This window comes from Sycon ciliatum, chromosome 3, assembly GCF_964019385.1.
Source record: "Sycon ciliatum chromosome 3, ocSycCili1.1, whole genome shotgun sequence".
NCBI lineage: Eukaryota > Metazoa > Porifera > Calcarea > Leucosolenida > Sycettidae > Sycon > Sycon ciliatum.
Window position 1 is genome coordinate 23,639,266 of NC_088645.1, and position 72,089 is coordinate 23,711,354.

At 47.2% G+C, this 72,089-nt stretch overlaps 1 protein-coding gene and 1 long non-coding RNA gene across 2 annotated transcripts; both read left to right on the plus strand.

The window, feature by feature from the left end:
* The first annotated feature begins 24,433 nt into the window (after positions 1–24,433).
* Positions 24,434–26,117, plus strand: LOC135811837 (uncharacterized). The gene is made up of 3 exons (XR_010552704.1): positions 24,434–24,815; positions 24,908–25,084; positions 25,611–26,117. It is a non-coding gene; the product is annotated as an uncharacterized LOC135811837 (long non-coding RNA).
* A 4,542-nt stretch (positions 26,118–30,659) lies between these two features.
* On the plus strand, positions 30,660–31,757 carry LOC135812941 (uncharacterized). Its single transcript, XM_065326159.1, has one exon. It carries the CDS (start codon positions 30,660–30,662, stop codon positions 31,755–31,757), a length of 1,098 nt encoding a protein of 365 aa, XP_065182231.1.
* Positions 31,758–72,089: the final 40,332 nt, after the last annotated feature.

Consider the following 72,089-nt stretch of genomic DNA (forward strand, 5'->3'; position numbering starts at 1 on the left):
AAGCTGATGGATTGCTGCTGGGGAGTTTGAGTTGGCTGAGGCTGCTCCAGTTCACTCAACTCCGACGCTGAAGCACCTCTTCAACGCCATTCGCTGACAACATGGACACCACCGTGGCCCTCAAGCAGTGGTTGGTATAGCTTGTTGTTAGCTTGGCTACCCGCGAGATGTCCTGCATTGTTTTGTTCAGTGTCGTTTTCCCCAAAGGTGCATTGCAAAACCACACTGGCTCGCGAGTGGCATAGTTCAGCCTTGCCCTCTGGAACAAGCGAGGGCAATCAGGGTGGAGATGCTTGAGGATCATCAAGGACACCTTCAATGCTACCGTGCCATTTATCCACGAGTTCATCAACGCCAGTGCTAGCAGTGACATGCCGTCCTGTCTCAGTGAGGGCCGAACCAATCCTGTCAGACAGATCATCAAAGTCCAGGGTGGAAAGCGGTTTCTTTCTAGTCCTAACTCGGAGGTGACCTGGTCTGTCAAGGTGGCATTCAAGGTCTAGACTAGCTTTCACGGCAAAGTGATCACTAATTGGATCAGGCATTACACTGACATCAACAGCTACAAGGTCGCCAGTGATACAAATAGGGTCCAAACATGAATCGGAGCGGAATCTAGTTGGCTCTGTTACAACGTTATGAACACAGTGGGTTGCACACATGTTTCGGAAGTGAGCGGGAGCTTGATCAGACAAGCAATGGACATTAAGGTCGCCGAGAATGCATAATGAGTTGTGCTTCAGGCTTCGTGTTACGTTGTCTATGTAGGCGGTGAATATATCCCAGAATCCTACCCCTGATGAAGGGGGTCGGTAAACACATATCAGTGGTAAACGCCAAGTGACGTGTCCAGAGCTGCGAAATTCAAGCAGCGCACTCACTGCTTCTAGTTCACTGTCACACGGACTCAAATTGATATGCATGTACGTCATCGGTATAGTGCTACGAACATATATTAGCACACCACCTCCGCCTTTCCCTCCGCCTCTGTCTCGTCGAATGTGGTCGTAGCCTTGCAATGCAATAAACGAATCTGCAATTGAAGTGTCTAGCCAAGTTTCGGTAATGCATAGTATGTCCAATGTATGAGTAATAATTAAATCCTGTATATACAATAACTTGTTCCTGATACTACATAATATTTATGTGACAAATATTTAATTTAGAATGCCAGTGCGTTGTTGGGGTATCGGATTGACTGGAGTCCATGCCAGCAGCTGCCGTTCCACTTTCGCACCCCTAGGTGGTCTTTGAGAGATGCATGGCGATTTCTTCGTCTGTCATGGCTTTGCCCTTCAACATGATCACGCATCTAGGCAGAGTACATCGGATGCCATTCTGTCGCAGTTTCCGAAATGTAGGCCAGACGTCATTTCGCTTAGATTGTTCAGTACGAGTGAGATCATGGGACACGTAAACAGGGTTGCCACCTGTAACTGCTTCTTGCTTCTTTTTCATGAGGAGTTCCTTTCCACTTTTGGAGAGGCATACACGTACAGGGCGGGGCTTGCTGGGAGCTGTGCCGGATCCGTTTGCTGTGTTACGCCTCCCCAGTCGTTCTGCACTAAATATGTCAGACGATCTGACCCCGCCCGGGATCAGTTCACGAACTGTCTGCACCAATGCACCCTCCTCTACAGCTTCAGGAACTCCCCGCAGGACTACGTTATTGGAACGTGCTATCTGCTCAGCCTGCTCCTCAAAGTAAGTTTGTGCCATATTTGGGGTGGATTGTGCAACCTCCCCCAGTCTAGTCGCCAGCCTGTCTACCTCCTGCCGGAGCCCAGCAATGGCGGATTTCCCGCCATTCCCTGGAGAATCACTGATGCATGTAGCAGACGCAAGCCGTGCCACTTCAGTCGTCAATTTCTCGTTCGCGGAACGGAGCTCCTGCAGGTCGCTCTCCGCTCCTGCCACTTTCTTTTCCACGTTAGCCAATCTCTCGTCAAAAGGCGACATCAGTTCCCTCATATTTCTCGCCAAGCCAACTCCGAGGCAAATGTCTTTAGTAGGTACATTACTTTGTCCAGAGGGACTGATTCATTAGGACTTACGCCAGTTACGGGCCTGTCTGTGCCAGGTAGGCGAGCCGATTTTGGAATGGCGATCGGCCTGACAGTGGTGGTGCGACTCAGCTCCTCAGCTTCCGACCCAGAAAGCATCAAGCTCTCCGCTGGGCTTGCCGGTTTGGCCTTGCAGCCAGCTCTTCGGCCCATCTCCTGGACGGGTGTTGGGGATACCATGTTAGGGCTCCCAGTAGGGGTTCCCACCCTCTCACGACCAGCATGAGGGGGGGATACCCGACGCAAAAAATTCTTCACTGCACTCGACATTGCAAAAAAAAAAAAAAAAAAAAAAAAAAGGTTATTATAAACAGGCATAGTGGTGGCCTGCGGATGCGAAGGCTAGTTTGTGTGTTTCTGAACATTCAAGCGATGCCGACGCGGATCCCGCGAATATTATTATATAATAGAGAGGTTCTGCTATACGTGAAACGTAGAGAAATCACGTAGAGAGCAGGTGTCTGGGTTAGAGTCTACGGCTTCGCGTGTTTTGGCTCCAGATTTCTACGCGGAGATGGGGTTCTCTACGTTGTGTGGCACACGCAGAGAAAATGCGTACGGATTTGCTGGGTATCGATCAACTGCTTGCAGAAAACTGCCAAATATGGAAGGGGAAATTCCCAGTACACATTCCACGTGACTTCTCTAGGTGAAACGTAGAGCAGAACAGCATTTCTTTACGTTACGGGAACGCGAAGAAAGTTCGCGTGATTCTTTGCGTCGCGTTCCCAACACGTAGAGCAGAACCTCCCTAATAATAACACATGGTACGGAGGGCATCATGGCTGATTTATGCCCTAGTGCGTAGCCCGAGGTCGTGCACCGTAGCCCAAGGGCCGCAGGCCCGCGGGCTACGGTGCACGACCGAGGGCTACGCACTAGGGCATACAATCAGCCATAATGCACGACGCACCATATATATATGGCCATGTGTTTATTATAGTTCATACACAGTCCTGGTGATGTCCTAGATAGGACATCACGGAACCCAGCATGTCCCAGCATACATACTATGCTGTTCCCATAGTAATCGTGACACGTGACTCAAAACTTTGTGTCGCGGCCGAGGAAGATGAACATGTCGCACTCAAAACAAACGCAACGAAGGCCTTTCGTCTCAAAAGTAATTACAAGTTGTCGTTCTCCTGGCGGCTTGCCTCAAGCGAGTCGAGATTCGTATCTTGCCTCTTGCCTTCACGAATTTTATTTTCCTCGTTGTGGAGTACGCCTGGACAAAGGAACTGGCAAGCGAATCGTTTTGGTCGCATTGAAAATTGCAAGTGCACAAGGGATTGGCGAAGCAATTTATTTGTGTTCGCACTTTCAGCAGAGCAGTAGCTGCTGCTGCGATAAAGTTTTTACTTTCGCCATTGGTTTCAGGCAGCAGAAGGATCTGGCTGAAAGCGATGGCGATACGTCCATGACCACCACGTCCTGGGTTGATATCCAAGAAAGACCGTCCCAGGTCCAGTTTTAGCCAAGAGCTGTCGTATCCAAGAAATCAAAACGCCAACAGCAAGCTTTGGCCAAATAATATCTTCCAGGCAGTAATTTACGGGCCTAGCGCCTGCTGCCTCGTCTTCCTCCTCTGCATGGCCAGGTTTGGGGCGAAATGAACGCACGGGGCGTGAACATGGTGAAGAAACATTCCAAAGGCAAAACATTCAAAATTAGAACCAGTCGTTTCCAAAGAAGCGCCGCGTGGCTACGAGAAACCCCACATGAAATCCCCAAACGAAAACGGCCATTCGGTCGGGTATTCGATGGAGAATCGAATATACACTACCTCAATCCCCGCCGATGTCTGATATTCTCCGCCTATTCCCTCAAACTTGACCAATTCGGAAAGAAATCCATCGCCATTACGATCGTGCATCCTCCACATACATTCAGAAATGCTCACGCAGCACTTCTTTTCATCGCGTGTGCGCGACCGACGCTTCCATGACAACTCTGGGACAGGTAACCAATCAGACTCATTCAGAGTGCGATGTCCTAGATAGGACATCTCCCCGACTGATACATGCCACGTGCCTAGTTGTAGACAAATAAGGCAAACATGGTCAAGGGAGGAGGAAGGTTCCAATCAGCTGTCATATGAATGAAGGGTCGAACAAGATCGGAAGAAGCTTTCTCCGTGGAATGATAGAACGTTTTGTGTCAGATTTACTTGCAGTTCCAGGAATATGTCCTTGCATTTTGGTGTTAGTGTTGCCTATTGGGCGGTACGGAAGTTAGCTGATTCGCTGCTGCTTTGGCGTTAACGTTGGCCGCAAACATCCTTGACCAAGGGGCACTAGTAATTAGACTAGTTTTGAGAGTACATTGTAAGTGTTCTTATTCGGAACAATGATACTTTTTCACATACATGTACATCTGAGATTTTGTTCGCATTGCTTTCAGTTTACTTGAGGTCCATGTGTACACTGGACAATCATGTAGCTAGGTACATTTGAAGTACAATGTAGATGTAACTGTATATTTTGTAGGAGTTCGAGATACAATCTGATCTCTTCCAGATAGGTAACTTTGTGATGCATGTTCACCTGTTGACTTGTTCGTCTCAATTGACTTGAATTTAGTAATGCATGGTAATGACATGCTGTGTGCTATTGTCACGTTGTTATAAATTACTTCTCCTATGTCGACATTGCTAGTAAAATATAAATGTTTTGGACGGTGCACGTTAGTAGTTTCGTTTTGTGTGGTGTGTGCGAGTGCATGTGGTGTCCTTAGGCTTAGGAATGGTCCCATGTGTTCTATGTGCGCTGGAGTACTGCCAATTATGTACCAGGTCACTGCCCAAAAGGCATGGCTTGATGCATATTTGGCAGTGCAGCAGCGTACGTAGTACGCCTGAGGTCATTCCTAATGGGCATGGGTACGCCGTACCCGGGCATTATCGTCTGATAATGCCCTGGTACGGTGCTGCTCTGATTGGCCAAATGCTAGCAACGACCTGACAACAGGCACGTGACATGTATGAAAACGAGTTCTCCGCAGGGACTCTGACGAATCCTCGAACCCAGGTGACGAATCTGCATTCGTTTCGTATCCGTCCGCGGGATGCGAAAGGTCCCTAGTGTTACTTCTCGGCGCGTACACGCAGTCAGGTTTTTGGAGAAATTTGAACCCACGGCCACGTACATCGAAGTACTAGGGTCGCTCGGAAAAATGCTGGGGGAGATACGCACGTTCATACAAAAAGTCGTATACCCCCCCCCCCCCCCCCCGGGGGCCCCCCTCTCCATACCACGTCAAGTCTCCCGTTTCCTCTGCTCCCGTTTTCACCCCGTATATATACTGGTATACCAGGTATACTGGTACTGTATACGGATCATCATGACAACCGACCAAAAACTCCTTACGTGGACGTAGACGCAGCGCTTTGTACCATGCTGTGATGACAGCCTTATGCGCGGGCATATGGGCTTATACGCGGGTGGGCTTATCCGCGGGATTCTACGGTAACTAACTTTTCTTCCTTTGCCGTAAAGTCCTTCCTGTTCACCTGGCTCACAGAGTTGTATGGTTCGGAGAGGCTAAAGGACAGTTTGCTTGTCACAACCTTGTCAAGGAAAAACGCCATTGGACATTCCCTGAGGTGTCCGCTTTTGCCATTCCGGCGCTGGATAGTGAATCAGTGTGGGTTCAGAATGAGGGCTCTTCAGTTGCTCTTTTTCGTAGCGGTGGGACCTTGTTTGGTTTTCGCCCAGACCAAATGCAAGGCACCATTGGAATCTGAAGACACGTTTTATGATTATTGCGATGAGGCCTATCCCTTGAAGCCCGCCTGGGAGGTGGCGAATTTGAATGACACTTGCTGCCCCATCCGCATCGGGCCCATTCGGCTGCTGGAAACGGGCGACTCCATTGTCGATCCTCAACACCCTGACGTCCTGGCGAGTTTCGATGATGCAAGCTGCGCGTCGGGAATATCTGCCAAGGGCTGCTTCAAGCCGCCAGCTTTCTACCGCCAGTACTCGAACGTTCAGAGTCAGAGCGGCACATCTGGTAACGCTAGCGGGATTGCGATCCTGTCAGACTCTGCAAGGAATGAGACTTTCGCTCAGGTCAGAGAGCAAATTTCTTTTCTACTGAAATGGTCTTCCCGTGTCATGCCGAACCTGGCCGACTATTTGAGCAAAGCGTATGTCCGCGTGCTCATCAACTCCTGCCAGCACTTCAACAAAATAACGAAAAGGAACGATTGGTCAGGACACCCTGAAGGCTCCCCATTTACGCCAGTGGGATTTGCATATAGAGAAGATCCCTCCGTCGGCGTTGATGAATCTGCTATTTACACGGTCCCCGACTGTCTCGAGCACCCTCAACTTTCCCCCGCTATCACTCAGTTCTTCCGTACAATTCATTATATTGGAATCCTGGAGCTAGATCCCGACGCGTACGTCGCCATTGTGTGTTTGTCTGTGCGTGACACGGCGAGCGGCCTCTACCTGTGGTACAACCTGGGAGCGAAGGGAGAGCATGGTGTGAAGTCAAACTACACGGCAGGAAACAGACCGGCCGGACAGGACCAAGAGCGCATTGAGAGTGCGCTGTCCGAGAACGAAGGTGATTGGGCAGGTGCATTAGCGTACGACTACTTTAACAATGCTATCGCCGTCTGGCTGGGGGTGCCTAAAGGCGACTTCCTCTACCACAACGCAGCCGGCCAGAGAACCACCAGCCGTGCCCTGTTGAAGAAGAACTCGCCAGACGTCGCATGCCTGTTGGCACGCTACTTTCCCGACGTAGGAGAAGAGAACGGAACCTACTGTCCAAAGGTGCTCAACGATACGGAACATTGCCGCCTGGTTCCCGGCTCGTGTTACTGCAATGGCAGCATGACTGCTGAGTACCTGGGTCCTCCGGTGAATCGTACCGAGTGCCCCACACTGCAGCAGATCAAGGAGCAGTCTGGCTACAAGGACAAGACCTTGCCCGGCGATGCCAAGGCCCTCAGGTGCCGTGACTGCTACACCCCGGGCTGCGAAACGGACCGGGGACAGAAGCGCAGCATGGCGGCCAACCCGAGCGGCAACACATCCCTCTTATTGTCGGAACCCCTGGGCTATTCGGGGAACTCGGCGGCCATCCACCAGTCGGCCCCATCCTCCCTGGTACCTTATACAGTAATTGCCGCTCTCCTCAGCATCCTGTTCTAAGAAGAAGTTAACTCATTATTATAGTCGCAGAACTGCTAATGATTTAATTTTCTACCGAGTAGAATTTATGTATATTTTTTCTTTTAGTCTCCTTCCCTTCTTCTTCTCATAGTGTGTAGGTCAGTGTGCATTCTTTTTCTAATGTGGAGCGTCCGGGACGGAGTGCGAGGTGCTGCCTTGGCTGAACTTGCGTTATTTTCTGCCGGACCCCGGTTGTTCACTGGGAGCCTTGCATCCTCCAACACACATAGCAATTATATTGTATCGTTCTGACTAGACCAGCTCGGTCCGCACAGTATGTGGAGGCAGCCGTGAAAATACTCTTGTTTGCGCCACAATGCTCTGGTTCTTTTTGGCAGTTTTGCTATCTGTGTACAACGTGGCTTTTCGGCATTCAGCAATACTGTGAATTCAAGGCTAACGTGTTCCATAACGAATAATATTCATTATTCGTTTTGATAAAACTTAATTCCGTGGCACCAGTGATTCTCGCAGAAATCGCAGTAACGCTACAATATAGGAGTGCTGACGTCTGTCCGCCTGCGTGCGTGCCTGTCTGCCTGTCTCTCTCTCTCTCTCTCTCTCTCTCTCTCTCTCTCTCTATCTATCTATCCATCAATCCATCAATCAGTTATCTATCTATCTCCCAATGCTGTAGACAGCAAGCTGGTTCGGCCATAAAGGCCTCATCAGCACAGCTAAGAGCTAAATAGGCTGAGCTACCAGCCATGGTGCAAAGGAGGCACCACAGCCATTAAGATAGCTCGTCGCTCTAGCGCCAGAGTGCTCAAACTACAAAAAGTAGAGGGCACTATAATAATTATTATTATACCATTGGGTCAGTGTCGTGCAATGTTATCGCGTAAGCTGATTGTTCAGTAACTGGTGGTGTTAGTCTAGTAGTCATTATAATTATCGTAACTTCTATTTAAATTCTCTAGCTTCTAGGAGAAGAAGAAAACAGAAGTCGAAGAAACTGGGATTCTTCAAGAACGAGTCTCGAAGAATTCGGAGATATTTTGCAGATGTCAAGCAAAATGAGGCGCCAAAGGGGCCGCGATCTTGAGTGCCACGAATATTATTGTAACACATTATTGAATGTATATTAATCATTGATTCAGCATGGTTACTCTTCAGTCACGGCTTTCCACTGATGATTATGACAAGAAAATCGATTTTGGTAAACCTTCATGACTTTATTGTAGTGTGGCGATGACAGCAGAATTTGTTCTCTTTATAGCTATTATAAAATTGTTGTCTCCACGTCGATTATTTACATTATTATTATTATTATTATTATTATTATTATTTGGAAAGGATTGGGAGAACTTCAAATTCAAAGGATCAGTCGGGGAAGTGAACTGCCTTTGGAGTGAAAAACTTGTCAGCGCCTTCTAGGTTCAGCCTGGTCCCATAGCTCAGTGGTTAGACCATTGCTCATGACAAGCAGGGTCCCAGGTTTGAGTCCTGGTGGGTCTGGCGTTTTTTTTTCTCTTTTCAGGCAGTTCACTTTCCCGACTGATCCTTTGAATTATTATTATTATTATTATTAATTAGTGCAATTAGGAGTATAATCGATGCAGACATGGCCAGACAACAACGAGTTCATGGAATTTTTTAAGGATTTTATGTTATTCAAAATCGATTTTCGTGTTCCGCTCATCAGTGAATAGTATCGGAACTGAGGGTACTGTGTACAACAATAGAACATTTTATAACAGCATAATTAATTAAAAGTGTGAACAACAAAGGAAGTGCTACAGCATTACATAATAGGTGTCAAACATAGTGCTAACGTATATAACTGAGTGCAGCCACAAAGCAAGAGGTGATACAGTGCAACATGACACAACATTTACATCTGATAACCAGCTACGAGAACAACTTTAGCGCGACTACATGCTTCTTTTGTTTACAAAGAACAGGATTATGCACACGAATACATACAGCTTCCAGAACCTTCAACTGCTTAACATAACTTGCACGGCACAAAACAGAAAAGTGAGAATCATCGTACACACCAAGACAATCTGGACGTGATAACAAGTGACAAAATACAGCTGACTTTTTGCTCACGTCGCTCTCTTCCGTCTCATCCCGCTCTTTTCCTTCGACCTCCTCCGCCTTATCCTCGTCCTCCGTCTCATCTTCATCGACAAACCAAAATGAAACCAATATCCTCACCCATAGACCCAGAAGAAGCACAGCAAACTATTCACTTGAAATTTATGCACGGAATGGACTTGGCCCACGCAAAATGGACAATGGAAATGGGTGTGCAGTAGCAGAGAACCCAGCAACAGTGACGCGGAGCAGCGGTCAAACGACTTGTGATGCTGGTGGAGATGATGGAGCCATGTTGGAGGCTGATAAGGAGTGCAGTGAGACTGAGCATCAAACGGATGATGAGGAAGTGACTGATGATGGTGATGGTGGTGATGAGGACGATGATGATGAAGATGAGACGGAGGACGAGGATAAGGCGGAGGAGGTCGAAGGAAAGGAGCGGGATGAGACGGAAGAGAGCGACGTGAGCAAAAAGTCAGCTGTATTTTGTCACTTGTGTAGTATCCCTGCCTGGCTGATACGGAAGTAATACGGAAGTAATACGGAAGCAATACGGAAGCAATACGGAGCAACATTATGTATATTAATTTTAGTGTATCTTCGCATATATGCATACGGCGTTTGCTGCATAAAAGCAGCTGCGCTTTTCCTGTTTTAATTATATTAGATTAGATTAGATTGGATAGCAATGAAAGCTAACTCGAAGAATAAGGATTCAGCCTCTAGGTGAGCACCGGAGAGAAAGTCAGTTATTTTGCCGCTTCATCTTTCACGAACGATTATATCTCACGTGTGTACCTGAAAGTAGAATAAAAGTAATTATTGTTGATTTCACCGCGCCTACCACTCGGCTACCTATTACATTGGTGGCAGCGGTGGTTCAATCAAATTTGTCAGATTCGAACTCACCTGTTTACGGACTCGTCTTGTAACCCGCCTGGCCCTTAGTCAATCGTTGACGTGATGGCTCAACCAGCTGCTGTACCAGCCGCCGCTGCTGTACCAGCCGCCGCTGCTCCGGCACCCGCCCGCCACGTGCACAACTGGGCCACCCCGGCCAAATACGCAGGTCGGCTAGATGACAACTGGTCGGCATGGTATGCCCAGTTTGAACAGGTTGCTGCGGTGAACCAGTGGACGCCGGCCGAGCAAACTCAATTCCTGGGGTTGTCCCTCACCGGGGACGCCCAGCTATTCTACCTGAGTCTCCCACAGGCGACCCGTCAAGGCGCTATCGCTAACCTCGCTCAGGCCCTAGAAGACCGTTTCGCTCCCGCTCAGCGTGCGGAACTACACCGGGCCGCCTTCAAAGCGTTGCGACAGGAGAAGGGACAGTCGGCCAGCGCTTACTGTGAGAAAGTAAGGGCGGCTGTCGCCCAATCCTATCCCAACATGGCCGCTGCGGACAGGGATGTCCTTGCAAAGGACCAGTTTCTTGCTGGTCTCGACTCCAGGTCGATTCGTGTCAGGGTCCGGGAACTAGCTCCGAATACCCTGGATGCTGCCCTACTCGCCGCCCTTCACCAACATTCCATCCTGCAGGCTGAAGAGCAGGAAACACCACCTCTTCCCGTGTGCGGAGTCACACAGGAAACGCAGCTAGAGGCAGTCGCTAAATCGCTGGAAGCCATCAGCGTTCGACTGGCTCGCCTCGAACAACGTGACGCCGGTCCAACCGCACAACCTCTCCACCAGCCACAACGCAGCCAGCTGCAACGCAGCCAGCCGAGGAGACCCATTACATGCTTCAATTGCGGTCGCTCTGGCCACTATGCCTCTGAGTGCCGCCAGCCCCGTCAGCCATCGGGAAACAGCCGTCCACAGCAGTCCTGAGTCCAACTGCTGTGCGTGATGCGCTTCGGACTCACCAGCCGGTTAGTTTACCAATAGGAGCCTATTTGCTCATTTGTATTCTCGCCATAGTGGGTTTACCCCCTGTCATTCATGCTGTTAGACATATTGCTATGTTCGCTTGTATTGGGGTGGCAGTCCTAGCAGTTGCTTACCTACTCTTCTTAACACCATCGTTTGATGGTCTGAAGTCCCACATTGCTACATTCTTTCACCGCTCCTCCGTACACCGTCCATTCACAGTACCAGTTACTATTCAATCCATGCAGTTCAACGCTTTGCTTGACACGGGCTCGGCAGTGACATTAGTGAGCAACAAAGTTTGGTCAAGCTTGCCTGGGCGTACACCTCTAGTTAAACAGTCACTACCGGATTTGGCTACAATTGATGGGTCATCTATTCCTTTGCATGGATCTGCATGTTTAACTTTTTCCATTGATGATCGGCAAGTTTCTCACAATGTTCTGGTTGGTGATGTTCAGCCTGATGTTTTGTTGGGAGTTGATTTTTTCAGAACCCATGGTTGCGTTCTCAACCCTGCGGACAATTCACTCAAGTTCCCTACCAACTCTCCACCTCGTGCTGATGCCTGTAATAATGATACCAAGAGTGTTCACCACCAAGTTTGTCATGTCCAATTGACAACACCTGTCGCAATACCGCCGTTCAGCCAAGTACTTCTGCCTGGCAAGCTCCAATTCTCTCCAGCTCCGGGTGATTATCTTCTGGAAGCATCTGGTAAGCTGCCCGAGCGTTATGACCTCCTCTGTCAAGATGCTGCCATTCACGTGCAAGCGGATAATGATGATGCCCCTTCTGCTACGGTTGGCTATCCAGTTTTCAATTTCTCCGACCAGCCGATCACACTACCACAGGGTGTGCGGATTGGCTCCATCATGCCATGTATTCCGGTCGACGACGACGATACCTCTGCGATATGTGCTGCTACTACACTTGCAGACGATGGCTCTCGAGAACCGCAGTTCGATCTCAGTCACCTGGATAGTGCCGATCGCCGTTCCGTTCAAGACCTGATGAGTGAGTATGCTGACTGTGTTTCTACCGGCCCGTTTGACACTGGCCACACGGAGTTCGTCACGCACACCATCGACACCTCTGGCGCACCTCCTGTACGCATAGCACCGCGTCGTCTACCAATCCACCAGCAACAAGAGGTCAGGGAGCACATTGATAAGCTGCGTGATCATCACATTATCCGTCCGTCGAACAGTCCCTGGTCTGCACCTATTGTCGTTGTCCGGAAGCCTGACAACTCCATTCGCCTATGTGTGGACTACCGTCAGCTTAACAACATCACGGTAAAAGACGCCTTTCCAATGCCGCGTATTGATGATGCCATTGACGCCATGAGTGGTGCCCGCTACTTCACAACTATTGACCTCGCTTCTGGCTACTGGCAAGTCGGCATGGATAAAGATGCCCGGCGTAAGTCTGCCTTCGTCACTCCATTTGGCTTCTATGAGTGGACCTGCATGCCTTTCGGCTTATGCAATGCACCTGCTACGTTTCAGCGCCTGATGAATGCTGTTCTGGGAGATCTTATTCCATCCACGTGTCTTGTATATCTGGATGATATCATTGTCTTCTCAAGGACGTTCAAGGAACACCTCCAACGGTTACGTTCTGTCCTCGACCGTCTCCGTGAGGCCCGCCTCAAAGTGAAGCCGTCTAAATGCTCTCTAGTCAACTCATCTGTTGGATATCTTGGTCATGTGTTCTCTGCTGATGGTGTTCGCCCTGATCTCGCCAAAATTAAGGCTGTTTCCACCTGGAAGCAACCTACGTCCATCACGGGTGTGCGCCAGTTCCTCGGCTTTGCATCATACTACAGGAGATTCATCCATGACTTTGCTAAGATTGCGACACCTCTGCATGCGCTAACAAGGAAGCACTCAACATTCGCCTGGCCACCCGAGGCACAGAATGCCTTCGATCAGCTCCGCCAACACCTCAGCTCAGCACCCGTCCTTGCCTATCCTGATGCCAATAAGTCCTTCATTCTGGATACCGATGCTAGTGATCATGCCATTGGTGCGGTCCTTTCACAAATCGGCTCCGATGGTGCAGAACATCCCATCGCCTATGCAAGTAAGACACTGTCCTCTGGTCAACGTAATTACACAACGACAAAGCGTGAGTTACTGGCTGTTATTGAATTCACTCACTATTTCCGTCACTACTTGCTCGGCGCCACATTCCTACTCCGCACTGATCACAAAGCCCATTATCACGTCCAGATTGTCTTGGTGTGTACGATGATTCTCACTTTTCTGTTTTGTGCCGTGCAAGTTATGTTAAGCAGTTGAAGGTTCTGGAAGCTGTATGTATTCGTGTGCATAATCCTGTTCTTTGTAAACAAAAGAAGCATGTAGTCGCGCTAAAGTTGTTCTCGTAGCTGGTTATCAGATGTAAATGTTGTGTCATGTTGCACTGTATCACCTCTTGCTTTGTGGCTGCACTCAGTTATATACGTTAGCACTATGTTTGACACCTATTATGTAATGCTGTAGCACTTCCTTTGTTGTTCACACTTTTAATTAATTATGCTGTTATAAAATGTTCTATTGTTGTACACAGTACCCTCAGTTCCGATACTATTCACTGATGAGCGGAACACGAAAATCGATTTTGAATAACATAAAAATCCTTAAAAAATTCCATGAACTCGTTGTTGTCTGGCCATGTCTGCATCGATTATACTCCTAATTGCACTAATAAAATTATTATTAATATTATTTTAATATAGCTATGAATAGGATGAAGGAAGTGACAACAACAGTCAATATTCGAAAACGTGGTAGACCGCGAAAACGAACCTCAATATCGAACACCGGACAAGTTGGAGTAAGAAGATCAATAGAAATCCGCAATGGAGGAGACATAGCTGAAAGGACACTGGGCATCGCGCACACAACGGCTAGTGTCAGAAAACGTGGAAGGCCGCGGAAAAGCAAAGAGACGGATAGTGGTGATGCCGCGAAGAGGGGAGATGACGGGACATTGGAGGAGACTACACCCAACGGAGCTAAGAATCGCACTTCGTCCATCAAGCAACATCTGTCAGCCTGTACCAATTGTCGTGAGTTGTATAGTGATAATGTGTTCTCAATATTGTCACGTGGTAGATGTGCGTTGCATCTGGCTGTGTTAGAAGCTTTGTATATCCGTAAGTTAGATCCTGAACTTTGCGTACAGAAAGAAAATGTGTTGTCGCTACAATTGTTTGGTGTTACTCCTCGTCGAGGTGTTAACAATGTAACTTAATTTGCTCACTATGTTCTTGTCGCTATTATTATTTCGTTCGACTTTTGTGTCGTGCTGAACTTGATACTTTTTCCACCTTGTCACGAGTGTTGTTATCTCATATCTTTACGCTATATAAGTTTTAGTCTTTCCAACTTGAGCCATTCCCTGTATAATCCTCGATGAGAAGGGACCGAACAACACGTGCCACACATACTGATGGCACTTGGGTCTTTCTCCCTCCCCCAGGGGACCAACCACGGTCAGTTTCTGGATCCTACCAGAAGTGAAAGAGAGTGATAAATTTATGAAAGGATTGGGAGAACTTCAAATTCAAAGGAACAGTAGGGGAAATGAACTGCCTGAAAAGAGAAAAAACCGCCAGACCCACCGGGGTGAAAACCTTGTCAGCGCCTTCTAGGTTCAGCCCGGTCCCATAGCTCAGTGGTTAGACCATTGCTCATGACAAGCAAGGTCCCGGGTTCGAGTCCTGGTGGGTCTGGCGTTTTTTTCTCTTTTCAGGCAGTTCACTTTCCCGACTGATCCTTTGAATTATTATTATTATTATTATTATTATTAATATTATTTTAATATAGCTATGAATAGGATGAAGGCCGCAGACATCACGCAACTACGTTACTTGTTTGACATGTATTACTGTGTATTTTATAACAAAAATATAGGATGATAGGAACGAGAAAATCGATTCTGGGTTTTCAATAATATTTTTGTTATAAAATACACAGTAATACATGTCAAACAAGTAACGTAGTTGCGTGATGTCTGCGGCCTTCATCCTATTCATAGCTATATTAAAATTATTATCTCCGCGTAGGTTATTTGTATATTATTATTATTATTATTATTATTATTATTATTATTATTATTATTATTATTATTATTATTAAGTGTCAAGTAAAGTCGGCGGAATAGCGCGAGCTCCGGTGTGGGGAGCAAACCCTTTATTATTATGACGACTTTATTCACTCCCAAAGCAGAAAAAGAAAGCTTGAAAGGAGGCATGAAGCACAGCACCGGGATCCATATGACCCAAGGGTGAAGCACCAATCAATGAAGATAAAAGAAAATCCTGAACAAAATTTTGATAAACTTCATGAGAGAAAAATTCAACTATACCAACTTCGATACTCACAGAAGTTCAAGAACCCACCCCTCCCCAAGAAATCATAAACTGTGATGTTGAATCCACACGCACCCATCTTTTTTCCCACATCACCACACGCTTTTACTCTTAACCCAAATGCAGCCCCGTTCTCTCCCGGCCGACAATCGCAAGTGACCGCACTTATTATTATTATTAGACACAATCTCATAGCATGTGACAAGCATAGCTAATGCAGGGACAGAATCCCCTGAGACAAGGGCGTTGAGCCAGCCACGGCAATAGTAAGCTAGGAAAACAAAGCAAATATGAATTGAAGCAGAAAATGAATGGAAAATTACAAAGAAAAACGATTAACGGAAGTGAGCACTATCAAAATTCGTGCATCACCCAGGTATTCGAGAATGTTCTTCGATGATAATTATTGCGTCTAGTTCAGTTGTGATAGTAGATCTTTAAACTGACCAATAGAAGAACAAGTTTTCAGACCGTATGGTAATGATAACCAATGAGAGTAGCCGGAAAACAAAGGGAACTTTAGATACTGGGCTGGCAGGGTGAGCGCGTTTCGGGTTGAGCTTGTCGAAAACCAATTGTACTTCATCATGTGTGAAGGGGTTTTATGGAGAAATATCTTATGAACCAGTGTACAGAGATGGTGCTTATGACGAACGGAGAGAGGAGAAGTGTGTGCAAGTCGATAAAGGGCATCCGAAGGAAAACATCGATCCTTGTTGTAAAGAATTTTAAGTATAAATCTATGGTGGACTTCTAATTGGCTCAGAGTTGTGTCAGAAAGGCCACACCAAGCGGTATCGCAATAGTCGAATATAGGGAGAATATAGCACTGATAAAATAATAGTTTACACTGGATGGGCAAATGAGTGCAATGTGGTTGTAGTACCCCTAAGGCTGAACTGGTTCGCTTGCATACACAGTTGACATGTGCAGCCCAAGAGAGTTTGCAGTCAAACATCACACCTAGATGTTTGTGCTGAGTAACAACACGGATAGGCATAGTCGAGTCAGGGAAGAATAATGGTTGATCAGGAGGGGATGAAGAAATATACATGGCTTCTGTCTTGTCTAAATTGGGCTGGAGTTTCCACGTTTGCATCCACATGACAGTGCTGTTGATGCGATGCTGCATGGTAAGGAGTAATTGTGCAGGGGAGGAATCAGAACAGATAAGGCCAGTGTCATCCGCATACAAACTAACATCGGGGACAACTGAAGGTAGGTCATTAACGTAAAGCAAGAATAACAAAGGACCCAGAATGGAACCTTGGGGCACTCCAGACGTTACAGGTAGGGGATCAGACAAGAAATAGAACAAGCGAACAGCCTGAGAACGAGCAGACAGATACGAGAATATCCAACGCAAGGCAGCATCCTCCACCCGGAAGGTGACCTTCAACTTGCTCCCCACAGTTCCTCTTTGTCGCTATGTCTTGGACAAGTCGAGTCACCTGGTATTGAGTTGTGTCACCACGGCAGAATCCCGACTGAGCTGGTGAGAGAGCCGGAGCGATGTGCAGGTAGAGGGAATCGAATACAATACGCTCACAAAGTTTGGAAACTGTGCGCAGCAGAGAGATGGGGCGGTAGTTTGCCGGGCAAGCACGGGAGCCTTTATTCTTGTAAAGCGGTGTCACGATGGCGGATTTCCAATCCTGTGGGAATGTACCAGTTCGAAATGACATATTAAAAATAATGGCGAGAGGATAGGCTATTGATGGTGCAAGAGACTGCAGCACTTCATTCGGGATCCCATCTGAGCCGGGAGACTTTCCACATTTCAGGCGCTTCAGATATTTCCGAACTTGAAACGTAGTGACAGTGATTGTACGGAACGGAACAGATATGAAAGGCGACTGGGACAAAGGGGGAATGCGCCACGAAGGATCATCAGGTAGCCCAAATGAGGTGAACTGAGTGTTCAGAACATCAGCTATGCTCTTGGGGGACGTGGCGACCGTACCGTCGGATGCTATCATCGTTTGGGGCATGACACGGCCGGAAGTGTGCCGCTGTGCTTGCACAAACTGAAAGAGTGTAGGTCGATTCGGTGACGTTAGTGATGCTTGGATGGAGCGTATATATTGACGATGTGCTTGCCGAGACAGGTGCTTTACAGCATTCCTTTGTCGGTTATAAGCTGCATGATTTACTGCTGTCGGATATTTTTTGTACACACTATATAGATCACGCTTGCGTTTTACAGCAGACCTGAGCTCAGCAGTAACCCATGGTGGAGATTGCATGCGGGGTCGTGGAGATGTCACAGTGTGGGTGGCTCCGAATGAAGTGAGGTGCCGACGGAAGGCGGACTGGAGCTCACAATCAAAGTGATGAAGTGCGTCATTAACATCAGTGTACGAGTTCAGAGAGGACCAGTTGTAGCCAGCTAAATCAGCGTTGATTAATTGCCAAAGGTGCGAAGGTACTTGTTTGAAGCGATACAGTGAAGAGGGAGGACCAGTGGCAGAGTTGGGGAAGTAGTTCGAAATAGGGGCGTAACATAAAGTGCAAACAATCTGTATATGGTCAGACATACCCAAGGGAGGTGCTTGATCAATTGAACGCACGAGGCGTGGTCGGTTGGTGATCACCAAGTCCAGACACGAAACAGAGCCATTAGGCGAGGAATGAGTGGGGAAGTCAACCATCTGGTGGAGCCCAAGAGCAGCAAATACTGTGCTAAGGAAATCACCAGCCTTCGAGGTAGAATCGGTGGGACACCAGCTTGAGTTGTGGGCGTTGAAATCGCCAGTCACTAGCACCTCATAAGAATCTAAACAGACTGACTGTAATGCCTCAACAAACATGTCACAAAAGTACGACAATTGCATTGTGCTCTGTGAGGGTGGTCGATACATGCAGCATAGTAAGATGGGATTCTGAGATTGAGTAGAGGGGGAGCCAAGTTCAAGCCACACAGACTCGCAGCCAGGGCGTTGAAGGTCGGCACGAGGGGAGACGTACGGAAAGGAGTCCGAACGGACAAGTACGGCAACACCCCCATACCCACGGCTACAATGTGCTGACCGATTGTCTTCCGAAGGTCGATCTCTGCGGATGCAGATATAGCCTGACAGTGAGAGCGGGTTCGAGGGACAGAGCCATGTCTCTGTTAGGCAGATTATGTCAGGCTTAGCACATTCGGCAATAACGCAGAGCTCAGACAACTTGTTGACAACAGAGCGACAATTCAGAGATACTAGGGTTAAATCACGCTGGGATTTAGGGAAAAAAGGGAACGCTGATGGATTTAGCGCTGGACATGCAATGTGTGCGGGTCGGCCAGAGGAGGGCTGAGCGGGGTAGAGCGGGCGGGCTAGTTTCGATCGTGGGGTGAATACAGGGGCGTTGGGATTTAGTCGTTGTTGCTGCATCGTTGTGTATGTTGGTTTGTTAGCATGACAGTTCAGGATTGATCATCACTGCCTCGCCGCGAAGTAGAAGACGACTTGTTACCTTGGTCATCAGCAAAGCGCCACTTTCGCACTGTGTGCTGGATGGTGGCCGGCCAGAATTTGGAGTCGAGAACTTTGTCCTCGTCCGATGCTGCCACGGTTACGCGAGCATGGCTAGTACCCAGGTACGTGTTTTCTGAAATCGAACAGTTCAGTACGTCAACTTGGCGGGCCTTGCACCACGCTGTTATTGACTCTGCCCTGCAACCCGGACTGGTTGGTTGGTTGGTTGGTTTTTATTTCACTTCGCACATTCAAACGGGATGACGACCCAATAAAATGACGGCGAAGGCTTAGCCTAGAAGTGGCTATGGAAGAACATAGTAAAAGCTATGGAAGCACATAGTAAGAGAATAGGATACTAATAACTGCGGGTAAACGGGGGGAGAGAGAGAATACGATGTATCTGTGATACTACGTGCGGGTTACTGAACTGCACGGGGAGGGAGAGCAGACCGATCAGCAGCAACTCGAACTACTCCCTACAGGCGTTAGGCAGTACCGTCAACTAGGATGAACTCATCTGCTTCACTACATCTCTCTCTCTCCCTCTCTCTCTCTCTCTCTCTCTCTCTCTCTCTCTCTCTCTCTCTCTCTCTCTCTCTCTCTCTCTCTCTCTCTCTCTCTCTCTCTCTCTCTCTCTCCTCTCTCTCACTCACTCACTCCTTTCTTCCCGGTTGCCGTGCTTGTGACTTTTTTTCCCCTGCTGCCGTGCTCATATTAGTTATCTAACTACAGCTGTATCTTCTTCTTGGTTCTGTTTGTCCGCTTATTATTATATATTTTTCTTTTCTCTTATTATCAGTGGGACCATTGTCATTAGGTTTAGGCCTGTTTTGGAACTCCACTTTAAATAAAGCCAAACAACAACAACAACAAGGCGTATGGTACACATGCATGCTTAAACTCAGGTAGCCGGGTAATTGTGCGGACCTCACCAGGGAGAGCGTTCCACAGCAGAGCACCAGCAACAGAAAATCTCCGCTGACCGCGGCGGCTACGGTTTGCCTGGCTTAGTAGGCCATTTGACTGCTGATGGCGGGTTGGGGTGCCTTGTGCCGGGGTCAGAAGCTGGGCGAGCACAGGACTGGTGCGGGCGTGGATGCACCGCCAGATGGTGATCAATATTTTCTGCCTGTAGAGCTCGCTGACACGGTACAGGGAGTGAGCAGTGAGCAGCGGCTGCATGGCTGTCCGGGGCGGGTTGCCATCGATACAGCGGATGGCTCTGTTTTGCGTGGTTTGCAGTCGTTTCAGTTGACCCTCTCGCATTGCGGCTGAGAAACAGCAGGAGCCATAAAGCAGGTCGGGCATTATGACCGCCTTCACATACACCTGACGAGAGCGTCTTGATAGGCTTCGGCGTGCCCGCCACAAGGCGCCAATTTTCTTGGCAACCTTGGTGACCACATAGTTTACATGGGTGTCCCAATCTAGGCGATTGTCAAGGTGAACGCCGAGGTAGCGCGCAGAAGACGCTGAGGGGAGGAGACAGTCGCCGCTTTTGACTGTTACTTCCTGTACATGCTGCTGGGGAGAGATAGTCAGAACCTGGCTCTTGGTGGCGTTCAAGATGAGGCCTCGGGACTGCAGCCAACCGGCCAGAGCAGTTGCCGCTGTGGTGAGGGTTCTGGACGCTTCCGTCGCTGAGGCCTGGGAGTCGTACAGGGCTATGTCATCTGCAAATTGTACACTTGGCACAGGCGAGGAAACCAAAGGGACATCGCGTGTGTATATACTGAAGAGGACAGGGCCGAGAACAGAGCCTTGGGGTACTCCGCAGGTGCAAGCCAGAGCAGGGCTGGTTGAAGGCGAGATGAGGATCTGCTGCTTGCGGCCGGACAAGTAGTCGACGAACCAACTAAGGGCTTTTCCAGAAATTCCAACCGCAAGGAGGTCTTGAATTAACTTGTCGTGGTGCACTTTATCAAAAGCCTTCGACATGTCTAATAGGCACAGCCCTGTGGTCTTGCCACTGTCTCTCGCCTTCTGCAGATTATCAGTCAGCGCACAGAGGGCGTCTTCCGTGGAACATTTCTTGCGGAAGGCAAATTGTGTATCGGGTAATGCCTGGGTCAAGTCCAAATGACGAACTAACTGGTGTTGCACTACCCTCTCCAGCAACTTGGACACTATTGGGAGAAGGGATACAGGTCTATAGTTGGTGGGGACTGATGGGTCACCGGCCTTGTACAGTGGCACGACAGACGCCAATTTAAATGCGGATGGAATGGTTCCAGTCCTCAGCGAGGTGCAGAACAGCACAGCAAGAGAATATGAAAGCAAGTCAGCACACTGCTGTAGCAGAGAGCCCGGTATGCCGTCACTACCTGTGGCTTTCCGCGCATCCAACTTCTCAAGGAGACGTCGGACGTCAGCAGGAGTCACAGGATCAAGTTCGGTCAAGGAGACGGGTCCAGCGGGACCGTGCGGGGTACAGAGTTGTTCAGGACGGTTGGGATCGGTGACAATGGAGTGGAACGTGTCGGCCACCTCGCTGATGCTACAACTAGGATCTTGGCAGCGACGTGAACGCCCAGTGACTGCATTTAGAATGGCCCAAGACTTCCTAGGGTTGGCCACATTTTCTTCGCACTGACGGGAGAAGTACTCGTTTCGCTTGCGCCGATACGCGTTCCGAGCAGTGCTACGTGCTTGTTTAAACTCTGCATACAGTGTGCCGTTTGTCCTATCCTTCCGCCAACGGCTGTGCAGCCGCCGTTTACGCTGTTCGAGCTGGTGCAGCTATTTGTCAGACCAGGGAGGTATCGCCCTCCGGGAAGGCTTAGAGTTGTGCAGCGGGGCATGCTTGTCCAAAACGTACAGGAACTTAGTGTGCCACTCTTTCCACATGTGATTTACATCATTGTGATCCGAGAAATCATGTAGAGAAGCCTCAAGGATATCTTGCCGAAAAGAGTTAATGTCAACGCCACGTATATTCCTGGTCAGCCGCGACGTCGTGGATGACGCGGGTGGAACGTCAACGGCAAGCTGAATAAAGGCTTCCACAGCGCTGTGGTCACTAACTAATATCAGTGGGGCACAACCGTTGTTAGGGACACTAGCGCCGGGTTGGTCAATATGAGATCGATCATCGTGCCTTCAGGGCACTGTGGAGTTTCACGGGTCGGCTGCATGACGATGTTCTGGAGGCCAAACGCAGCACAGAGGTCGGTGAGGTGTTTGTGCTGGGGTGCCGGATGGGCTGGGTCCATATTTACATTAAAGTCTCCAACTAGGGTCACGGAAGAAGACTGCACAGCTGCTCGTACAATATCTGCTTCCAAATCTGCCCAGTAAGACACTGGCTCCCCCGGTGGCCGGTACACGCAACCAACCAGGTGCCGACCTGGTTTTCCGTTTATTTCTACCCAGACTGTTTCTGTAGATTCAGAATGCAGATCTGGGCGGGATCGAACTGGGAGATCTTGACGGTAGTAGAAGCAGACTCCGCCACCCAAGCGTTGAGTGCGGTCTTTTCGAATCAGATTGTACCCGTCAATACTGAGCTCTCCGTCTGTAATCTCGGGATGTAGCCATGTCTCTGATAGACCCAAGATGTCGTACTGACGCGTGCGGATGAGGCTGGCAATCTCTGGCAGTTTGTATCTTAAGCTACATGCATTGAGCGTGGCTATTTTTATGCCAGACTGAGTCGGCGTAGATGCATGGGGTATAAAAGGTGGTGCATGAGGATTGAGAGGGAGAGTCATAGCAGCTGCTAAAATGTTGATGCAGATAGATACAGACAAATGCGGAATAAAGTTAAGCCAATGAGACAAACAATGCAAGGCGCGCAACCTCTAACAACTTACAAGCTGTCCCTTCGCCTGCTCCCGAGCTTTCGCTGTGGCATACTCATCCGAAGCCTTGTGACGAGCTGACGAATGGCTTTGCTCTCCTCACTCTCAGTCACCTGGACTCCCTGCTTTGTAGCTGCTTTGTTCTGTGAGTTTGTCTTAACCCTGTTTTATATCCATATGGACCGACTCATCTCGTACGAAACAAATGAGTCGCTGAACCTTTCTTTAGCAATATAAACAATACCCGAGTTTCAAATATAAATAATACTAGTAATAATAATAATGTGGTTAGAGCATCGCTGGCTACAAGCGAAGGTCCCTGGTTCGAGTCCTGGTGGTGACAGTCAATTTTTTCTTCAGACTTTTCCTGTTTGTCTCTTTCCCTCAAACCAGTTAATAATACCACGGTAATAATAATATTATTAGAGAGGTTAAGTTGCACGTTTTTTGCCCTTTTTCAAAACGCGGTGCTAATCTCACGTTACGTGTAATTTTTAGAGGTTAAGTTACACGTACGACGTGACGTGAAATTTTGCCTGGCAGGATTCGGGTTTAGTTCGCACATATATTAAATTTTCTAACAAACTCGATAAAACTCCGGAAACTCACACAAATTCGATCGGGATAACCAAGCGAAACTTCCAAAAACTCACGTCATGAACTTACGTGCGTGACAGTCAACTCACGTAAACATGTCAAATTTTACGTGAGTTTTTTGACTTTTTGACGTAAAAGTTCACGGACGTAAGACTTTTACGTGAAACTTAACCTCTCTAATAACATTATTATTATTTATAGTCTTTTATAGTTCTTTAATATTATTATTTGCCATGGCGACCCCCGTAAGCCCAAATAGCTGGCAGGGCAGGGTTGGGCCTTTTTTTCTTTTACTTCACCGGTGTAGCATTTTATCAGTCTAATAACTTTATTACATGACGGCAACTGAAACAGCAACAGAGGAAATACTGTACATGTACAGCACATTCTTGCTGGTACTACAAACAGATTGCACATCGTAATCGACCTTATGCCATTTGTACAGATCCACGAAATCCCATAGACCCCGTAGGGTGTTCATTGTGTGCTATGCATGTGCATTTGACCTTTTTAGCGTCATAATTCAATGACCAGCAATCGCTTTTCCAGCTTCTTCACTTTGGTTAGAACTAATGACTACCTAGATCTTTGTCAGAAAAGGTTTTCGTATGAAATACCTTCAGGCCCCATTTTTTAGGGGAAATAGCAGAAAACACAATAGGGTCCTGCACATTCAACACCCTGCCGGGTCTACAGGATTTCGTGGATCTGTACAAATGGCATAAGGTCCATTCTTGCTTTGCCGGCACGCAATTTTAGGCCGTGTTTAATTTCAACCCGGGTCGAGTTCAGCCCGGGTTGAAAGTCTGTACGATAGACAAAATAGGTGAGCACATGAAGACAGTTGACCCGGGTGAAATACTGATATGCCGCCAAAAGTCCACTTCTACACGAATCTACAGTTCCGTATAGTCATTTGTAGTTAGAGACTACAATGTAGCAACAGGTCTTTTCGGCAGGGTTGAAATCAGGGAGTAGTACAATGGGGGTGTCAAGTGATGACGTCACAGTTCCTTCGATACGCATAGCAACGATCCCACTGGGGACAAACAAAAGTAGCGTCGTCTCCATCGAACCAGTTGTCAGTGGCAACATATAGGAATCGTGTACATTTCTTCGTTTCTTCTTTGCTGTTTTCAGTGAGTGTTTTGTTTTCTCTTTGTCCTTGATCTCGACGGTGTTGTGGTGCTCATTACCTTACTGAGACGTCTCCTGTGACTGAAGCCAGTGTCACGGAGGATTTTATTGGCGTGGCGAGGTAGATCGCCGAGATCGAGCGTGAAAAACGCTCTGCATTAGTAGCTCCTGTAGAATGTCTTCTGGGATGGCGTATCCATGGTCAACAAAGCCAAGGTGCAAGACAGCATAAGAGGTCGTGTAAACGATGTGAACTCCAAAAGGTAAGCTCCTGAACAAGTGGAAAGATATGTGTATTTACAAACTCTCTCTGCATCCATCGATTGCCGCTATGCATTGCATTTTGTCTTCACAGATAATCTGGACAAATAAATTATAATTATTGTAATTGGAGCTCCGGAGAGTGCAATCGTGCTTGGGACCCATCCCAATGTCATCACATGGCTGTGGTGACTAGTGTATACCTGGGAGAGTTTTCCTCAACTGAGATGGAGTGTAGGTGGATGGATTATGAGAAATGCGAAGATCATGAGTAAGTTGTGTCGAAGAAATGTGTAATAAAATAAAATTTACTTTACACTCAAACATACACTGTACATGTACATGTAACATCATGATAATGATTCCATCTTCATATCTCCGCAACAGGTACGCCATACGCACCGAATACATGGTGTGTGTGCACACGCGCGCTTGCGTGCGCGCGTACATGCACACACTCTCATGCGTGGCCGAGTTGGCCGGATGAACAGGCCACGCATTTGCACTAGGTGTCCGTCATGTCATTGGAATGCTGTACTTTATGACTTTATTCCAAAATAGTATGTCTTGCCCCTGTCAAATGGAGCTTGTGTCTATGCTCAGTGGGTATCGGGCCACGACGCCACACTGCAGTCAGCGCTGGAATTAAAATAGCACTTCATGGATTATTTTAACTAATTTCCTTTGCGTTTACATGTACTTTGTTGAGCCCGTGGTTTCATTTCTGTGTTCTGTTATGATTGGCGTCTGGAAATAATCGGAGTGGATGTCATATATGTGTGTGCCTTGTGCAACAGGTTCAAGGCTAGATGCACTTCACATTCGGCGTGCGATCTCGGCGTCTGGGACCTGATAACGTCTTGGTTGGATGGGTAATCAAGGATGATACTACTCGGCACACCAATGTACATGTCAATGTATTTTTTACTTTTTCAGAGCTGCACTATTTACGGACGATTGTGGCTGTTAGAGAGGAAATAAATTAATAGTATTCACAAACAAGTCCCACTTATTGTTTCTGTTCGTAAAAGGAAATTGCAATTTTTTGGTCATATTGTTCGTTCCGGCTGTTTGTCATTGACTGTTCTTCAGTGTTGTGTTGCTGGAGGCCGTGGCCGAGGCAGGCCCAGAATGTCATGGCTTGATAATATTATTTCATGGACTGCACTTGACGTGCAGTCCCTGCTCGCTGCTGCACGCGATCGATTTTTATGGCGCTCGCTTGTTCATACTTGCTCTGTGACGCCCCGACGGCCTTAGGGCTATGGGCTTGTGATGACGACTATTTACGTCTTGATGCTTAATTCGGTGCTAGCGTGTTTCCCCCGGATTATTTCTATCATCATGCGTGTTCTTGGGCTGAGCGAGCATGTGCACGAGTGTGCAGCTATAACCCCGTGTATCTTTGGTTACACTTTGTTCTGCAATGCATGTACCTTGTAACAGGATGTGCTTGCACTGCTTTGTGTGACCTGCATATTTCAGGACTATTCACTACACAAAACACAGAGCGACGCAACAAAAGATCATCCGGCAACCAAACCAACCTGGGTCTAATGCACTGAATAGTATTCAGTGCATTAGACCCAGGTTGGTTTGGTTGCCGGATGATCTTTTGTTGCGTCGCTCTGTGTTTTGTGTTCATCAATTTCTGGGCTTGAGAATTGAGCTGGTGTGTGGTTCCCAATATCAAAACATCATGCTGGTGCTCTGTGTTTCGATTATCGACTGTCCGAGCAGTCACGATTCATTCCCAGAACGGTCAATACTGTAGTCTCTTGACGTGTTTGTCTTTTTGTGTTTTCGCCGTGGGAATTACCAGTGACGTTGCACATAGAACGGCAGTGTTGCATCACTGGACGACCCTGCCTCTGCATCTGATTTCATGTCCCCAGGATCTGGTGCAGATACTGTAGTACACCTGACAGTCACTTCCTGTAAACACGCAAACAGCAAAGGAAGAGATCCCGCAAATCAGGAAAACCATTGTGGAAAATATCGAGTAGATCATACACCATTCAATAATCTGGAGTAATTACAGTGAGACAAAACACTTCAGTGCTCTCTCTCTCTCTCTCCATCCTTCCAAAATACCCTGTAACAATTCCCTAGCATTATTTTATTTTATATTCTCAGGACATCATTCTGAACATAATAACTTCTTCCATGGGTCTTCAATCACCACGGAGGGCGAGAATAATCTAAGTCATGCAGTTTACGGGAGGTGCGAGATGTCATGGATATAGAGGCCTCAGGCTGATCATGATTATTGTGCCAACGTGAGGGCAGAGACAGAAAGAAGACACTGATTTCTTGAACAACTCACCAACATTATAATCGAATCCACAGGGAGCGCTCGTACTTTGATCCATCAGGACGCGAAGAATCTTCAAAGCACTCTCAAACACGGAGTTTTACAGTGGGCAGCCAATTTCACAGCCATTATGAAGGCCCTCGACGACTACAGGAGATTTGTAGAGGAAAGAACAAGGAGTAAAGAGCGACAACAATCGCTTGAAGAAAAAGCAAAGAAAACCTGCTCTCTCTCCAGTCATTTAGATGCTGTTGCCTTTGACAACTGGTTCCATCCAGAGGACGCGACTTTTGTTTGTCCCCAGTGCTCTCCGTTGCTATGCGTATCGAAGGGGCCGTGACGTCACACTTAACAGCCCCATACTACTACCCTGTACCGTAAAATCCCGCCAGAGCGCCCCTACCTCTTCGTCGCTTCAGGTGGGGAGAGGCGGATCGGCGAGTCCTCCTTGCCGCATTCAGTGCAACATGAAAAAGTACTCGCCCTACGAAAACTGTTCGTGTATCTCGTACACCGACCAAAGGTCAAGAGCCAGGAGTCGTACAGACCCGTCAAACTCAGGGTTTGTGCCAGGGAGTAGTACAATACTACTCCCTGGTTTGTGCGATCCCTGGTCAAGAGGGTACCTAGGGTGGGCACTGTTGCGTACATTTCCAACGGGGTCGAGCACGCGTCTGCAGTACAGTACGGCATCACAGACTGCGACTGAGGCTGTGTTTACATGAGAAATTTCAACCCGGGTCGAGTTCAGCCCGGGTTGAAAGTCTGTACGATAGACAAAAGAGGTGAGCGTTTACATGAAGACAGTTGACCCGGGTCAAATACTGATATGCCGCCAAAAGTCCACTTCTACAGTCCTGTATGGTCACGTGAATCCGTTCGCGCGAAATTTGCATCTGCAGTGCCGTTCAAACCTGGCGCGAGATACGCACAGAAGTACGTTTGTACGATTTTCTTGACCCGGGTTGATTTCAACCCTCCCCTTGGGGGGGCGAAATTTCAACCCGGGTCAAGCGCAAAGCGTCATGTAAACGCGCAATTCATTTTATGCACATGGCGGGTTGAAATCTGACCCGGGTCGAACTCAACCCGGGTTGAAACGCCTCATGTAAGGCTGTACTCACACTACTTGAAAAACCGCATACAAGTGACTTATGTGTGAATGTTGCCACGGTGACGGTTGCGAAAATGAAAAAAGCCCTTGAAAGCCGCTTGAAAGGTTTCAGCGGAAACGGAACCCTCTTCTACGAGGTTTTTTGCTTTCAAGCCGTTTGGAAAGTTGTGTGAGGTCAGGAGGCCGGAGTACTATTGTACGTTGAAAGGCTCCAGAATATTTTTCATGCTTTGTTTCCTCATGGTCGTACTGCTCCTGTACATATACTTGTAGTTTCCTTTTTTGCCTGTCATTTCTGAATTCTGTGATGTTTTTTCCGAGTATTTTCCGTCTTCTTTCTTCCAGTAGCTTCCCGTTGTTTTGATTGCCGTTTCTGTCGCATTTCTTTTGTACCATTGCTTTTGTACCGACATCATGCCTCGCGTAGTGTTTTCTGACGACTTGGAGAAGAAGCTCATCGAGCTGTGGAGAGAAACCTCTTCATCCGTCGACGTCGACGATGTGCTACTTCTTCGCGAGGCATGGCGAATGAACTCCACGATCCAAGCAAGATATTACTGTTTCTATTTTTCTCATGAACTGAAAATTTCAAATAAGTTGATCGAGCGAAAAAAAATTGAAGGAACGCAGCCTCGGGATTTGCAAAACTACGTACCACATGACAATCATGTTTCTCCATGTAAATGGTAATTTGCTGACAAAAAATGTTTCAAGTCGTCACTGGAGTGCAGTGTGCTTGGAAAGGCTTTTTCAAGTACTTTTGTCTAGTTTTGAACGCGACATTCGCGTCAAACTTTCAAGTAGTGTGAGTACAGCCTAAACACCGCCAGAGTCATACGAGGATACATCCCTGACAAGAAATCAGGGAGGGGCGGACAGGAGAGACGGGGCGCTCTGGCGGGATTTTACGGTACTCCCTGGTTGAAATCACTCGCACGGTACTTCGAAAAGTTGAGTATTTTTGTCTCCCGAAGGTCCTTGTTTGCCCAGGCGGCATACAGCCATGCCGGACGGTGAACAAGATTCAGTCGTGCCTTCAGGGGGCACAGGTGGTCAGGGCAGCAGTACCCGAAGTAATGAGCTCCTCTCCGCCATGGATGACAAACTCCAGTTTCTTGTGGACGCGCTGCGTGCTGAGGTTGAGGAGAGCAAAGGCAGGGAGGCCCGCTTGCTCTCTCGGATAAGCGACCTTACTGACAGCATTTGCCATCTGAAAGACGAACTGCTTGGTGTCCGCAAACTGGCCCAGACTACTCAAGACGTCAGGCATCCGATTGGGATCAACAAGGCCAAGGAAAACTCGAAAAAATCCAAAAAATTAAAAAAACATGAAAAAAATCAAAATGACCACATGCACAGTGCTACATCTGCTGATGCCGAGCAAGTTGTCGACATGGAGCCTGACACCCCGAACCCTCCTGCTAATGCAGAGACAAGCAGCAATTTGAGTACTCCTGAATGCGACAGTGACGGTTTCCGGGAGGTCGTGTCCAAACGAGTTTTGCGGCGGCGGACCACACCCCGGAACCACAGTGACGCATGGAAGCTAGTTGCAGCAGAGCCACCACAGACAAAGCGTGCCGTGGTGTACATTGGTAACCTGAGCACATCCTGCTGGAATCCAGTCTGAAAGAATACCGTTCAAGTCACAACAGCTGCTCTTCCCGAGCCACAGTCCATCTCAGTGCTCACGTGCAGTATGTATACCTCTCCACATGGCCGGGTGTCAGCACGAGTAGGCGTGGATGCATCTCTTGTGAATCTCCTGACCGACCCGGAATTCTGGCCCTGGCTACTGTACTGCAGGCCATGGAAGTTTGATACTGGCCGTAAGCACTCCTCTGCGCAAAACGCGGTGGGTCCCAGTGTATTGGAGTCGAGCACCCAGTCAGCTGGCCAGGATGCTGACAATGCAGAGCGGACCATGTCAGTTCTGCAGGCAGCCACCCAGTCAGCTGGCCAGGATGCTGACAATGCAGAGCGGACCATGTCAGTTCTGCAGGCAGCCACCCAGTCAGCTGGCCAGGATGCTGACAATGCAGAGCGGACCATGTCAGTTCTGCAGGCAGCCACTCAGTCAGCTGGCCAGGATGCTGACAATGCAGAGCGGACCATGTCAGTTCTGCAGGCAGCCACCCAGTCAGCTGGCCAGGATGCTGACAATGCAGAGCGGACCATGTCAGTTCTGCAGGCAGCCACCCAGTCAGCTGGCCAGGATGCTGCCAATGGGGTGCGACACCAGCCACCTCCACTGACACCGGCTGTTGGAAAATCTCGCTCTTATGAACGGTCCTCGCCACCAGCCCTCCCGGACAGCAAGAGGCCAGAGGGTACAGAGAGTGAGACAACCTCGGGTGACGGCATATCCAACACTGAAGACCAGGAAACAACACAGTGTGCTGCGCAAGAGTCTACTTAATGCGAGTCTTTTTAACAAATGCTTTTGGGCTGCTCAGCAAATTTGGTGACTTTCAGCATGCCCTGAACGCACATAAACCTGATGTTGCGATAGTAACAGAGACTAAGTTCACTCCAGATAAGTGTACCGCCTCAGAGTCTACCATTCCAGGTTACGGAGAGCCCCTGCGGATGGACTGCACTGCTCAGGGTGGACGCGTTGCCATATGGTGGAAGTCTACTCTCGCAGTTGCACAGATTGACCTCCATGCCACTCCTGTGGACTCTAAGAACGCAGTTCTATGGTGCACTATCCAGTCCCAGTCCGGCAGCGATATCACCTTGGGAGCTGTGTATCGTTCTAGCTCGAGTGGCGACTCTGACGTCTCCCTACTGGAGCACCTAGACCACTGCCTGGATGCTGTTCCACCCTCCGCCCAAGTCATCCTGGCTGGCGACCTCAATGTCCACAGCACTGAGTGGCTTGGCAGCACCAAGACTACCACTGCTGGGCAACGCCTGGAAGAAATATGTGCGACGCACGGACTGATCCAACATGTTGATCAGCCAACAAGAGGAAAGAACACTCTTGACCTCATCCTGTCAAACTTGCCACACCCCGTCACAGTACAGGCATTTTCACCCCTGGGCAAGTCAGACCACTGTGTGATTCTTGCTGAGTTCAGCCCAGTCACGCTCCATACTGAGCCCGTGTCTCAACGCCGCGTCTGGCGCTACAACCAGGCTGACTGGGGCCGCATGCGTCATTTTATTCGTCAGACAGACTGGCAGCACATTCTTAGCCACCACCCAGAACACGCATGCGTACAACTTACTTCCCGCATCCAGGAGGGCATGGATCGCTTCATCCCATCGAAGCATCTGTCAGTCAGAACGTGTGACCCTGTCTTGTGGACTCCTGAATGTAGTACAGCTGTGTCTGCAAGAAACCGTGCTTGGCGACACACCCGTGCACACCCAACTGATCTGCAATTGTCTGATACCTACACTGCAACCAGCCTGAGAGTTGCCACTGTGCTCCATGCAGCGCAGCAGGCTCATGTATCTTCATTGCGGAACAAGCTGTCGAATGGAAACCTACGTGACAAAGCATGGTAGTCAAACATGAAGCGTGCAGGAGGTCTATCCCGCACATCTGATATTCCTGTCCTAAAGGGGGCCGATGGTCAGCAATGTACCACGGCCTCCTCCAAGGCTGACTGTTTCGCATCATTCTTCGCGAAGAAGTGCAGCATCCCAAACGATCTCACTGAAGACACACTCCCGCCTTTCCCACCACGCACTGACGCCATCCTGAGTCAAATCCGCTTCCGGGAATCAGCAGTGCTCAAGCAGCTCCGGTGTCTTGAAGTATCCAAAGCGTCCGGGCCAGACTCCATTTCCTGCCGCGTTCTAAAGGAGTGTGCGTCTGAGCTCTCAAAGCCGTTGTCGCAGCTGTTCTCGTCTTGTCTCTCCCATGGTTACCAGCCTACAGCCTGGAAGATAGCCAATGTGGTTCCCATCCACAAGCACAAGGCCAAGGGCGATGTCCGTAATTATCGACCAGTCTCCTTGTTCTGTGTAGTATCCAAGGTGATGGAAAGAATAGTCAACCAGCAGCTCATCAACCATCTCAACAGCAATACCCTCCTGTCTGCCAACCAGTTTGGCTTTCGGAAATCAATCGGCACAGCTGACCTACATGTACTAACGTCACTCCAGCATGAATGGGCTTTAACCACCAGTAAGGGCGGAACCATTCAGGCCCTCGCCATAGACATCGCAGGCGCGTTTGACCGGGTTTCACACCCTAGGCTCCTGTGCAAGCTCCGAGGCTATGGCATTGGTGGGCAACTGCTGGCCTGGTTAACATCGTACCTCCAGAACCGGAAGCTGCAAGCTGTTGTTGGCGGACAGACCTCTACCCCCTCTACCATCCGGTCAGGCGTCCCTCAGGGCAGCATCCTAGGGCCCACATTGTTTCTAGTATACATAAACGACGCCGAAGATCAGCTACCTGCCAGCGTCTCCATCGCCGTGTATGCTGATGATACTACGTTATACATGTCTGTCATGCCTGGACAGACCACAGAGGCCGCCGCAGCTGCACTTCAGACAGCCGTAAACCAGCTGGAAGCCTGGGGAAGTACTTGGAGGGTTACCTTTGAGCCCTCTAAGTCACAGCTGATGTCCGTGACCAGGAAGCTGGCCCCTCCAGACTTCCCCCCTGTCCAATTCCTTGGCACCCCTGTTCCTGTCAGCAGCCAGTTGAAGCTCCTTGGGGTGGTGTTCGACGAGAAGCTCAACTTCAGCGCCCACCTCCACCAGCTTTCTGTGCGCGCACATCAATGCCTCCATTTCATGCGGAAGGCAGCCCCCATCCTGGATGCTGCTGGACGCCTAACCGTCTATAAGGGCTTTGTAAGGCCCATACTTGAGTATGCCCCACTAGCCTGGCTTGGTGCTGCCCAGACCCACCTTGGGAAGTTGGACACAGCACAGCGCAAGGCCATGCAGATGATTGGACCCACCACCGTCCTCCAGAGTCTGCGGGCCAGACGGACGGTCGCAGGGCTGTCCTATCTCTACAAGGTAGTTAACTGCAAGGGCCCACCCCGCCTGACACGCATGCGCCCTCCCCCAAAACCACGGGCCGATACTGTTCAAACCCGCCAGCAGCATTATGCTCAGCGCCAGCACCGGGAACAGCTCTTAAACACCACCCCTGGCACCAGTCCCGATTACCTTCGACGTTCCTTCCCGTACTGTTTCCTTGAATTGTGGAACAGCCTCCCCGAGGACGTCTTTCCCCGTCTGGCCAATCACTCTCCACTCACAGCTTTTAAAAAAGGTGTCAACAAACACATTTCAGACCAGCCATGGTCTTGGGACGTGCTTTGAAGCCCATCATGTTGATCGTCTCACTGTTCTTTCCAGATCGCACCTCTCGGTTTGGGGATGTGCGTTGAAGCAGCCCATACTAACGGTCTATACTGTCCTCTCTTGGTCACCACTCTCCCTATTACCTATATTGGAATTACCATTCATGTATTGCGCTTCAGATTTTCTTCCGTTTTTGTCTCTTGGTGCGTTACCGGCATGGCGATACTGAGACCTAATGGTCAGTGGAGTGGCGGCCTCACCAGCACTGCTACTATCTGTTGACTGTGGCGACCACCATTCAATGTCTCGTCCTCCCCTAACCGTACCCCAACTCTCTCTCTCTCTCAGCTCTCTTTTTATCTGTCTTTTCTTACTCTTTTTTCTTTGTCAGCTTTCCTGGTGGTTATGTGCTTTTTCAAGTAAAAAAAAAAAAACTTGAATCTGTTCACGCAAAATTTGCATGTGCAGTGCTGTTCAAACCTGGCGCGAGATACGCACAGAAGTACGTTTGTACGATTTTCAACCCGGGTCAAGCGCAATGCGTCATGTAAACGCGCCATTCATTTTGTGTACATGGCGGGTTGAAATCTGACCCGGGTCGAGCTCAACCCAGGTTGAAACGTCGTTCAATTCAGTTTGTTAGCAGCATTCTGTGGAATGCTCTCCCAGTTGCAGTCCGTACGGAAGGTGATTTGCAGACATTTAACCACGGCTCTCGACTTGCCCAGCTTTTACCCATATTAACATTCTGTGTACCTAACTTCATGCCGAAATCCATTTTCACAATCCGCATATCTCTCCTCCTCCCCCCCCCCTCTCTCTCTCTGTCTCTGACACACACACACACACACACACACACACACACACACTCTCTCTTTCTCTCTTTCTCTCTCTCTCTCTCTCTCTCTCTCTCTCTCTCTCTCTCTCTCTCTCCCTCCCTCTCTCTCTCTCTCTCTCTCTCTCTCTCTCTCTCTCTCTCTCTCTCTCTCTCTCTCTCTCTCTCTCTCTCTCTCTCTTGTTGTTGTTGCTGCTGCTGTGGTGTTGCCGTTGCTGTTGTTGTTGGTCTGTTGTTGTTGTCGCTGTCGCTGTTGTTGTTGCCGTTGCTGTTGTTGTTGGTCATTTTGTAAGAGCTTGGACTGAGTTCACTTGTCCAGGCAATAACGCAGTCTCTCTCTCTCTCTCTCTCTCTCTCTCTCTTTATCTATCTATCTATCTATCTATCTCTATCTCGAATCTATCTCTCCTCTCTCATCATGCATGCGTCACACTCTCATGGAATTTATTTTTATTTTATAAGATGCATGCTTCACACTCTCATGTAATATTTCTTTCCTTTCTTCGTCTTTTTGTGAGAGCTTGGACAATCCACTTGTCCAGGCAAGAAGGCAGCAATGCCTGTTCATTCTGGCGAAGTAAAATAAATTATACCAACCAACCAACCAACAAACGTCTCATGTAAACCAGGGAGTAGTACAATACGGTATTGTACTACTCCCTGATGTAAACACAGCCTTTTTTGGAGCAGTGCAATCTCGGCGCTACTCACAAATCAAACAGCCCAGACTCGAGTAAACAAATCCAATCGTACGAGATTTTTACAAAACGAGACTGAACCCATTGGCTTGTTTCGTATGAAGCAGACAAGTCACTGAACCTCTCCATAATGGAGATTTCCCCTGATACATGTTTGCGAATATATTCTGCATACTCGGTCAATGCGTCCTTGAACCTTTCCCTCCAGATTGGGAACTGCCAACGATAATTATTATGCCACTGCAAAATTCAGATTCTACCCTATGATCGGGGCACGGAGTGCCGGAAGCAATACCAGTGCCTTACTTGTAACGTACCAATGTACAATGAATATGAGAATTTCGACAACACATCTAAGCCTCAGCAGCAACATAAGCCTTACCGTCAAGAAGGTTGCCCTATCAAAAATTTAATAATAATAATAATTATAGCAATAAAAACTGCTTTATGGCAGTTTTCTAAAAAAAGTTATTGTGTTCTAGTCCATGGACCCCGTCTAAAAAGTAAGAAATTAACGAAATGTGATAGCTGAAAATTAAAATTTCACACAAAACCTCACAATAATCACAACACTTGAAATGCTGCTTTCAACACTAAACTTGTACTGCACCAACAATTGGCAACATGCATGCATAGGAAAGAGGATCACGAGGGGAAAAGGTCTTCTGCATGTAGCTTTTCATTCTGTGTGTGATTATTGTGAGGTTTTGTGTGAAATTTTAATTTTCAGCTATCACATTTCGTTAATTTCTTACTTTTTAGACGGGGTCCATGGACTAGAACACAATAACTTTTTTTAGAAAACTGCCATAAAGCAGTTTTTATTGCTATAATTTCTTTTGTTTTTTTCTGTCACCAATCAATGGAATGCCCTATTATGGCTATATCAATATGTAAATGATGGCCTTCACATCATATCAATACCATAATAATAATTATAATGATATTATACGCATTGATGTGCAAGCATTTTCTTGCAGAAAATGGCACTAGCATAATGCATGTTCTTCTGCGGGGAAACATGTGAGCAGTGGTGGTGATACTTTTTTATACGGAGGTCATTCTGTGCATGTTGCTGTTGCAGAATTTCATGACTCTGTCATAAATTGTCTTGCCTTTCAGATTTCTCCACCCTCAATCAGATTTATTTGAGAAATGTAGCCATGCGCCAGGTGCGTGTCACAGATGTTTTTGTTGATTCTGTGTTTATAATGGTTTATAGTCATGGGTTATCGTGATAAGGTCATCCAGCATCATATTGAAACTGAAATCGTAATCCTGTTGATGTCGATACAACTTTTGGAAGTAGTTCAATGACTTCAAACTGTTAGTCCACGATTGTCTAAAACAACACAGCAAAGGAGGAACAATAAACATGTATTAAAATGTAAACGAATACATTGCTGAGTCCAAAACCTCGTTCCAACAACTACACTGATCCTGAGGAGAAAAGGGGCAAGGCTATGGTTGGAGGTACTGAGAGATAAACAAGGCACTCCACAATAATAAAATCTTACACATATTTTGGTGAGTATGAATGATATCCAGTCGAACCTCTTTAGGACAAACACCAAGGGAGCGATGGTATTTATTCTGTGAGCTTAGCCTATTTTATAACCAGAGAATACAAATATATCTCCAATAGACATACGAATAGATTTCTTCTACAGCGAAAGATTCTAAGCCACACCGACTCATTGACTCGTCTCGTATGAAACAATTGAGTCACTAGAGAGGTTCTGCTATACGTGAAACGTAGAGAAATCACTTAGAGAGCAGGTGTCTGGGTTAGAGTCTACGGCTTCGCGTGTTTTGGCTCCAGATTTCTACGCGGAGATGAGGTTCTCTACGTTGCGGCACACGCAGAGAAAATGCGTACGGATTTGCTGGGTATCGATCAACTGCATACAGAAAACTGCCAAATATGGAAGGGGAAATTCCCAGTACACATTCCACGTGACTTCTCTAAGTGAAACGTAGAGCAGAACAGCATTTCTTTACGTTACGGGAACGCGAAGAAAGTTCGCGTGATTCTTTGCGTCGCGTTCCCAAAACGTAGAGCAGAACCTCCCTACTGAGAGATTCTGCAAAACGAAAAAGCGTACAAACTTTCGCTCTACATCATGAACTGCGAAACTTCGCACCTTTGGACGCGAAACTTGCAGGGAACGCGAAATGAACTGTCGTAGGAAATTTCGTGAGATCGGGTCATGGCGTACGTGCACTTGGCCCGCGCAAACTACGAAAATGTGCAGAACGCAAAGTTCGTGCAAAACTTCGTACACACTTTCGCAAGGACTGTCGCGAAACTTCGTTCGAATTTTCGTTTTGCAGAACCTCTCTACTGAAACTTTCTTTAGCAACATGACGGCAACTGAAACAGCAACAGAGAAAGTACGATACATGTACTCCACATTCTTACAGGTACTACAAACAGATTGCAGGTCGTAATTCTTGCTTTGGCGGCACGAAACTATATTTGGGGCAGTGCAATCTCGCCGGTACTCACAAATTAAACAGCCCCGACTTGAGTAGACAAATCCAATCATACAAGTACGAGATTTTCACGAGACGAGACTGCACCCATTGGCTTGTTTCGTATGAAACAAACAAGTTACTGAACCTCTCCACAATAGAGATTTCCCCTGATATGCGAATTTATTTTGCAAACTCGGTCAATTGGTACTTGAACCTTTCCCTCCAGATTGGGAACTGCCAACGATAGTATGCCACTGACCAGTGCCTTACTTGTAACGTACCAATGTAGAATCTACAATGAATATGAGTATTTCGACAACACATCTAACATAAGCCTTACCGTCAAGAAGTTGAACTCGCGTTCTTCGCACACTGTAGACAAGGGCAAAGAGATAAAAATGGATCTAAATCCGAATAAAATCAGCACACGTTTCCGTAAATGAAAGGTGAACATAAGCAAATGAATCGAAGGAAACCGGTCAACTTAGAGATCACCTGTCATCGAGTATTCCGTAAAAGGACGCCTCGCAGCTCGGCAGCAGAAAAGCAAAATTTAGAAAAGAGATCCTGTCAACTTTTCCATTATTTATTGCATTCCGCCCCAAAATCAGCACACTTTTCCTGAATGAAAGAGTCAACACAAGCAAATGAATCAAAGGCAACTGGTCAACTCACCTGTCATTGAGTAAAATTCCGCGAAAGGAGGTCTCAGCAGCGCCGAAACGAAATAAGCCAGGCCATGAGACGAAATATCCGAAACAGCTCATGCAAGAAGCAGTTCCAAAGAAGGAAATTAGTTCCTCGCGCATGCACATCCGAACACGGATCCGCGGACTGCATGCATGCACTGAACACAATGTCTGCCGTGCACGTGCACAGCACACGGCTACCACGCGTTGGTAGATCTAATACCGAGCACCTTACGTAGAGACTTACGTAGCCTAAGCGAAATATCGAGCACCTTACGTAGAAACTTACGTAGCATAGCGATGTCGTTTTTTCTGCCATGTGAACACAATAATAGAAAAGCTGACAGGATCGCTTTTCTAAATAATAAGGTGAATTTGCCTTCTTCGCACACTGTGGGCAAGGGCAATGAGATACGACTGAATCTAAATCCGAATAAAATCAGCACACGTTTCCGTAAATGAAAGGGTGAGCATAAGCAAATGATTCGAAGGAAACCGGTTAACTCAGAGATCACCTGTGATCGAGTATTCCGTAAAAGGAGGTCTCGGCAGCGGAAAAGCTAAATTTAGAAAAGAGATCCGGTCAGCTTTTCCATATTTATTGCATTCCACCCAAAATCAGCACACTTTTCGTAAATGAAAGAGTCAACACAAGCAAATGAATCAAAGGGAACTGGTCAACTCACCTGTCGTTGAGTAATATTCCGCGAAAGGAGGTCTCAGCAGCGCCGAAACGAAATAAGCTAGGCCAGGAGACAAAATATCCAAAACAGCTCATTATTATTATTATTATTATTATTATTATTATTATTCTGGTCAATCTGGTGGTGACAGTCAATTTTTTCTTCAGACTTTTCCCGTTTGTCTCTTTCCCTCAAATCAGTCAATATTAATTTTTATGACTTGGGGCTCCCCGCGTGCTAGTTTGTACGTGAAGTGTGTGGGTTACAGTGAGGGCTGCGTCCCACCCGCCTGTGTGGATTCACAGGAAGTGTGAGTTACGAAGTCTGAAGAAAATGTTGAACGGCCTCTGCTGGGATGACGACTACACCATAGCTCAGTGGTTAGAGCATCGCTGGCTACAAGCGAGGGTCCCTGGTTCGTGTCCTGGTGGTGTCAGTCAGTTTTTTCTTCAGACTTTTCCCGTTTGTCTCTTTCCCTCAAATCAGTCAATATTATTATTATTATTATTATTATTATTATTATGTAGAAGAGAAAAGGACATATCGATACGAGTTAAGAGTAACTCTCCATCACTGTAACATGATACTATATACAGTCAGAAAGTGCAATAACTAGGCACAAAACTGACAGAGTACTGAAACATTCGAGGTCCTGACACCTAGCTTCAACACATCTCCGTAGCGCTAACCGATTATTATTTTTTTATTTATTTTACTAGGGTGTTTCCCACAGACCGTGTGGCTATGGTCTTCTAGAAGACCGATGGAACGCCCTCCCTGCCGCGATTCGCACCATATCCCTACCTGCTGCATTTCGCTCCGCTATCTTCAGGTGGCTAGGGCACCCTGTAAGAAGACCATAGGTCTGTGGGGACTGCCCTAGTAAAATATGAATAAATAATGATAATAATAATAATTTTAGAATTGCGATCAACAGAACGAGCTGAACCGACATTTTCACAAAGGCTTTTATTGTATTCAAAAAACGAGTGTAGACGAAGGCAGTGAAGAACATGGAAGAAAGAAAAAACGTGATATGGAAGAAATGATGAACAAAAAATTGTACTTCGAACTAGTTTTCGCACAACACTCCTCAGTAAGCTACGTTGTACTAATGAAAAACAGTCCAGAAAGATACTAATAAAGAGAAATGGAGTGAGAAGAAACAACACCTATGAAAATGATAATCCTAGCACTAAGGTAATAACAGGAAAAACTGCGAAAGCACTTAACGAACTTGTAAGGACTACTAGTATACTGTGACACAAGATATGACACCATGGCCAACCAGAGCCAAACAGACAGAACAAGTTGCTACTAAAACAATTTCAAACGAATAATGCTGTCCTTCTGGACACACAGATTAGGCTTATGAATACGTTGACAAACGGCTTCTAACACACTCAACTGCAACTTATAACCATGACGAGCACGGCACAAAACAGAAAAAGAAGAATCAGAATAAACCTTACAGCAATCAGGACGAGATGCAAGATGCTTATACACTGATGACTTCCTACTAGAAAACACACGCTCGCACCCACTCTTACTCACACGATCATTCTCGCTCTCACACTCACCGGAATCACTGGACTCACTGGCCGAATCCTCCTCAACGACTTCCTGCCTCGGAGCAATCAGGTCCCGTCTCCTCCCATCCCTCGTCTCACGTTCCTGTTGTGTATTCCGTTGGCTCGGTACTTCCGTACTGAAATAGGTCATGGTGTAATTAGCAGTTGTTCTTCTGGGTCTCGTTGATATTGAGGTAGGTATTGTTGTCGTCTCTGCACACAACGATGCGTTCGTTCACGGTGTTGAAGGACGTCCTACCAACCCATCATTTAAGTCATGTAATCTACAACTTTGAATGCCGGAATTGTGCTAGCCGGTATGTTGGTAGGACTGTTCAGCACCTGAGCGAACGCATCAAGCAACACACTCCTTTACACATTATCCCACGTAGCGCACAACTGGAGCGTCCCACGCGGGGAAGACCCCGTAAACAACCACTACCTCCGCCAACACAGGACCTAGCGTCTCACTCGACAAGTCCACCATTGGCTCCCGTGGCCATGACCAAGTCACTCCCTCCACCAGCGGAGGTGGATGTGGCTTTGGCGACGCCACGTGTGTTGCATGCAGACACGTTTGCATCAGCATCGCTTGCTGCATCACCGGCAGAGACGACAACAATACCTACCTCAATATCAACGAGACCCAGAAGAACAACTGCTAATTACACCATGACCTATTTCAGTACGGAAGTACCGAGCCAACGGAATACACAACAGGAACGTGAGACGAGGGATGGGAGGAGACGGGACCTGATTGCTCCGAGGCAGGAAGTCGTTGAGGAGGATTCGGCCAGTGAGTCCAGTGATTCCGGTGAGTGTGAGAGCGAGAATGATCGTGTGAGTAAGAGTGGGTGCGAGCGTGTGTTTTCTGGTAGGAAGTCATCAGTGTATAAGCATCTTGCATCTCGTCCTGATTGCTGTAAGGTTTATTCTGATTCTTCTTTTTCTGTTTTGTGCCGTGCTCGTCATGGTTATAAGTTGCAGTTGAGTGTGTTAGAAGCCGTTTGTCAACGTATTCATAAGCCTAATCTGTGTGTCCAGAAGGACAGCATTATTCGTTTGAAATTGTTTTAGTAGCAACTTGTTCTGTCTGTTTGGCTCTGGTTGGCCATGGTGTCATATCTTGTGTCACAGTATACTAGTAGTCCTTACAAGTTCGTTAAGTGCTTTCGCAGTTTTTCCTGTTATTACCTTAGTGCTAGGATTATCATTTTCATAGGTGTTGTTTCTTCTCACTCCATTTCTCTTTATTAGTATCTTTCTGGATTGTTTTTCATTAGTACAACGTAGCTTCCTGAGGAGTGTTGTGCGAAAACTAGTTCGAAGTACAATTTTTTGTTCATCAATTCTTCCATATCACATTTTTTCTTTCTTCCATGTTCTTCACTGCCTTCGTATACACTCGTTTTTTGAATACAATAAAAGCCTTTGTGAAAATGTCGGTTCAGCTCGTTCTGTTGATCGCAATTCTAAAACTATTGTCGCCTCGACGCCTATTTAAATAATAATAATAGAAAGGTTAAGCATGAACGAACAAATGGGCGATAGTCTGTACAAGAGCGAACAGTGGAAGGCAGCATATTCCACCGATCAGAACCTATGTAGCCAAGACGATAAAAGCCAGCTTTAGTGTGGGCAGAAGGCAAGGCCAGAGAAAAAGAGATTTGGGACCTAGTGACGGCAGTAGTATGTGCACTGGAGAAGCGGGTATGGAAAATTTCTTTTAGGAGAGAGCTACATGTGCCGCTATAATAATAATAATAATAATGACAGTTCGCATTTCACTCATTGCATGAGGTCAACGCATCTGTTAACAATTTCGAGCCAAGCAGCTCTATCAGAAGCAGATTGCACAGCATCCAGAAGCGACAGATTAATGCATTGTAAGTCTTTCTTGACAACGTCGATCCATCTCAGACGTGGCCGTCCTCGGGGTCGTCGTATGTCTGTTGTGTTGATCGACATTAGGAGGGCTTGGAAAGAGGACGATTCTTCGCCTTCCCTCACTACATGGCCGAACCACAGCAGTCTCCGTTGCCTGCAGACTTGGGATAGTGGGGTCTGCTCGGTTCTGGCATACAGCGCTGTGTTCGAGATTCGTTGTGGGTACGTGATACCAATGATGGTACGTAGTTTCTTCCGGTGCCATACATTGACGACGTCGGTTAATGTTTGCGATAAGGTCCAAAGCGCACAATTATACAGCAAGACAGGCAATATCAGGCAGGAAAACATACACAGCCTGGAATTCAGGTTGTGGCGTTTCCATGGAATGCCTGCAAATGCCCGATTTGCAGCAGACACTCTGGCTGCTATGTCTTCTGCTGTGCCTAGCATACTCCCCAGCAGCTTCACCGATTTCCAGGAATCATCTTCCTTGGTCACAGTGAAATATTGAGTTTTTGCCACGTTCAGCTTCAGATTGTCATCCGAGAAAACGGGTTCACACACACGGACGGTTTCTTCCACAGATGATCGCTCGTTCTGATGGGCAGTGGTGTCGTCTGCGTATTGTGTGAAAGTTGCTGGTAGGTCTGACGCGGGTAGAGCTTGCTCTCGGATCCTACGCATGGAACCTTCGGCGTAAGTTATAAACATTATTGGTGACATTGGGTCACCCTGGACGACGCCGATGTTTGTTGGAAATGGTTTGCTTAGTTGTTTACCAAGCTTCGTGCCGCTATGGACAGAGCGAAATACAAGAATAAAAAGCTTCAAATTGACTCGGACAGAAATGTGAGAGAGATTGTATAGGCTAAGAATATGAGAGGCACTGGTAAAGTTTTCGAAACCAAAAACTATTCTTAGACACCTGTTAAATAGCCGGACATACTTATCGAAATAGTAAGAACTGAGGGTGTGGACGTATGCGCTACTTGCATAATCCAATGACGACTGAATAACACTAAGGTAAAAGCTACGCCGTGCGTGGAATGGCAAGAAATGTCTTCACATGCGGTAGGCGCCGAGTTTCCTGTTGACAGACCCAAAGCTCCGATGACTTCCTCAGCAGAGTCACCAGCTGCATACATATTCACATCATCCGCAAACTGCAGAACTGTGGAACTGTTGACGCATGAGGGAAGACCACGGACATAGAGGCTGAATAGGATAGGTCCCAAAACAGACCCCTGCGGAACACCCTGCGTACATGGCACGCGTGGCAGGCCCTCTGGTGCAATGAGCTGCTGCGTTCGATCACTCAGGTAGCTTTTAAACCATGCCAGAGCCGAGTCACCAATCCCACAATCAAATAACTCATTCAACAGCAACTGGTGATTGACGCTGTCAAACGCTTTCCTGACATCAGCGAGCACTACGCCAACAACCTTCCCATTATCCAAATCTTTCATCCAGCTATCAATTGCAACAGCCAGGGCCTCCTCACACGAGTGATATCGTCTGTATGCAAATTGCTGGGGTGGAATAATGTCGGGATTCTCTCTCAGAAGAAGGCTTAATTGGTTGTACACTTGCTTCTCGAGGACTTTGCTAGCGATCGGTAAAAGTGAAACAGGTCGGTAGTTTCGCGGTTCAGAGCGGTCCCCGCCCTTGAAAAATGCTCTCACGGATGCATGCTTGAAAAGCGCAGGAAACTTGCTCTCCTCAATAGATGCCCTGAGAAGAGTTAGCCCTGTAACAAGACGGCAACGTCTGTAGGGCCTTCCCTATCAAAATAATAAATTCTACTACTACTACTACTAAGAGCACACAGGGAACCTTCCATCACTTCATGACATTTCTTGAAAAGGATCGGAGGCAACCCGTCTGCTCCGGGAGCCTTATGTGCATTGAGATTACGAAGGATCTTTACAACGTCGGTGACCGTAGGCTGCGAGATAGCCAACATAGAAGTCTGGCGATGGGGACCAGATGGGCAGTGAAGGTGTGTCCGAATGGGGTCTGAAACAGTTTGTTCAAATGTGCGGAGATACCAATGTGATCAGTCCCTCCTAAAGTGTCCTTGGTATGTCTGTGAAGCAGGCCATTGAGTAACTGCCATTGGCCCCTGGGCTGTTTACGGACGGACATGAATTGATGTTGATAGTACTGGGAGCGCATGCAAGAAGCAGTTCCAAAGAAGCATGCACATCCAAAAAGGCAACAACAAAAAGTCTGCAATGCACACGCATGCGGCCAGCCGGCCGCGCGATTGTAGGAGCCATGGAGTAGCTCCCTGGTCCAGGACCAGGTACCGAGCATCTTACGTAGAAACTTACGTAATTACGTAGACAACGTGTCTGAATAGCGGTGTCGTTAGGTAGCGCCATGTGAACACAATTTATTTTATTTTTTTTACAGGTAAAATACCAATGATCAAGTCAAAGGAAAAAGAAGTTAAGAGAAGTACAAAGCAGAGCTGGAGTGCAGCCGCCCAATAGCGGACTGAAAACTACTACAAGTAGTAGGATGAAAAGAGCACAGACGAAGCCAATACACACAAAACCAGAGGCAAATGGTATCAAATGCGAATGCCCGCCTCAGCAACCGCCAAGGTGGGAGGTGAGTCCAACTGCACCGGCCGAAGATTCCGGGATCCGCGCAAACACATCACGCTGGACCGGAGTAGGGCAAAACTCAATTTGCATCGAACCCAAGACACAGCTGTATGCTTCTCCAGTCTTAGCGGCTTGAAGAGAAGCTATCCGCTTGTAGAGCGACTCCGCGTGTTTGAGTTTTTTTGCAGCTCCGGGTTTTTGAGCAGATCTTCGATTGGTTTCAGTGCGGTGCGCGTCATATGTTTGTTTGTTTGTTTGTATTTGTTTTGATTCGCAAATTCGAACGGGCATAGAACCCAATACAGGTCCTCCCTCATTATAACGAGTCCGGTTAGTACATAAACCCCGTTAGTAAATAGAAATCTGAAATCCCCTGGCGAAACGTGGTCTATACAACTGTTCACAGGTCCGGTTACAACATAATCCGTTATTACATAAAATCCGTTATAACGACCCTTTGCCCAGGTCTCTGGAGTGCCAAACCCTCAGTATAAGATAATATTGACCATGCAGGACCAAGGCCAAAACACGTAGGATAAAGCAGAAAGAGGAAACGTATTATGTCTATGTATTCGTGAATATGGACGATCCTTTGTATTCAAGGAAGAGTTATGTTGGAGTAACTTGGAGATTTTCAATTATCTTATAACGAGTTGAAGCATCGATAATTTATGTTGTATCGAGGGTAGCCCCGGTAAGTACGAAGGAGTGCCTACTTCACCTCTAGCTGCAAGTCCTGCTACAAGATAAGTCTCGTTATAAGATAACTTTTTCGATGGCCCAGAGATTATCTACTAACGAGGGAGGACCTGTATAAGATAATACTGACCATGCAGGACCAAGGCCAAAACACGTAGGATAAAGCAGAAAGACGAAACGTAATAATCTCTGTATTCGTGAATATGGACGATCCTTTGCATCCAAGGAAGAGTTATGTTGGACATTTTCCATTATCTTATAACGAGTTGGAGCATCGATAATTTATGTTTTATCGAGGGTAGCCCAGTAAGTACGAAGTAGTGCCTATTTCACCTTTAGCTGCAAGTCCTGCTTGCTACAAGATAAGTCTCGTTATAAGATAACTTTTTCGATGGCCCAGAGATTATCTACTAACGAGGGAGGACCTGTAACATGAAAGCGAATATGAAAATTATAATGAGTATGAGAATTTATTATTATTATTATTATTATTATTATTAACTTTTATTTTACTAGGGTGTTTAAATGCTTAGATCTTCAGCATAGAGTCAGCGGTACATCAGAGGGAGATCGGGTAGAACAGAAAGAAAACAGAAAAAAACAGAAGATTTCGCTTGTCTTCAGCATCTACAGGGCACAGGTATATATCGCCAAGCGCGCCATGCAGGGTGGCCACCAATGTTGTCGGTGCAACGGCAAAGACTCCTGTGTTGGCTGTGCTTGTGTCAAGAGTGGACGGAACCAGGGAGTAGTACAATACCAGTATATACAGAAGCCTTGCTTGGTAGTTGACATGTTTTCGATTTTGACAGCATGTTACAAGGCGAGGACGCGTCTGCCAACCGGGTTATGGTTGTAGTCTAGTCAGGAGCACTACGCGTCCTCGCCTTGTAACATGCTTACAATACCAGTACTACTCCCTGGACGGAACTGCCAAAACTGCGGCCCTGCTCAAAATGGAAGGTGCAAGAACCAACCACCGGCACCACCGGCGAGCCAACCATCTTCGCAGTGTACGGGTACGGGCGATACGGTAACATAACGGCGGCTGGGCCTAGCTAGGGCCAGCGCGCGGCAGTGTTGTACGGTAGTGCAGGGTTTGCAGCAGGGAGTAGTAAAATACGTATTTTACTACTCCCTGGTTTGCAGACCCCGAAGCTATCCACTTGTAGAGCGACTCCGCGTGTTTGAGTTTTTTTGCAGCTCCGGGTTTTTGAGCAGATCTTCGATTGGTTTCAGTGCGGTGCGCGTCATATCGCCAAGCAAAGGCTCCTGTGTTGGCTGTGCTTGTGTCAAGAGTGGACGGAACTGCCAAAACTGCGGCCCTGCTCAAAATGGAAGGTGCAAGAACCAACCACCCCCGGCCTGGCGAGCCAACCATCAGTCCGTGCGCCAGACCCTGTTTTGGCCCGATTTTTATTTTCTGCGCGGGAACCATACATGCAGACGTTATGCAGGGAAAGATGACGACGCCGGTCAGTAAATTGTTGGTCGATTTGTTGCCTACCTCGAGGCCAGTCGGTGAAATGAGGGCTTCCTTCTTCAAGAAATATGTTGCCAGTCGTTAGTCGGATGCCACTCGTCTTCTAAACATCGTACTTGATGCAACCAGCGCAGTTGGATGGACGGGAGGCGAGGAATTTATCGTTTTCGATTTTCACCCTATTCTGGGTTGCCATTACATTGCAGCTGGCAGCACCACGAGGGAATTTTTTGCACAAGGGAGACTAGGTGAATTCAACTCCTCAGAGATATCGCCATGACAGGGTAAGGTTATTTTAGCCCTGAAATTGTGTACAAACCAACGGCACGAAATTATGGAAATATTTATTTTTTCGCAATAATTGCATGTTGGTTGAAAAAATGTAGCCATCTTTGTATTGTGGCATCCTGGCGGTGTATTTCGTAACTATACTGCATGACAATATTATTTATGAGAAATGGCAGCGATTGCAGCGATTGTGAACAATGTACAATCAACAGCATTGGCAAAATTGATGCGGAGCTGTATGGTACTTTAGTACAATTTGCCTGTATATTGGTATTTTACACACAATGCATGAAACAGAAGAGCAAAATTATAATTGACTTATCAATTTATAGCTAGGACATGAATATGAAACCCATAACCAATGCCAATGACCCAGGGTCTGTGCACCTGCATTCAAATATATAAAAAATCCCCTGTGGCATAATCATGTACTCTGTGCATACACATGCTTGGGGGGGGCGATACTTGCTGCTTTACATGGTGGAAATTGTGGTGCTATGCTGCTTGGTATGTATGTGCGTGCGTGTGTGTGTCTGTGTGCGTGTGTGTGTCTGTGTGTGTCTGTGTGTGTGTGCGTCTGTGTGTGCACACTTCACTTTCCGGCTGTGTATTGATGCCTATGTAGATATCACCATAATCAACAGGGTCAAACGCTTCCAGCGGACAACAGTGGATCACCTCATTTCTCCCACTGGAGAGGTCCTAGCTTGAAGTGATGTATGACTATCAATTCTATTGACTAGCCTTGAGGCATGTACCAAACGTCAGCATGTCTGTGATATCAATACATCACACTTACATTTGAAAGCTAGATGCTGGAATGCAGCCAAGTGGGCTTTTCGTCAAACACAACCCTACCAATGAAATGAAGGCAACGGGCAGAGACCACTAATGGTAGGGCCACACAAGGTGGCTGTGCCAGTGGGGAAGACCCAGCTCAACAAGGTGTTATTGCAAGTTTGATCGGAACAGCACCCTGGTCCAAATCCTCAATATCAGTGAATCTTACTGGTCCATGTGGCTGCTGCCTTGACTCGTGATGCCTACGATTGGATGCAAGCTGCACGAAGTATGTTGCAAAGAAGAGTACAATGGATCTTGAACTTAGCACGAGAGGCGTGCACTTCGTTGATAACAGCAGAACCTTTGCATGACTATCATAACGCTCTCCTTATTGCAATATTTAGCCAATGCTCCATTTGTTGTAGCAGCTACCACACAACTACAAGTATGCATTCATTACCTGGCTGGCTTGTATAAACTTGTGAATGCAATCACGTGATGCTTTGTGCACATATGCTCCCATACTTTAGCGTGTGTGTGTGCATGTTTATGGGTGTGTATGTTCGTGCACGTACGTACGTGTACATGTCTGTGCGTTTACATGTACATGCAGACGTGTGTGGGTCTGTTGAAAAAAGCGCATGAACACGTGTCAATTCACGTGTGCATGTATGTACGGGTGTATGGTAAACGTATTCTTTGCTCCATGCGTCCGCCGTGAATGAAGGTACGAGACGTTATGTGTCATAGCTTGTGGCGGTTGTTCTGTAAAATTTAATAGTAGCACCGTATCCTGGCCATCCGCAGATGCCATTTTTCACTTCAATTCTGCATTGGCTCAGGTGCTGTGTTTGTAGTGTCATCCTCTCTGCATGAATTATTTATATTTCTTTCCCACCTCAGTACTGTATTTGGCTTGATATTGTTACTATTGTACATACAAGTATAGGCACATGCATTGATCTGCGAGGGTTTGTGTTTGGAGCTCCAGCAACCTGTGGGGGTTCGTGTTGTTTGTAAATTCGTGGTCTACGGATACAATGGTCTGGCTGGAACATCGCAGAATACTAGGACCCCTTGAACGATTCTGTCGGTCGTTCATAAGTCCACCAATTGAAGACATGTGTGTGTCAAAATGTGTCAAAAATACAGTGTTGACGAAACGGTTGGTATCACCGCTGTCGGATATTTTGCACAAGCCAAAATTGGAGGATGCACTGTTGGCTAATATCTCTTTCTAAATAAATAAGCAGGAAATAGCGAAACCCTTGTACAAACCAACGGCACGAAATTATAGCATGTTCAACCAAAATATCAGCGACATAACGAAAACGCAAGCGACGAGCGAGAACTCAACTTCTCGTTATTTGTTATCGGCACGGACAAAACTTAGGGCAGAGAACAACTATTAGGTTGGATTTCGACAACGATCTGAGACAAAGAACTCACGGGGGACGTAAACCAAAGGACGACGAAGGAGACGCCATTGAGTATTCGTCTCGCGATATCTTCAGAAAACTGCGAAATCTGGCAAATCTGGAAAATAAAAGTGCAACTAATTACTTTTAGACGACTTTTTCTGAACTGGCGCACGGACTGCATGTTCGCAGTGTACGGGTACGGGTGATACGGTAACATAACGGCGGCAGGGCCTAGCGGCAGTGTTGTGAGTACGGTAGTGCAGGGTTTGCAGACCCCGAGGAAGGCAACAACCGCTGAGGAGATTGAGAGTCGGACGGCCTGTTCACACATGGGGAACGACTCACTCGCAATAGAGCATCGATTATCCATATTAAAAGCAAGAGTTCATGGGGGTTATGAAAGTTTGGTAGGACTTTACAATTACAAATCATCAAGACTCAAGAGTACAAAAGTACAAGAGGTCATGAGCTCGACATCGACGCTCATTGCTGTCATGGTGAAAAGCCTACCGTTATTGGTCCGTATCCCGCGCTCCATCACGCGCAAGCAGTAAAAATGGGCCGGCTTTTCGGCTAAATATCGACCAGTCGATACTTGGCCGAAAACTACATGTAGTGCGACCAGAAAATCGCCGCAGATTTGTCGGAACCCTGCATGGCCTGTACGACAACACAGTTCACACTACGCAATTTTTGCCCCGATCTTGAGGATTTTTCGTACGAGTCCATGTCGCCGGAAAATCGGCCTAGTGTGAACCAGGCTTTAAGGCCGATTCACAATACAACTTTCTGCGACGCGACACGCGATTTGCGACAGTTGCGACAAGAAACTGCCTGTCGCGAGCTGTCGCAAGCTGTCGCAAGCTGTCGCAATGCACCTGTCGCAGAAGTTGAAGAAAGTTCAACTTTTGCGACATGCGACACGCGACATACACAAATGGAGTATAGTTTCGACCCTGGGTGCACGTGCAGTGCACGTGCATAGTACTACTTGTGCATGATATGAGGATGTCGCAAACATGAAGAATATTGTGAACCGTGTGTCGCTGTCGCAGCTCGTCGCATGCGTCGCAAGTCGCATGTCGCGTTGCAGAAAGTTGTATTGTGAATCGGCCTTTAGTCTCCCGTTTCCTCTGCTCCCGTTTTCACCCCGTATACCAGGTCTCAGAGATCGCCTAGTTAGGACAGGTGACTGTTGGCGGTGGTTGCTATAGAAATTCAGTACTGCGTACGCGTCATTTGAGCGTTTCAAAATTCACTTGATCTGCTTCTGCTGTTTTGATGCAGAGAAGGAGGAATGGTGGATTCGGGCTGATTCGGATGGGAGAAATGCACGAATGCAGACCACATGCGTCAAATGCAGGCGTACACGTGTACAGCCACGTGTTGGCAATGGCCTTTTCATGCATTCCCCTGAAAAAAATTGTGGATTCCATGTGTAGTTTGTTTTCGTTGAGAGGTTTTGCTTGGCCAAATACTAGAAATAGGGCACAGACTTCGTCTTTTTTAGTTTGGTGATCGCCAGTCTGTTGACCAGTCTACGTTTGGAGCTCTTCGTCCAGTGCCACCAGACCACTGATCATGTCGTCGCGGAAGCATGACGTGCAGGCCAGACGTTCCTCGCGTCGTGCCACTCCTGGGGCCTACCAATGTGGAAACCCCTTCCACTACCAGTGGGGGAGTACGTCCACAAGGAAGGACAAAAACGCCAGGAAGTCGCTGTTGGATGTCCTCTCCAGCATCAGCGGACGGAACATCAAGTCTATCTGCAGGTAGGGCATGGGGCCGTGAAATTTTAAGGGTCGAATTTGTTGTACTGTAGATGAAAACATACCTGATTTTTCATTACAACTGGCATTTTAAGAACAAAAATGTTGTTTTAAAGTACTGGTGGTTTCACAGTTGTAGTAAAATACGGAAAAAAAGATCTAGCCTGGCTGAATTCCGAGGCACATCGCAGGTATTCTGGGAGTGATGAACGGTTTCATAACTAAGTTGTTCGTACACAACTTTCCTCTTTGTTATGTGCGTCTGACATACCTCTGTAATCTGTACTGTTCTGTTTCTCGAGCTGCGTGTTGAGTATGCTCGGCGGTCTGTATGCTCTACATAAAAAACATTCAATGAACATTGATGCTGCGTTTTCTTGTGCTGTTTGCTCTCTTTGTTTGGAGTGATACTGTAGTGCGAAGTGCGTTGGATGCTCTCAGTCAAGCCATCACTCGTCCTATGCAGCTGAACAGTTCTGAATTTTTCTGCACCATGCCCATGAATGCATGGCGCAATATGGTGGCCTTGAAGGCATTACACGGAAGTTCCTCACAAGGAATATGACAGTTCATAATGACACCACACAGAAAATTGTGTGCTTGTAATTCTTCAATCTTGATATCATTGATGCCATGCGGCCAGAACTTCTGGTATTATTCATTCATGAATTATAGCATTATGCTTCTTGTCCGAGTGCTGCTGCTGCTGCGCTCCATCTCTTTCTCTGTCTTGCCACTTCTTGTTTCCTGCATTAGTAGGCGCGAGATTACTGCTGCTGCTGCTGTTGCTGCTGCTGCTGCTGCTGCTGTTGGCGCTGCTGCTGCCGTTGCTGTACGTAGAGTTGTATCACGTGTTGCTGCTCCAGCTGGTGCTGTTGCTGTACAAGCAATGGTATCAGCTGTTGTTGTTCTTGCTGCTGCTGCTGCTCTTGTTCAGGTGGTTGCCCCTTCTCTTTCAAGGTTCTACCGAGATAACACTGGTCACACAATGTTTGTTCGTGTTCGTCCATTGATTGGCACATGTGGTGGTATGGTCGTGCACATCCACGACATGTCCTGAGAAGGGGAGGTGGGCCGCCTTTGCAGGCAATACACACATTTGTTTGGGTTGGCGCTCCTGCCGCAAGTGGTGGTTGCTGCTGCTGCTGCAGCAGTGGCATTTCAATAGCCTCCTGTTGTTGTGGTGGTTGTGTTTGTTGTTGTGGTTGTGTTTGTCGTTGTGGTTGTGTTTGTTGTGGTGGTTGTGTTTGTTGTTGTTGTGGCGGTGGTGGTTGTTGGTGTTGCAGCTGCTGCACTGGTGCCGTGCCAGTGACTGTTGCCGTGCCAGTGACTGTTGCTGCTGTCGGTTGCTGAAGTGAACCACTCCTTGCAGAACAGGCAGCTGGTGTTGGTGGCTGTGGTGGTTGTGGTGATGTGTGGATGTGGAGTGCAGGAAGGAAGTCGTGTAGTGGGTGGCTATTGTACAGGTGTTGGACGCCAGATGGTGCGATCACCAACACCAGTACTTTGGCCTGGGTGGCTGTCGACAGCTCCATTGCCTAGAGGCACACCAGAGAACAATTTTTGTACTTTCAATGGTGTATCGACTTTTGTGAATGAAATTAAGTTATCCTTTGTTTGGGGGGAGTTGTTCTTTTCGAAGTGAACTGCAGTACATGTACTTCATTACATAAAATACATGTTCTCCACTTTACGTGGTATGCCAGTGTTCAAAAATCAGCTTATACGTAGCTAAATGTATATATGGTAGTGAGCGTCGCAGGGAAAATTCCAAGGCAACTGTCAATACGCAAAGATGCGACTGTCAAACGTTTCTAAACCATAAGAGCTAAATATTTTTTAATGAGAGCAAACCTTCTTCATTAGCCCGCTTTTCCTTTTGCTTTGGCAACTCCACCGTCTTGCTCCGTCCGCTATATCCTGTCACTTGGCGCCTACGATGGCCACTCACGGCTGGTCTGGTGTCCATATCTTCGTCTTGCAATTCTAGTGACCAGACTTGCTCGACTCAGTATCAAAATAATTGTTCATGGAGGAAGCACCACGTGCGGTCTGGAAAGTGGAAACCACATTTTGAAAAATCGAAATCGATGGTCCAAATGCAGCCGAAATGTGTACAAAACGCTTCGACCACGCGTACAAACAAGGCTCTTCCATGGTAACAACAATCGGACGTCACCTGTCCTAACTAGGCGATCTCTTGGACTGTATACGGATCATCGTGACAACCGACCAAAAACTCCTTACGTGGACGTAGACGCAGCGCTTTGTACCATGCATGGTGTGATGACAGGCGCGGGCATGGGCTTATACGCGGGATTCTACGGTAACTAACTTTTCTTCCTTTGCCGTAAAGTCTGTAGTGACTTCGTACATGCATTTTTGTATACATAAATCATTTTTCGTAAAAATGGCCCCTGTATATATTTTCTCGTGAAAGAAATAAACTCTCTCTTTGGCCCCAACTTCGTTGTGGTCTGGTTGGCCATTGTAGCCGTCATGGTTGACGTAAAACACCATAATTTTGTTCACCTGGCTCACAGAGTTGTATGGTTCGGAGAGGCTAAAGGACAGTTTGCTTGTCACAACCTTGTCAAGGAACAACGCCATTGGACATTCCCTGAGGTGTCCGCTTTTGCCATTCAGGCGCTGGATAGTGAATCAGTGTGGGTTCAGGATGAGGGCTCTTCAGTTGCTCTTTTTCGTAGCGGTGGGACCTTGTTTGGTTTTCGCCCAGACCAACTGCAAGGCACCATTGAAATCTGAAGACACGTTTTATGATTATTGCGATGAGGCCTATCCCTTGAAGCGCGCCTGGGAGGTGGCGAATTTGAACGACACTTGCTGCCCCATCCGCATCGGGCCCATTCGGCTGCTGGAAACGGGCAACTCCATCGTCGATCCTCAAGACCCTGGTGTCCTGGAGAGATTCAACAATGCAAGCTGCGCATCGGGAAGATCTGCCATGGGCTGCTTCAAGCCGCCAGCTTTCTACCGCCAGTACTCGAACGTTCAGAGCGGCACAGCTGGTAACGCTAGCGGGATTGCGATCCTGTCAGACTCTGCAAGGAATGAGACTTTCGCTCAGGTCAGAGAGCAAATTTCTTTTCTACTGAAATGGTCTTCCCGTGTCATGCCGAACCTGGCCGACCATTTGAGCAAAGCGTATGTCCGCGTGCTCATCAACTCCTGCCAGCACTTCAACAAAACAACGAAAAGGAACGATTGGTCAGGACACCCTGAAGGCTCCCCATTTACGCCAGTCCAAACTGCAGGGAGAGAAAGTCCCTCTGTCGGCGTTGATGAATCTGTTATTTACACGGTCCCCGACTGTATCGAGCACCCTCAACTTTCCCCCGCTATCGCTCACTTCTTCCAAACAATTCATTCTATTGGAATTCTGGAGCTAGATCCCGACGCATTCGTCGCCATTGTGTGTTTGTCTGTGCGTGACACGGCGAGCGGCCTCTACCTGTGGTACAACCTGGGAGGGAAAGGAGAGCATGGTGTGAAGTCAAACTACACGGCAGGAAACAGACCGGCCGGACAGGACCAACAGCGCATTGAGAGTGCGCTGTCCGGGAATGAGGGTGAGTGGGCAAGTACATTAGCGTACGATTACTTTAAAAATGCTATCGCTGTCTGGCTGGGGGCGCCTAAAGGCGACTTCCTCTACCACAACGCAGCCGGCCAGAGAACCACCAGCCGTGCCCTGTTGAAGAAGAACTCGCCAGACGTCGCATGCCTGTTGGCACGCTACTTTCCCGACGTAGGAGAAGAGAACGGAACCTACTGTCCGAAGGTGCTCAACGATACGGAACATTGCCGCCTGATTCCCGGCTCGTGTTACTGCAATGCCAGCATGACTGCTGAGTACATAAGTCCTCCGGTGAATCGTACCAAGTGCCCCACACTGCAGCAGATCAAGGAGCAGTCTGGCTACAAGGACAAGACCTTGCCCGGCGATGCCAAGGTCCTCAGGTGCCGTGACTGCTACACCCCGGGCTGCGAAACGGACCGGGGACAGAAGCGCAGCATGGCGGCCAACCCGAGCGGCAACATATCCCTCTTATTGTCGGAACCCATGGGCTATTTGGGGAACTCGGCGGCCATCCACCAGACGGCCCCATCCTCCCTGGTACCTTATACAGTAATTGCTGCTCTCCTCAGCATCCTGTTCTAAGAAGAAGTTAACTCATTATTATAGTCGCAGAACTGCTAATGATTTAATTTTCTACCAAGTAGAATTTATGTATATATTTTTCTTTTTGTCTCCTCCCCCCCCCCCTTCTTCTCATAGTGTGTAGGTCGTTGTGCATTCTTTTTGTAATGTGGAGCGTCCGGGACGGAGTGCAAGGTGCTGCCTTGGCAGAACTTGCGTTATTTTCTGCCGGACCCCGGTTGTTTACTGGGAGCCTTGCATCCTCCAACACACATAGCAATTGTATTGTATCGTTCTGACTAGACCAGCTCGGTCCGCACAGTATGTGGAGGCAGCCGTGAAAATACTCTGGTTTGCGCCACTATGCTCTGGTTCTTTTTGGCAGTTTTGCTATCTGCGTAACACGTGGCTTTTCGGTATTCAGCAATACTGTGAATTCAAGGCTCACGTGTTCCATAACGAATAATATTCATTATTCGTTTTGATAAAACTTAATGCCGTGGCACCAGTGATTCTCGCAGAAATCGCAGTAACGCTACAATATGGGAGTGCTGACGTCTGTCCGCCTGGGTGCGTGCCTGTCTGTCTGCCTGTCTCCCTCTGTCTCTCTCTCTCTCTCTCTCTCTCTATCTATCTCTATCTATCTATCCATCCATCCATCAATCAGTTATCTATCTATCTTCCAATGCTGTAGACAGCAAGCTGGTTCGGCCATAAAGGCCTCATCAGTACAGCTAAGAGCTAAATAGGCTGAGCTACCAGCCATGGTGCAAAGGAGACACCACAGCCATTAAGATAGCTCGTCGCTCTAGCGCCAGAGTGCTCAAACTACAAAAGGTAGAGGGCACTATAATAATTATTATACCATTGGGTCAGTGTCGTGCAATGTTATCGCGTAAGCTGATTGTTCAGTAACTGGTGGTGTTAGTTTAGTCATTATAATTATCGTAACTTCTATTTAAATTCTCTAGCTTCTAGGAGAAGAAGAAAACAGAAGTCGAAGAAACTGGGATTCTTCAAGAACGAGTCTCGAAGAATTCGGAGATATTTTGCAGATGTCAAGCAAAATGAGGCGCCAAAGGGGCCGCGATCTTGAGTGCCACGAATATTATTGTAACACAGTCATTATTGAATGTATATTAATCATTGATTCAGCATGGTTACTCTTCAGTCACGGCTTTCCACTGATGATTGTGACAAGAAAATCGATTTTGGTAAACCTTCATGACTTTGTTGTAGTGTTGTATTATTATTTGGAAAGGATTGGGAGAACTTCAAATTCAAAGGATCAGTCGGGGAAGTGAACTGCCTTTGGAGTGAAACACTTTTCAGCGCCTTCTAGGTTCAGCCTGATCCCATAGCTCAGTGGTTAGAGCATTGCTCATGACAAGCAGGGTCCCAGGTTCGAGTCCTGGTGGGTCTGGCGTTTTTTTTCTCTTTTCAGGCAGTTCACTTTCCCGACTGATCCTTTGAATTATTATTATTTTTATTAATATTATTTTAATATAGCTATGAATAGGATGAAGGCCGCAGACATCACGCAACTACGTTACTTGTTTGACATGTATTACTGTGTATTTTATAACAAAAATATAGGATGATAGGAACGAGAAAATCGATTCTGGGTTTTCAATAATATTTTTGTTATAAAATACACAGTAATACATGTCAAACAAGTAACGTAGTTGCGTGATGTCTGCGGCCTTCATCCTATTCATAGCTATATTAAAATTATTATCTCCGCGTAGGTTATTTGTATAATTATTATTATTATTATTAAGTGTCAAGTGTCAAGTAAAGTCGGCGGAATAGCGCGAGCTCCGGTGTGGGGAGCAAACCCTTTATTATTATGACGACTTTATTCACTCCCAAAGCAGAAAAAGAAAGCTTGAAAGGAGGCATGAAGCACAGCACCGGGATCCATATGACCCAAGGGTGAAGCACCAATCAATGAAGATAAAAGAAAATCCTGAACAAAATTTTGATAAACTTCATGAGAGAAAAATTCAACTATACCAACTTCGATACTCACAGAAGTTCAAGAACCACCCCTCCCCAAGAAATCATAAACTGTGATGTTGAATCCACACGCACCCATCTTTTTTCCCACATCACCACACGCTTTTACTCTTAACCCAAATGCAGCCCCGTTCTCTCCCGGTCGACAATCGCAAGTGACCACACTGAACCCTCTTGCTCCACCATTCCAACCGTCCCCTTTGACTTTCAACTTTTCACCTTGTATTCATGATATGAAGTCTCCGTCGAGTATCAGGATCTGCACAGTTAACGCATGCAGCTGGCTGAAGCGGGCTGATGAGATTAAAAACTTATTCTGCACATCTCAACTAGATATCTTGGGCATAACTGAAACCTGGTTGACTCCTGATATCACAAGTTCAATATTAACACCGTCAGCTGAATAGAAAATTATCCGGCATGACCGTCACAACAATACCGTGCGACGTGGAGGTGGAGTGGCATTCCTCCTCCACCCTTCCATTTCCCATACTACCAAACATCGTCCAGATCTTCAGCCTGCTGATCCAACCATTGAAATTGTGTGCATAGAACTAGAGTATCGCACCAACTCCACGTTTGTGTTCTGTTGTTACCGTCCTCCTTGGCAGCCACCTGATCAGTTCTGCAGCGCACTCCGGACCTGCATTCAATCAATATCTTGTCCTCAAGCTTCCATATTTGTCATTGGCGACTTTAACGCTCGCCTCTGGAAATGGCTAGCATCCGATCCTGATACACCTGCTGGTACATGCATGTATGACACCCTGGATGATCTGGGCTTATCGCAACTTGTGGATCAACAGCCTACCCGCTACTCCGCAAGTGGTAAGAGTTCATCACTACTCGACCTAGTTGTCACTAATGCTCCAATAGCAGTCTCCCATCTCACCATCCTCCCACCGGTATCTGATCACTGTCCTGTAGTTTTCGATGTAGTCCACAACCGATCAGCAGGCTCCACAGCCCAAACATCTTCTGCACAAAACACCTGGCTCGACTTTGCCCACACGGACTGGCAAGCATTTAACAACCACGTGTGGCAACTACCCTTGCTAGATGCCGTCCAAAATGCGCAAACAGTTGATGAGGCCTGGTCATTGTGGCGCACAGCGCTGGAAGACTCTGTATCGTTGTTTGTTCCCGTTGTCCGGAGAAGCACATTTCCATCGAACAAGCCTTGGTACTCTGCTGTTCACCATCGTCAGAGGCGGCTTTGGGATCGCCTCTTCGCCAAGGCCAAACGTCTCGGATCTACAGATAGTTGGATAGCGTATAGACTCTCACGTAACTGTCTTACTTCCTTGCTCCGGAAGGCGAAACGCCATTATCACGAGAGGATGGCGAGAGACATGGCTCAGCATCATGGAACCCGTACATGGTGGCGCAAAGCAAAGATCCTTTGTAATGTGAATCGCCCGTCTCCGGTTATCCCTGATCTTTACCATGACAACCAAGCCTACCCAGCCACGAGTAATACGGAAAAGACGAATCTCCTAGCCAAAGTGTTTGCGAGCTACAGCCAGGCGCCACTGCTAACACCTGACCTGCACTCAGCTGGTATTTTAACACCCACGTCCACTGTGAAGTTCTCCATACAACCATTCTCTGTGCAGTCCGTATTTGACACGCTATCCAGACTTCCCATTCAACGTAAAACCGCTGGACTGCTGAACAATCGCATCCTCCGTGAAACAGCTGAGGTCACGTCACAGTCTCTTTCCGCCCTTTTCAACCGCTGCTTGCTGTCCAGTACTCAGCCCAGGGAGTGGAAATCTGCCGTTGTTGTACCTGTGTTCAAGGGAAAAGGTAATCCTTCTCACCCAGTCAATTACCGTCCTATATCGCTGTTAAATGCAGTTGCCAAATTGTATGAGTCTATGATTAGCCGTCAGTTTTACTCGTTTGTTGAGAGCCATAAAATTATCAGTTCCAACCAGTTTGGCTTTTGTCGAAAGAGGTCAACAGTTGACCAATTGGTACAGCTTACCTCAATTGTTTCGCGTGCATTTGACTCTAAGTCTTCTTGTGACCAGCTGTTCCTTGATTTTTCTAAGGCCTTTGACAGAGTTAGTCATCATTTAGTTATTCAATCTGTTTCAGGTTGGTGTTCTCTTTCTGCCTGTTCTTGGGTGAAGGACTTCATCAGTGATCGTAGTATTTGCGTTCGCATTGGCCAAACTCTTTCTGACCCTTTGCCCATCACCGCTGGCGTACCCCAAGGTTCCCATCTCGGCCCGCTTCTTTTTAACCTGTGCATCAACTCCTTTCCTGATGCCCCTGCTTCTAGTACCCTATCCCTTTTTGCTGATGACTCTAATTTAATTCTTGTTTCTCCAGCAAACACCTCACTTCCTATCCATCATGCATTGCTCCAGACTGACATTGATAAGTGTTGTCAATGGTCATCAGCTACTGCCATGACGTTTAACACCAGTAAATGCGTCCACCTACCCTTTCAAAAATATGCATTAGCCCCCGGCCCGTCATCCCCCTTGACAATGAACGGTGTGCCTATTCAGAAAGGTGATAGCCACTGTCATCTCGGCGTGACTATCACTCCTTCACTAAATTTTTCTGACCATATAAAATCTATCACCCATAAGTTTCGCAATCGTGTTTTTCTGTTGCGCCATATGGGCCATTTCCTTTCTGCTTCAACCGTGAATTTGCTCTACAAGTGTTACGTACGACCACTGTTAGAATACGCAGTCCCTGTCTGGTCATTCGCCGTATCCCATTCAGATTCGCTTACGTTAGACCGACTGCAAGCCGTTGCTGCTCGTTCATATCTGCTTTGTAAGACCCGGCACCCTCCTGAGTGGGAAACCCCGAAGCAGATTCTTAATCGTACTTGTGACTGGTCATCCCTGAAGTGGCGTCGTCAGATTCTGTCCTTGCTGTATTTCATCATGTCTTTTACCAGTTTCCGTCTTTGCTAATTCGTTTCAAATTCAATGTATCCCTTAGTTGTCGTCACCCGTCCTCTATAGTTTTACCTCGTTCTGGCGCCCATTTCCTTAAATCTCCTCTCTTCAGTTTATCTGTGGAATGGAACAAACTTCCAGAACACATCCGCTGCGTTCAGTCCTCTGTCAATTTTCGCATTGCTCTAAAGGCTCATTACTCACAGCATAGATATTCTCTGACTGGAATTCCGAACTTTTCCGTTTGAGAAATTTTTTTCCTTGAAATTAATCCTTGCTGGGGTTTTTTTCATCTTAATGTCCCGCTATTATCTGCAGAGGTGATTTCTTCCCTCGTCGATTTCTTTCCTGCTTTTATACCTCGATATTTAGGTACTTGTTTCCTTTCTTCCCATGCTTCATCTTCCACTCTCCTCTCCCCCATTTCCCCACTTTCTTGCGATATTTATGTGGGAGACTTCCGTGATACGCATCCATTTGCTTTTGGAGAATCCTTTTAAATAAATACAATCCAATACAATACATAAAATCACAGTCATGTATAACAGAACTACTCAAGTAGTAAACACCATTATTATTATTATTAGTATTATCCATATGACCCAAGGGTGAAGCACCAATCAATGAAGATAAAAGAAAATCCTGAACAAAATTTTGATAAACTTCATGAGAGAAAAATTCAACTATACCAACTTCGATACTCACATAAAATCACAGTCATGTATAACAGAACTACTCAAGTAGTAAACACCATTATTATTATTATTATGGAGTTGGCTTTATTTCACCCACGTTGTCATGACATGAGGTAAGAACCCCATCACCGGGCCAAAAGAGACCAAGGGTAATGAGAGAAAAAAATAGATAAATGGCCAACGCAATGAAGACCGAAGCAAAAAGGATTGTAAAAACCAAAGCAAAAATATTGAAAGCCGACGCAGAAACTGAGAGACGGACAGAAATAAGCAGAACGATGGAGGAGGCCAGGACATATTCGAATACAAAAAGATGGAGGAGGACAGGACATATTCGAATACAAAAAGAGTAATCACAAAAATGGACTACCAGTACAGGAATAGACCTGTAGAAATAGAGGAAGAGATGAATGCCGGACATACTCAAATGGCAAGAGAAAAATCAGGCTGTGAGGACCGTCATACTGCACATTCATGGATGTCAAAGCAAATGCGGTATTGGAGGTTTATACGGACTAGCTCTACCCGTAACATGAGGAGCCGAATGCCAAGAACCGACTTGACGATGTTCAGCGTGCCCAGGATAGCACATTGCTGAGCCCTTTCAATGCGCAGAGTGCCTGCCAATGCCAACACAAAGTGTGACAGGGACACACCAGTCAGTCCACCAAGCGCCCCAACAACCAGGGGCACAACGCGGACATCATCCACATGCCAGATGCGCCAAAGCCCTTGGCAAAGGGGAGCGTACTTTGTTATTTTTTCGGCAATTTTTGTGGGCACATTCTGGTCCAATGGAACACTGACATCCAACAGCAGCACCTGTGTGCTGGACCGCAACACCAGGTCTGGACGGTTGTGGCGCATTTGCGTATCCGTTGGGATATTGAACTCCCACAGGAGCTTCATGTCAAGATTTTCCGTGACAGGCACAAGATGATGCTTCAGCGGGTTGCTTCCCGGCTGACCCAAACCATGCCGCTTGCATAGTGCCCAATGCACCAACTTGACGAGCGTGTCATGCCGTTCAATGTACAGTGTTTTGGCTAGGGCTGGGCAACAGGCCACAATGTGATCAACTGTTTCTCCGCGAGTGCCGCAAACTCGACAAATGTCCACAACGTCTCCCCGTCCAATGACCGTGACCTGATAGTGCCTGGTCGCAATGGCCTGATCCTGTACAGCCAGCAAGAGTCCCTCTGTCGCAGGCCTGATCGTTGGCGATTTCAGCCAGCGAAATCTCAAGCCCAGATCCAAGCCAGCATCAGAAGCTCGTCTCCAGAACTGGCCATGGAGAGGCTTACCTTGGATAACGGCCAGGCACCGGAGAGCAACGGCTTTCTTGACAATTACTTTTGTGGCAGTCTCCAAGTCGGGTAGGTCAAGTTCACCCAGAAGTCTGGAGGCTTGACGTGTAACTGATTTTGACGGTGCCACATCATTGTCGTGATGGCGCTTAACAGCAGCCAACAGTGGCACGTTTGGGTGGGCTTGTAGGTACTACGCCACCCGGACACGGGTTCTATCCAGGAGATCCTGGAATGATAGAATTCCTCGACCACCCATGTCACGAGGCAGGTGGACCCTGGCGGCAGAGTCCTTGGGGTGGCGGGCGTGTGCTTTAAACAGTGCTTGGTGGGTCTGTCGGTCGAGTTCCTCTATCTCTGCCTTTGTCCACTCAACGATGCACAGAGAGTAGAGGATGACTGGAATGGCAAAGGTGTTGATGGCTTTGACCAAGTTCCTGGCGTTCAATTGAGACGAGCATATCAATTGAAGACGGCGGCCGAACTCAGCCTTTGCTGTGGTCTTCAATTCGGTGGCGTGAAAATGTGCTGATTCCGGGACACCAAGGTACCTGTAGCAGGCGCGTGCTCGGCGATGGGCACGGGGGGCACGTGCACCCCCCAAAAATTTTCAATCTGGGTAATTGCAATTGTAATGCGTGCAAATATGCTCTAAAATTCAAGAAAGGTTGCAAACAAATTGCAGAAAATTGCCGGGGGGGGGGTGGGGGGCTCCCCTCGGCTCCCGTGCACCCCCCTAGTTGGGGGGCCGAGCACGCCCCTGTGTAGGACTCCTCCGCCTGCAGCTTAGCAATGGCGCGACCCTGGAGTGTCTGGAGAGCAGACTGCTGATCGCTCTGGGCTCTCCCCCGTTTCATAGTGAGCCAGCTAGACTTTGACGGGTTGAAACGCATACCAATGCAGTCGCCCATTGACTCCACAACATTATTATTATTATTATTATTGCACTGGAATATCGAGGTGCACTTTATTAACAATGTAAGCGATGGAGACGATGCAAGAAACAACCTAAAGGGTAAGGAAAAATACATGTAAGAAGAAAAAGGGCAATGGAAAAAAAAGATGATTCGAACAAGTTTTCGTACAACACTCTTCAGGAATCACCGTTGTACTAAAGAACAAAATGAGAACAAAGGAAATAATATAGCAATCAAGGTAGGGTGACACGTAACAATGACAGCACTGGAATATCGAGGTGCACTTTATTAACAATGTAAGCAATGGAGACGATGCAAGAAACAACCTAAAGGGTAAGGAAAAATACATGTAAGAAGAGAAAGGGCAATGGAAAAAAAATCGATATTCCAGTGCTGTCATTGTTACGTGTCACCCTACCTTGATTGCTATATTATTTCCTTTGTTCTCATTTTGTTCTTTAGTACAACGGTGATTCCTGAAGAGTGTTGTACGAAAACTTGTTCGAATCATCTTTTTTTTCCATTGCCCTTTTTCTTCTTACATGTATTTTTCCTTACCCTTTAGGTTGTTTCTTGCATCGTCTCCATCGCTTACATTATTATTATTATTATTATTATTATTATTATTATTATTATTATTATTATTATTATTATTTGAAACTCGGGTATTGAGCCTATAATAAAAGTAGAAAGGAAAAGGACATATGGAAACGAGTTAAGAGTAACTCTCCACCACTGTAACTACATGTAGATACTATATACAGTCAGAAAGTGCAACCACTGGGCACAAAACTGACAGAGTACTGAGACATTCGACGTCCTGACACCTAGCTTCAACACATCTCCGTAGCGCTAACCGACAGCCTTCCAACTTGGAAGGTTCAAGGTCATGGAAAGACCAAAGAGGGGAAGGCAAGCGCAACGAAAACGAGCACAAGCTACAGTCCCAACGGAACAAAGAATGTCGATTGTCACTGGACGATGACGAGACCAGTGACAATCGACATTCTTTGTTCCGTTGGGACTGTAGCTTGTGCTCGTTTTCGTTGCGCTTGCCTTCCCCTCTTTGGTCTTTCCATGACCTTGAACCTTCCAAGTTGGAAGGCTGTCGGTTAGCGCTACGGAGATGTGTTGAAGCTAGGTGTCAGGACGTCGAATGTCTCAGTACTCTGTCAGTTTTGTGCCCAGTGGTTGCACTTTCTGACTGTATATAGTATCTACATGTAGTTACAGTGGTGGAGAGTTACTCTTAACTCGTTTCCATATGTCCTTTTCCTTTCTACTATTATTATTATTATTATTATTATTTAAAAATTCGACGAGGAGACAATAATTTTAATATGGCAATAAGTAGGACGAGCTGAAGCGACATGTGGACTACTTTATTAACAATGTAAGCGATGGAGACGATGCAAGAAACAACCTAAAGGGTAAGGAAAAATACATGTAAGAAGAAAAAGGGCAATGGAAAAAAAAGATGATTCGAACAAGTTTTCGTACAACACTCTTCAGGAATCACCGTTGTACTAAAGAACAAAATGAGAACAAAGGAAATAATATAGCAATCAAGGTAGGGTGACACGATACAATGACAGCACTGGAATATCGAGGTGCGATTTCTCACAAAAGTGTGCAGAAAACAAGGGTATACAAGTAAGAACTAAGCGTGACTGGTGTGTATTAGCAACAAAAACAAAAAAAGTGAGAACGAATGATAATAATAACAATAATAAACAAGAAGCTGCTATCTGGTGTTCACGAGGTGTTTATCGCGCTGGAAGCGGAGCGTCTCTGTAAGTTTGTATCCCTGGTGATGTTTGTACCTGGAGAGCACTATATAAGTGGTGCTCTTCAGGCACAATCTTCCTCAGCCTACTCAAGCTCAACTGATGAGGGGTGAATTCCCCGAAACACTGTGTATTGAGCAGGGAGTGGTGCTTTCTTGCAGGTTTGCCGAGTCGAAGGTTCGATGGACTTCTCGTGTGCTCTGGATGGCAGTCGTGAGTCAGTCAAGTGTCAAGTAAAGTCGGCGGAATAGCGCGAGCTCCGGTGTGGGGAGCAAACCATTTCTTACAAATCATCGCCAAAGTCGCAACCACTACTTCGTAATAAACAAGAAGGTGACAAAACACATTTAGGCACAAGTGGCAACAACGTTGCCACACTACACAACAGAACATTATTTGAACAATTTTAGGGTAATAACACTATCTTTCTGGACACACAAATTCGGCTTATGAATGCGCTGACAAACAGCTTCCAAAACTTGTAACTGCAAAAGATAACCATGACGAGCACGGCACAAAACAGAAAAACAGGAATCAGAATAAGTACGACAACAGTCAGTACTAGAAACCAAATGATTGTATACTGAAGACTTGTTATTACGAGACGGACGCACACAATCTCGACTCACGCGCACACCCTCACACTCACTCTCACCCTCACTCAGCTCACCTTCTCCCTCACTGTCCGAATCAGAACCTGCTCCGTCATCCACCGCGGTTTGACTCTCCTCCTCACTTGCATCGTCCTGCGTCTCACCTTCACCACCCACGCCAACCCTGAATGCCGTTGCCTTCACGTCAGTCGTCGTCCTTTCCGATTGTTTCCTTTGTATTTTTACCGTGAATTCATAGGTCCGGTTGTAATCTGCTGTAGATCTCCGTGGTCTGTCATTTGCTGCTTTGTTTTGTGGATTAGTTGTTGTTGTTGTTGGATGTGAACCTGGTGTTGTTGTTGGATGTGAAGCTGGTGTTGTTGTTGCAGCCATGGTTGTTGGTCTTTCTGTTGAATCCAGCTCTGGTTCCGGTGGGACAAATCGACCGCCGCGGGTGCTCCCCACCAACACAGACCTCGAAGGAGGAGGGTCAGGGGGAGGCAGAGGTGCTGTCACCACTCGCGGCACAGCCCCATGCAAAGCACCCAGAGGCACAGACTTAGGCACACCCGAGGGCTGCACCAGTGGCGGTTCCGCACGCACCTCCAAAGAGCTGCCAAGCTCCAGCCCGTCCAACACAGATGTCAGAGGGGGAGCGGCAGACAGCGGCAGGGAACTATCCTGCCGTCTAGGTGATGGGTTTTTCCTAGGCCTCCCGCGTTTGGGCCTCTCCGATTGCGCACTGGGTGGAAGGATGTGCATGAGCTACGGAATAACAAAGACATTATTGTCACGCGCCCTGATAAGGGTCGTGCAACTGTTTTAATGAATAAAACTGACTACATCGAGAAGATGTCCGTTATCCTAAATGACACATCAAAGTTCCGTACACTTGGTCCGGTCAAGACCTGTGATCGAACTGAAAAAGTAGAAAAGGATCTTGTAACTTACCTTAAGAAGCTAAAGAATGAAGAACAAATATCAAAACATGAATTCGATCGCATCAAACCGACTGGTACCCTTCGTCCTAGACTCTATGGCCTTCCTAAAATCCATAAACCTACATGCCCTGTTAGACCAATAGTATCCATGACCGCCTCCCCTCAATACTCTATCTCGAAATGGCTGTGCATCTACCTACAGCCTGTTCAAGATTACTATTGCAAACGCACTGTGAAGGATAGCTTCGACTTTGGGATCATGACCGTCTGGCCCAGTGAAAACCACGCTGGGGCATCCAGCTCACCATCCAGAAGCAGCTGGAAATTTCGGAGTAGAGCTGGATGGAGAGCAGTAAATTTTTTAATCCAGAATGGCGGGATCTGGTCACAACCAGGGGCACGCCAGTGTGGCATCTTGGAGGTCGCAGCAGACATAAGGTCAGCAGTAATGACAGCAGATTCCTGGGCATGGATGTCCTCTGCGTACGTGCCCTCACGCTGGATCCAGGCCTGACGACGCACAGGGTAAGGGTGAGACCAAATGCCTCTCCAGAACTGCTCCAATTGATCCATACATGGACGGTTCTCGGGGTCACTATCCTTCTTGGCACACAGGTTACGATAGAATTGACGTTCATTGTAGCGAAATAACTGATTCTCCTGCTTACGTTTCATATCAGCTTTGTATCTGCGCATTCGACCCGCAAGGGCCAGAAGTTCCAATTTCTTTGTTCCTAGAAGCGAAGCAGCAGCGTGCCGAGTTCCCACAGGGTAGCGCTGGTACATTTGCGGATCCACCGTCCGCAGCCCCAAGTGCATCAGCATGCAAGGCAAGAACGTGTTCACACGTTGATCCAGTGACAGTTGACTCACCGTCCGAGTTGGGTGGAGGTACATGTACATCATTGACAGCACTACCAGCACCAGCACTAGTGTCAGTGGCTCGAGGATCCGCCTGGGCGTCATCAGTGCGCGGAGTGCCAGTACTCGTACCGGCAGTAGCGCTAGCGCCAGCAGCGCTGGACCCGCAGGGCTCCGGTTCTCCCTGGTGATTCGTTGCGTGGTAACGTTGTAGAAACGCGCTAGGAAGCTCCCCTCGCTCCACGAGCTGCTGAGCAATGGCTTCTTGTTCGACCAGAGAGAGATACTTTCGGCTGATAAGGGATATCTGGCCAGCAAGACACTGCTCAGTTATAGCATCGTTTGGTCGCCGCTCTGTCCAATTAGCAAGCTGCCGTTTCCTGTATCCGAGCTTATCTGGCCAGATGGCTTTGAAGTGGCACTCCAGGGCTTCTCGGTTATCAACACCGCTCCATTGTCGACGAGGTGGCATACGCTTAGGACACAAACTTGGGAACTAGGAAAGACAATACTGGTTACACAGTGAAGAGAGAGAGAGAGAGAGAGAGAGAGAGAGAGAGAGAGAGAGAGAGAGAGAGAGAGATAGGGGCTAAAATTGAAAGAGTATTGGAGCGAGTTGCAAGCCCAAGGGCGGTCAGCAACCAGAGCTCCAAAAAGCTAAACTGTCCCCAACGGGGTTATTATTATTATTATTATTATTATTATTATTTGAAACTCGGGTATTGAGCCAATAATAAAAGTAGAAAGGAAAAGGACATATGGAAACGAGTTAAGAGTAACTCTCCACCACTGTAACTAGATACTCGTTGCGCTTGCCTTCCCCTCTTTGGTCTTTCCATAACCTTGAACCTTCCAAGTTGGAAGGCTGTCAGTTAGCGCTACGGAGATGTGTTGAAGCTAGGTGTCAGGACGTCGAATGTCTCAGTACTCTGTCAGTTTTGTGCCTAGTTGTTGCACTTTCTGACTGTATATAGTATTATTATTATTATTATTCCCGTTTGTCTCTTTCCCTCAAAACCAGTTAATATTTTATGACTTGGGGCTCCCCGCGTGCTAGTTTGTACGTGAAGTGTGTGGGTACAGTGAGGGCTGCTTCCCACCCGCCTGTGTGGATTCACAGGAAGTGTGAGTTACGAAGTCTGAAGAAAACGTTGAACGGTCTCTGCTTGGATGACGACTACACCATAGCTCAGTGGTTAGAGCATCGTTGGCTACAAGCGAGGGTCCCTGGTTCGAGTCCTGGTGGTGACAGTCAATTTTTTCTTCAGACTTTTCCCGTTTGTCTCTTTCCCTCAAAACCAGTTAATATTTTATGACTTGGGGCTCCCCGCGTGCTAGTTTGTACGTGAAGTGTGTGGGTACAGTGAGGGCTGCGTCCCACCCGCCTGTGTGGATTCACAGGAAGTGTGAGTTACGAAGTCTGAAGAAAACGTTGAACGGTCTCTGCTTGGATGACGACTACACCATAGCTCAGTGGTTAGAGCATCGTTGGCTACAAGCGAGGGTCCCTGGTTCGAGTCCTGGTGGTGACAGTCAATTTTTTCTTCAGACTTTTCCCGTTTGTCTCTTTCCCTCAAAACCAGTTAATATTTTATGACTTGGGGCTCCCCGCGTGCTAGTTTGTACGTGAAGTGTGTGGGTACAGTGAGGGCTGCGTCCCACCCGCCTGTGTGGATTCACAGGAAGTGTGAGTTACGAAGTCTGAAGAAAACGTTGAACGGTCTCTGCTTGGATGACGACTACACCATAGCTCAGTGGTTAGAGCATCGTTGGCTACAAGCGAGGGTCCCTGGTTCGAGTCCTGGTGGTGACAGTCAATTTTTTCTTCAGACTTTTCCCGTTTGTCTCTTTCCCTCAAAACCAGTTAATATTATTATTATTATTTCTCCTTTATTCACTTCTTTCGAAGGCGATAAGCCAGACCCACCGGGAAATATTTCCATGGGTGGGACAGCAAAAAGAAAGTGAAAAAACAAAAACAAAAATAAATAAATAAATGAAACCTAAAAACCAAAGGGACAAGAACTAGTTGAAGGAAGAGGAAGAAAGGAAAGAAACTCAATCCGAACTCCAACATCAAAACAATAATAAAGAATTTGCAGCGACAGGCAAAATACATCAACCAATGAAGGGAGTAGTAACAAAGGAAATATCAGTCTTTATCAGTCGTTATTCAAGTCTCTTAGCTATTGAACATGCAAACGCAGCAGAGGTGCATCTACATGTTAAGGATAGTTCTCAGTATTTTAATCGAACCTTGTATAACCTCCTGTTGCACAATAGCCAGGTCTCCTCCCTGCACAGTCCGAAGGCATTGAGGAGTCTCCCCCACCAAGCCTCCCAGGGCACCGACAACCACAGGGACCACGTCAACCTGGTTGAGGGACCAAATCCTCGAAATCTCCCGCTTCAAATCATAATATTTCGAGCGCTTTTCAGCCATTTTCTTATTGATGTTCTTCTCACCAGGAACGCTGATGTCTATAATGTAGGCGATGCGCTCCTTGTCATCAACAAGGAGCAGATCGGGCCTGTTTGCTGATAGTTTCAGGTCAGTTGGGACCGAATACTCCCAATAGAGGCGATACTGATTACTCTTGACCAATGCCTTGAGCTGGTGGTCGAATCGTGAAGCACCAGTAGGTAGATCTCGTGCTTTACACATTTCGAAGTGCACATACTTTACTATCCGGTTATGTCGTTCAATGTAACTGGTCCGAGCAAGAACTGGGCAGGCACTGACAATGTGGTCAATTGTTTCTAAGCTGCCCTTGCAAAGCCTGCAATTGGCATCAGTTCGAGGAATTGACTTCATTATGGCGTATTGGTAATTTTTCGTTTTGAGGGATTGGTCTTGTGCTGCCATAATCATGCCTTCAGTTGAAGGTTTCAGTGTCCTTGATTTCACACCACATGAAGGTAAGCTCCTTATCTAGGCGATTCTCCTCCAATCGGCTCCAATATCTCCCATGCAGCGGCATAGTGGAAAGTGTTTTGGATTTTCGCTCAGCGCACGCTTGTTTAATGGTATGCTTATTGGGTAAAGCTGGTCCAGCTGCTGGCAGATCCAAACTCGACAGGAACTTAGCGGCCTTTGCAGTTATTGAGTGGCTTTTTGTTGTAGGTTTTTGTTGATGATACTGATAAAGCAGGCTTATTCTGTCTATTGGGCTGGTACTCATGTAGCGGGCCAGGCCACACATGCTCCGGCCGTGCATATCCTCACAAGAGACCAAGCCCCGGCCTCCATCTCCCCTCTTCATGTAGAGCCTGTTGACTGAGGCTTTGGGGTGGTGAAATCCAGACGCAGTCAAGGCTGATCTTGTCACTCGATCTGTGGTCTTGATTTCAGCCTCGGTCCAATTTACGATTCCATAACTATATGTCATAACCGGCAGAGCATACGTATTGATGGCCTTGATCATGTTTCGCGCATTCAATCCACCGTTAAGAAGCAAATACAATCTCTTTTTGTATTCTGCAGTGAGTTGCGTCTTGAGCTTCGGGTGAGGTATCATGGCTGCTTGCACTACTCCAAGGTACTTGTATGTTTCATTGAGTCGTAGCGACTCTGCAATGGTCTCATCGCCAACCTGGATAGAGCATCCTTCATCTGGTTTTCCTCTCCTGACGTGCAGCACGGCACACTTGGCCGGGTTGAGATTCATGCCGATGTCATCACCAACGCCACACACGGTAGACACGAGGGTAGTCACATCCTTTGTAGTTTTCCCATAGAGTTTAATGTCGTCCATGTACCAAGAGTGATTGATAGACAACTCGGCGTCTCTGCAGCTGACTCTGTATCCCAAAGGCAATCGGTTGAGCTCAAAACTGATTGGGTTTAGCGCCAGGCAAAACAGTAACGGGGATAATGTGTCACCTTGAAATATGCCTCTTCTTCTTCTTATTATTATTATTATTATTATTACGAAGTAGTGGTTGCGACTTCGGCGATGATTTGTAAGAAATGACCTCCGGTGTGGGGAGCAAACCATTTCTTCTTCTTCTTATTATTATTATTATTCACAGGAAGTGTGAGTTACGAAGTCTGAAGAAAATGTTGAACAGTCTCGGCTGGGATGACGACTACACCATAGCTCAGTGGTTAGAGCATCGCTAGCTACACGCCAGGGTCCCTGGTTCGAGTCCTGGTGGTGACAGTCAATTTTTTCTTCAGACTTTTCCCGTTTGTCTCTTTCCCTCAAACTAGTGAAGATTATTATTATTATTATTATTATTATTATTATTATTAAGAAAGGGTTTGCTCCCCACACCGGAGCTCGCGCTATTCCGCCGACTTTACTTGACACTTGACTGACTCACGACTGCCATCCAGAGCACACGAGAAGTGCATCGAACCTTCGACTCGGCAAACCTGCAAGAAAGCACCACTCCCTGCTCAATACACAGTGTTTCGGGGAATTCACCCCTCATCAGTTGAGCTTGAGTAGGCTGAG

Bases quoted from the DNA above. Each gene is read 5' to 3' on its own strand.
- LOC135812941 (XM_065326159.1), top strand. From the start codon at position 30,660: ATGCGAGTCTTTTTAACAAATGCTTTTGGGCTGCTCAGCAAATTTGGT.